Raw genomic sequence first — 72,089 nt, 5'->3', positions numbered from 1 at the left:
CTTAGTGATTTTCCTTTCAGAGACACTTAACCAAACACCACCTCATTTCTTTGGCTGCCCTGCATCCTACCCTTGGGTGAGTATGTATCTAGCATGCCTCCCCTCCGTGTCCACTTACTGAATGTTAAATGAGATCCCAGGATCTCTGATCAATGTTAATCAATCAATAAACACTTTCTTAGCATTCATGGTATGCATGGCTTCTGTTAGATCTTTGGGAAACTGGAGTTAAGAGAGATGTGGTTTGTCACTTCAAGTATCTCACTACACATTTATACTGGGAAATAGTATAAATATAATCTTATAAATAAGAACAGATGCATTAGGTTTCATTCACTCTTTCAACAAACCCGGAGAACCTTTTACTGAGTACTATTTCGCAGGTGGGGAGACCAAGAAAATTAGGGGAGGCTCGCTACACTCAACACATGTGTCATCTAAAAGGGAAGAAGGACAGGTAAACAAGTGTATCAGAATACAATGTAATACGTATCATAATAGCGGATTAGGAGTAAATAGGATGAGGAAGGATTAACTCTGCCTGAGAAAGTCAAGGCTTTGGAGAAGAGGAAGCATTCAGCCGAGGTTAAGGAAACTCACGTGGTGAAGGAGAGAGGAACACACAGGTGAGCTGGGGTTTTGTCGTGTTAGCTTCTCCTGCCCACCCCTCAGATGCCGGTATTCGTCAGAGCTCTCTACGGGTCCTCACCACTTCCTACTCTGAGCACCCTGTTAGAGTGACTTCATCCCGCTCATGACCTCTTTGCAAGGGCTCCCAAACCTGCATCTTTAGCCTTGGAACCCTATGTTGAACTCCCAGCCAGAATTCTACATTTAAAGGGTCCAGAACAGCTTCATATTCATCATTTCAAACTGAGCTTACCTTTCTTGGTGCTTCCCACCTGTAATAATGCATCAGCCCCTTGACTGGTCTACTCTCATCCATTCTCACTACTAAGGACACAGTGATATTTCCAAAACATGAACTTGGTCATGACGTTTTCCCTTTTCAGCTTTTCCAAGTTTCTCCATTAGTCTTGGGGAAAAGTCCAACATCTTTTTTTACTAAGATGCTGGATTATCTGGTTATAATTTATCCCTCCAGCAATCTTTCTTGTTCTCCTGACCTCTCCTTTTACATCCTGGTGATACTGAGCTTCCTCGAATTCCTCAGATCAAACATAATTTTGGGACTTCTCTGTTTATATGTTCTCCACCTTCAATACAATCTGCTCCTGTGTTATGGCCCGGGTAAGGCCTTCTCATTCCCCGGGTGTCAGATTAAAGCGTTCTGCCTCTGGAATGCCATTCTTGGCCCCACAGTGCAGGCTGGCTCCCATCCACTAGGGTACCCTCTAAAGATCTTATTACACAAATTGCCATCGCCCACTTACTCCTTCGGCTATCCCCTCTCCACTGAAAGTCCCCAGAGGGCTAATATGTCAGTCTTGAATAAGGTTCTACCCCTCGGCACGTCAGTTCTCAACACGTCAGAGGAAAGACAGACCAGTACTGGTGAAGATAAGGCCAATGTGAGAGAGCAGAAAAAGGAAGAAGCCAGCAGTTGAAAGAGTGTCAGGTGCAGGTAAACCACAAGAAGGAAAGCTCACCTAGACATAGAGTGCATGGTGTGGAGTCCAGAGAGAAAGCAAACGCATAAAAACTGGTGAGCCGGTTTAGAGATAATGTTTACAAGCTCATGTGAAAGGGGCTGGTTTAGGCACTACCAAATTCATGGCTATTTCCAATTCTCATTTTCATTCAGATGCTCCCTTAAAGAGGAGGATTACAGTCACCTAAGAGATCACCTAAAGATTCTTGAGTGTTCGCCCCTCCTGAGAAGTCTTATATTTGGTTGCTCGGCTTACAATGAACTCGTGGACGGCTTCAACCCGCACCCAGAATCCACACAGTACTGGCTGGCACAGTGCACCCTCTAGTTTAATGAAGACAACATTCCTATCTTAATTGATGAAAACAGATTTACCTACCTGTGCAAATGGAGTAAAACAGGTAAGAGTTGGAAAAGGACTTGGTTATTTCTTGAGGTATCAGCATGTTAGTTAAATAAATATAAAATAAATGATACATTTCTTTGTTCCTGTTCGTGTAAAGCTTAGAGAAGTGACTGGATCTTATTTTCAGTTTTGCTATTATTAGTCATCAGCTGATCTATAAATACAGAGCAGGGCTATAATAGCTATAAAAGGTTTACCTAAAACATAATTACTTCTTCCATAAACAGCATTACTCAAATATGTGTCATTCTGGAGAGCGGTATGGAGCCATCATAGAATTGTCTCCAAAACTAAATTGTCAAATTACTAAAATGCGCCAATGCAAAACAAACTCAGGGTATTTCTTCTGGTTTTGGTTTTTGTTTTTGTTTTTTTTAAGTTTTGCAGTGCTCAAGAGATCAATTTTGTATGTTTCTATGGATGGGCTTTTGGTATGTCGATAATGGAGAAAATGATAAAAGCTGAGTAATCACATGCGAATAGATTTTCAGCGCGTAGCCAGAGAAAGCAAACAGCTTGGGACCCACTTATTAGAAAGGTCCCAACAAGATGAGAGGGCATGGTATTATTCCATCTCAGGGAGAGGACCCTTCTGGAAATGGATGACATGTGAATCAATACAAGACACTCAGGGAAGAATCCAATTCCAGGATCTAGGGAGCAGTGAGGCCTAAGCAGAGCTTCCTTATGGGGATACTAGGCTTCGGGGAAGCCTCAGTCGCTTAAAAAATGTGAACTGGACCCAATTTCTTTCTGTCAATTTCTTTGTTCTGCCTTTGGTTTTTAAAAGATAATCTTAGGGGCGCCTGGGTGGCGCAGTCGGTTAAGCGTCCGACTTCAGCCAGGTCACGATCTCGCGGTCCGTGAGTTCGAGCCCCGCGTCAGGCTCTGGGCTGATGGCTCGGAGCCTGGAGCCTGCTTCCAATTCTGTGTCTCCCTCTCTCTCTGCCCCTCCCCGTTCATGCTCTGTCTCTCTCTGTCCCAAAAATAAATAAACGTTGAAAAAAAAAAAAAATTTAAAAAAAAAAAAAAGATAATCTTATTTATTTATGTATTTATTTGAGAGAGTGAATGAGTGCTGGAGAGGGGCAGAGAGAGACACAGACGTAACGACAGAGAGAGAGAGAGAGAGAGAGAGAGAGAGAGAGAGAGAATACCAAACAGGCTCCACGCTCCGCACAGAGCCCTACATCGGGCTTAGTCACACAACCCTGGGATACCTGAGACAAAATCAAGAGTCAGAGACTCAACTAACCGAGCCACCCAGGCACCCCACTGCCTTCTTTTTTTAATTTTTTGTAATGTTTATTTATTTTTGAGAGAGACAGAGCATGAGTGGGGGAGGAGCAGAGAGACAGGGAGACACAGAATCCGAAGCAGGGTCTAGGCTTTGAGCTGTCAGCACAGAGCCTGATGCGGGGCTCAAACTCATGAACCATGAGATCAAGACCTGAGCCAAAAACAGTCACTTAACCAACTGAGCCACCCAGGCGCCCCTCCACTGCCTTCTTAAGATAGACTCTATTTTGGATAGACTGTGATCTTGAGATCCTAAAGTAGCTTCCACATCTCACTGAGCTACACACACCACGGTTAAATTCCAAGAAAATCTATGGCTTGGAGAGTTCAAATAAAACTCCTGGTTTTGAGTCCCTTTGGACCTTTTTGGCCAGACTTGAGACAAATGTCCTAACCAACCATTGTGACCAAAGGGATGGGATCTGTTGATTGGCTTAAGCCAGTTGGGTTCTAACTTAGGGGTTGACAGTGGGTTTCTTCTCATCTAACTCACATGGCTGGAAAATGCAGGGTATTTTTAGGAAAGGAGCAAAAAGGCTACATTCTAGGAAAGTGTCCAAGAAATATCCTTTTTCATATCACTTCAGTCACACCAAACAGTTATTATGTACATAGAATATGCCAGAGACTGTACTAGGTGCTGGGCTTGGAGAAGATTTGGAATGAGATATAGGGAATGTGCAAGATATAAACATGAATATGACATGGTCAGTCATTTCTAGGACCCTAACCCTCTGTTTGGGGAGACAAATAATTTCCTTGTCAGATCATGCTAGGGTGTTGACAAACATGGGTCCATCATATAGCCACAGTGGAAACACCTGCAGGACAACTTGGCAATGAACTTGGGTCCCCTTCCTGCCTTCATGTTCGTGGTTCCCACATCCTCTGTATTAAGGTCTTCTATGTGGCGTCTTTTGACAAAGCAGGAAATGTCCGGACTATTGTGAGATTGAGAAATCCATAGGGAAGGAAGCAAAGATTTTCATTTTAAATCTTGAAAGATTTTATGAAACCGGTGATTGCCTGAGATAACAGTACTCATTTATTTAAATCACCCTCTATGTTTTCTTTCATGGTTTTCTTTAAATTTAATTTAAACAGTGATTATTCTTTCTCCAGCATGATGTCTTGCCTGTCTCCCCTCCTGCTGATGGTGTTTTTAAACAATGACAAAATGACATTAAAAATTCAATCAAAATGGCTATTTTTCATCACTATTCAACTAGAATTATGTATTAACTGTGAAGAATAGCCTTTTCCTTGGCATGAGGAACATTTTTAGAATCTATCACCAAGATTCACAGGGTTTCTCTTAAAATGCTAGGTCTTGTGTTTTATAAAGTCACATTTTCTGTGACTAGACCATAGTATAACCTAAATATGTAGTTATCCCATGAATTACCAAAACTTTTGCAGTATTCTGTTAATTTTTTTTTTTTGACGTATTATAGAATATCTGCTATAGGGAACCTGGTTGGTAGAGGGTTATCCAACATTAAAAGGGACACAGGCTTCTTTACTGCCCCCTAGTGCCACTGTTCAGGTTTGCATGAGAGACCATGGGAACTGGTAAAGCCATTTTAGACAGGAAAGTAGAAATGAAATAAACCCCTAAGGATAAGTGTAAGCATCCTAAGAAATCCTAAGGAAGAGCAGGAAGGCCAGCAGGGGCGTCCAGACTCAATAAGATAAATGCCAACGAGGTTGTCAGCCTCTGGGTGGAGAACAAGTACAGAATGCGAGAACATAGCTGGGGGCAGGGGCGTGGGGCGTGGAGGTGGGGGCATAGGAGAAACTAGGTGTGCACAGGAAGGGAAGGACTGGAGAGGAGCCCCTGGAAGAGGCCCGTGGAGCCCCAGGGGAGCAGCATCGGAGGAGAGTGAAGTAAGGATTTCACCTTTCTGCTTCCCAATCTGTGGCCTAGCAGGCATCCAGTTTTGAATGACTGATGCCACCTGCTCCCCCTCCCCTCCCCACCCTCTCCCCCCTGCCTCCCCCCCCCCCCCCGAGCTGCCATCCAACCCCACAAGCCAATAAATCCTTACAAGCTTAGTTCTGAAGCTTTGGAATTCATATAAGGTGGTCCTGTCCACGGAAAGATGCTGCTAGCGGAACAAGAACAGTAAAAAGTTGTAAATTAAAACACACAGTCCCCTTTCATCCCCTTAATTAACTCTGAGACATAGATTACAGACGAACTCTGTCTCATTTCCCAGTTGTCTTGTCTGAGCTCAGAGTTAGTAGTAAAGAGGACCTCTACATTTTCCTTCCCATCTACAACAGAAACTACGTGGCCTCTCCTCCTAGACCAGATGCCAAGTTTACATGGCCACTTTCTCATCTGGGTTCCAGGAGATGTCAAAATATCCCTGATGATGTGCAAAAAAAAAAAAAAAAATGCTCTTCTGTGCTTGCGATCTCTTGCCAGGGTTAAAGTCTGTGTATCTCATATGGAATCTTTCTCCTTTATTTTCCCCTGTGAACTTCATCTCTCATCCTCTGTCAGAATCTCTAACTTTGTTAAGTCCCGCCTCCCCCCCCCCACCATATCCAATAACCAGAGAATATAAGGATGCTTCTGTGTTTTGACAGACCAGCCAGGTTGGTTAGATTACTTGAAGTTAAGTATGTTAGTAACCAATAATAGTTTAATAATTTTTTTGGATATAGACATATACATTTTTAATAGAACTCTTCAATATTTGCTCAGAAAGTGTTATCAGGGGATGTCAAAAGAGCAGTCTTTCAATATCTCTCACATAAACCATGGCTGCCTACCCTATTATATACAAGACCCCTTCTCCCTGCCAGGATATCTTTGTATTTTCTCCTACTGCTTGAGTGTCCGCAAGTTAATTTTATATATATGTGCCTATTTGATTTTTGTTTATTGGCCTTTCTGCCCTTTAAATCCATGTGTCTCCTCGATGATGCCTTAAATTCCTTACGTTGTAGATCAGGAGAGGAGAGGGAATCTGCCAAATTCAACCTAATACAGTGTCACATTTAGGTAAATGTATTTAGTAAGTGCCTTTTATTATCAAAAAATTATGTGCAATATTATGTCACAGAATTATTTCTTCATGATGTCCTTTAGGGGGGTCTACTGTTCACCTGCCTTTACATTAAACTTTTTTTAAGTCTCTCTTAATAGTGTCCCCAAGGTAGAGGACAAGAAGTAGCAGTCCTTTAAAAAGTGGGGAAAATAGCAGGCAGGGTCCCCTCACGTCTGTTGTGTCCCTGGTCACAGGACTCTGAGCTGTGTTTCCTCGGTATGCGATGCAGATCACATAGTTTTATAAGACACACGTTTCCCCTGAGAATTGAAGATGACAGCTTTCTACTCAAGCCACCAACTTCGACATCTCTGTATGTCAAAAATGCATCTCTTCTTTTTTTTTAGTCTTTCATTTTACAAACGAGGGAATCAAGATCTTTAGAGGTTAAATGGCTTGTTCATGGGGACACAGCTAATTAGCAGACTTGCAGACATCATTCATCAACCTTAAAATGTCCTTTCAGTACTTTGCCAAGTATAACCTATTACCCTTAAGAAAGCTCCTTTCCTGAGAACCAGGAGTTTGTCAATACTGCCCACCTTCCTTTATAATTAACTTTTGTTTTATCTCTCTGAATAGAGTCCATAAAATAGAGGACAAACACCAGGAGGTATTTTTAACCTGTTATAGTTTCTGTATGTTATCAAGCCAACTTTAAAACAATGTAAAATATTTAAAATAAGAAGCAGCCGTAGTCTCACCAACATAAGAAAACCGCAAGTATTTGATATTAGGTTCCTTCCCAAACTTTTTTTTTAAAATCTGACAATATATACTTTTTAGAAGGCTGCAGAATATTTGTTATATGTGTATTTATGTATATTAATGTTCTATTTTTTCTCTTAATACTATCTTGTTCGTTTTTTCTATCCTTCCATGAAACTCTACAGAAATTTCTGCAAAATGCATAATCACGATAAAGAGCATAAATCACATAAAGAGGATAATTAATTTAACCTCCCCTACTTTTGGATGCTTAGGGTATTTCCAGTTATTCACGATTATGAACAATGCAGAAGAGAACGCGTTTGCACAAGTAGAAGCATGGAAGTCTTTCCGTGGAAGTCTTGCCTGGGACAAATGCCCTCATGCCAAGTGAAAAATCTGGTTCAGACTGACCTGTGAAAAACAACATGCAGATATTGAGCATTGTTTTGACATGGAACACATTTGCTTCGCCGTGAGGATAGAATGAACTTCTCTTCAAAACATTCTAAAGTTTTTCTTGGGTAGTAGACTCCTTAATTGAACTGTAATCTCTGTATGGGTAAATATTTCTGTTTCCTCCATTTAGACAAGGATAGGCACTTATAAGTTATTCTGTTGTGTACGTATTACCGGCCAAGTACTTAATATATGTTATACAGAACCTTCCCAGAAACTCTATAAGGGAAGTGCTATTACTCTGTTTTATAAGTTTACAAATGCGGGACCTGAGGCTCAGAGAACTTCAGGGACAACAGGAGCCAATTGCCAGTTAATTGACATCAAGCCCACATTCTTGACATTGGACTGTCTCACCCCACATCACAACTGAGCAGAGATGAGAGGAAATAATACCCAGTTGTTTTATTTAAACAGCTTCGTTGAGATGTAATCCACATGCTGTACAATTCACGCATGTGAATTACAGTTCAATGGTTTTTGAGTAGATTCACGGATATGGCAACGACACACAGTCTATTTTACAACACTTTCATCACCTCAGAAAGAAACCCAATACCTTTTAGCTATCGTGCCATCCAGTCCCCCCAACCCCAACCCAACCCTAAGAAATAATCTATTTTCTGTCTCTAGGATTTCTGTACCTCAAATGTCCTATCACTGGAATCATATAACATGGGGAATTTTGTGTCTGGCTTCTTTCACTTAGCATAATGTCTTCAAGGTTCATCCAACGCGTAGCATGTGTCAGTAATTCTTTCCTTTTCACGGTCGAGTAATATTCTATTGCGTGGATATACCACATTTTGCTTACATGTTAATCCATTGATGGACATTTGGGTGGTTTCTACCTTTGGCTATTATGTATGAATAATGCTGTGATAAACATTTGTATACAAGTTGTAGTGTGGACATACATTTTTATTTTTCTTGGCTATATATCTGAGAATGGAATCGTGAGGCCATATGATAATTCTGCTTAATTACTTGAAAAGGTACCAGACTTTTCAAAGCAGCTGTGCCATTTTATATTTTTACCAGAAGTGTCTGCGGGTTTCAACATCTCCACATCCTCATCAACACTTCTTATAATCTGACTTTTTGATTCTAGCCATTCTAGTGGGTGTTTTTTAACTTCATTTTCTGTCACCTGGAGATGCCAGAACTATATTCAGAAGGATGCAGAGAATTTACGTCACTGTCTCTCAACTCCCCCTTTGGAGATCAAGCAGATCTGGCCAATCACATAAAAAGTTCAACGCCAAAGAAAAAGCCAAAAGCAAGACAACTCAAAAATGTATTTTGTTTTTGTCAGACAGATGGGATTCATTTTAAAGAATATTTATGTAATCTACCTATCTAATATATCCTAAATATAGGATGTATTTATCCTAGAAGTGGTTATTTATAACTATGAACCTTATGAACTTATTTCAGTTGCAAAGCGGTTATTTCTCGAATATATTCCTTTATCTCCATCACCACCCCCACCTTCATTGCCTCCCCTTTCATCTGAAATCACTTGTGGATGTGAGAGCATTAATTCCCTATAGTATCACGCGCCTTAGGTTTTAGGAACACTAGGCAATGGATTCAATACAAATACACTTACCGAGCATCTCCTGTAGCCAGACCCTGGCTATAGGAAAGAACTTGAATTCTGAATCAAAACCAAATAAAATCCTTGCTACCTTGGGACTTAACCATCTAGCGAGGAAGAAGTTATCCATCAAATAAGCACACAAATCAATATAAAACCACGCCTGTGCTAAGTGCCACAGGGACAGGTACTTAATTTAGGGACCTACCAAATGGCGTGTGCAGGGGGAGTGAGGAATTAGGTTGGCAGAGAAATTTCATTTCAGGGAACATTTGCATTTTTGACACTGACGTGTTCAATTTATGGCAGCGTATTAATAGTTGTCACTTCATTTCAAGTTTTGTTGGATCCCACGAATAAATAGCTTCCGGTGAGGCTGCTGGGAGCTGGGAGGAAAACAGAATGTCTTTTTTCCTTTCGGTAAACAAAAATAATTTTCCTAACATGAAAGCTCACGTCCTGATAGGTGTGTATATTAGCCTCACTACTAAGCTACCCAAGGCGTTCAAATATATTCCCATGGACCTGATCACACAAAATCTATTTTTCTTTGTGTTTATTCATTTTTCTTTATCTCTTTTCCTGTGTTTCCCATTCTACTTGTTTTATCCAGGTGGGTGTCTTGTTTTTTTTTTTTTTTTTGCACTCTTTGTTTCATTGTTTTAGATGTTTATTTCGCATAACCGATGGCCCTTTTTTGAGCATTGGAGGTCTTATCTGTTATTTTAGCTACAAGTAGATGAAAGTTTATTTTCAAAACAAGACGGTTTCTCAGAGATTTCTAATTGGAATAAGGAGAAATGGCTTTGATGTTTTATAAGTTTATATATCAAAGCTTAACTAGACCTCTGATTTATATGCCTATTATTCCCTATTGTGTTAACACTGTTCTTTGGACGACTGGGGTTCCAAACAAGTGTTTACACGGATTTCACCTGACTTAAGTACATCCTAATGTCTGATGCTGTGCAGACTCTGAGGTCAGATCTAGGCTTGAGTCCAGACTCTATTACCTACTCTTGGTGTGATTATTCAACAGGCTGTTTGACGTCTCTGAACCTCAGTTCTTTCATTCAAAAAAATAAAAAATGGAACCTCTGCAGAACTTTTAGCATTCAATAATAGAATTTATATAAAACATTTTTTGTGGGGCACCTGGGTGGCTCAGTCGGTTGAGCGTCCGACTTCGGCTCAGGTCATGATCTCGCGGTCCGTGACTTCGAGCCCCGCGTCAGGCTCTGCGCTGACAGCTCAGAGCCTGGAGCCTGTTTCAGATTCTGTGTCTCCCTCTCTCTCTGACCCTTCCCCATTCATGCTCTGTCTCTCTCTGTCTCAAAAATAAATAAACGTTAAAAAAAAACATTTTTTGTACATTTAGCAAAAAATATTATGGAAGGGTAACCTATTGAATAATTATTTTGCTTCGTATTTTCCCCTGCTTTGGACTAATCTGGAAGGGAGGAAAGTTTACCTTCTTCCTCCCAGAAGAGTTACAGGCACTTTGTTTCTACATACTATCCTTCTTGACCCATGAGAAGGGTAAACAGGCTCCTTTGTGCTCCCAGAACCTGAAACCTAGCTTCTTAAGAAATCAAACACTAGCTGATGGGCCATCGTGTTCTACTGATGAGGGAGAAGTGTGCATGATGAAATGCAGCGTCTTGTTTTATTTCACTGGAGGAAGGGAAGACGAGAAGACAAAGGCGGCCAGTCCTCAGGTGGGCCGGTGGAGTCTGAAGGAGGGTTAGGGGAACCTAGAGCGTGGAGCCCAGGGCCTGCTCTGATGCAGCACTTGGGAGACAGGTGTCAGAATGGCCGTGGGGATGCCACTACGTGCTGGGGGCTGCTTAGGGGGCCTTGTGGCTGCCCCAGCCCTACGCTTCGCTTGGCAGACAGAATCTGCTGAATGTTGGGCGCGGAGCTTGGGGATGGCACCAAGCATCGGTCACAGGGTGATGGGGGGGTGACCAGCTCACTCCCAGCTCACACTAGCACCGAAAGTGACCTCAGCAGCCATGGCAGCCAGAGCCCAAAATGACAAGAGCTCCTCCCTACTAGGGAGTTAAAAAAATAATAATAACAGAGCTCTTTAAATATCTGGGAATGCTCGCAAAATTACAAAGACGAGAAAAGATCCCACCAAAACAACGGATGGACGTCTTGCCAAGCGTGCGTCTGTCTGTCTGTGGTGGCGGAGGGCAGGGAGCCTGTGGGGCTGTTCGCAACTCAAGCAAAGAAGCAAGAAAAATGTGACATTGTTTACACCCTGAGAGATGTGAGGCAGTTCATAGCTACTGCATATTTCCAAGAAAGGAACAAGTATTAATCATTTGATAATCAAAAAAGCCCATACGATATTTTGGCAACAATACTGAAATAATAAATGCCTATATGATACTGTTATCGTTTCGCCTTTGTGAGTCTTTTTCTTAAATAAAACCCCGTGCTTTGGAAAACCATAAGCATAAAACATAAAAACCATAAAACATAAAACCAAAGGAAGCCTGACTTCCCGCCTTTATCACCCTCAGTCCCTAACTTTTCCCTCCTCTGCTTCTTCCTTCTGCCTCTCCTTCACCTTTTCAATTACTCCTTCCCTTTCCTGTCTTTTCCTCCACATTCTAGCTGTTTTTCCATCTTTCCCCTCTTATTTTACCTGCCACTCCTCCCCACTTCCTTTTCCTTTTTCCACGTTTTTTTTTTTAACTTATTTTGGGACAGAGAGAGACAGAGCATGAACGGGGGAGGGGCAGAGAGAGAGGGAGACACAGAATCGGAAGCAGGCTCCAGGCTCCGAGCCATCAGCCCAGAGCCCGACGCGGGGCTCGAACTCACGGACCGCGAGATCGTGACCTGGCTGAAGTCTGTCGCTTAACCGACTGCGCCACCCAGGCGCCCCCCCCACCTCCTTTTCCTGTTGACTCTCCCTTTCTCCTTGCCACTCACCTGTCTCCCCCTGTGCTCTAGTCACCTACTCTGGCCATTAGCCCCACTCCTTTTCCCCCCACCTTTAGACTTTTTCAAAATAGAAGTCCCTTTAAATAGAATCACCACGGTAGATCTATAGTCCCTCCCTTCTCCCACAAGGGAAATTTCACCTCAAAGCAGCCTAAGCGGGAAGTTTCCACTGTAAGCCCTTGAGGGTCTTGCATTCTGGACAACTGATGCTGAAACCTGCATATGTCTGTGAAGAAAACTTTATATTTAAATAAAAAGTGCCCAAAGTATCTAGGAAGCCTTTTTTTAAATAGCCTACCTCTCCGGTAAAACCAAACAGAACAGACATGGCCGCTGGTAATGGAAGGGGTTCTTTGGGGCTGAATTTAAGCTGCAAACAAGGACGCAGTCAGATAAAGTAGCTGGTGAGGTAAAACCCTAACACCTTAGAGTAATAAGATTCTGTATTTAAATAGCTGAAGTAGAAAAAAGTATAAGTAATATTCTGCCTACCTAAGTAATTATGACTTACAATTTCTTTTAGTGACGGTCACTTCAAGGCCTGACCTTGTTTACCCTTGGGGCTTCTGTTCTAGAGGCAGAGAGAGCATTGTGTGAGCTGAGGAGAGACAGCAGGAGTCCGGACCCTGTCCATAGAGTTGATTTGAATAGACGGTCCAGGTGTTTCCTTTTGCTCTTTTAAGAACTGGTATTATTTTTGCAAGAAGCTAATCAACCAAAACAGTAGTCGGTGTCCATGCTGCGTACTTTTTACCTGGAGACCTTTTAAACAAATGCCTAACAGGACCTTAAAAAACATCTTCGAATAATTAAAGTGAGTCCCTGCGACCAGGAAGTTCCCACTGAAGAGGGCTAATGCAAACAGGAGGGAAACATAAAAGAGGAAGGCCTGCACATTCTTCTTAATGATTGCCCATTTGGAAGGCAAGGAATATTATCATGACAGCCTCACGATTAAGTAAGAGGATGCAGTCTCCTAAATTGTAAACCTTTCAGATAAGGGCTTTCTGACATTCAAAATACTGCCTCCCCTTGCCTCCCTGATGTTTCACAATTAGAAAGTAATTCCTTTGGGTAAGTCTCTCTGTCTCCTGTTAACAGAATATAATAACAATAGAATGGGTAAGTCGGTAAAGAAAACCTGAGGACAGTTTTTCTAGAAGAAGACTCTGTATCAGTGCTGTCTAATAAGAACAGGATGTGGGTCATATATATAATTTTAACTTTTCTAGGAGCCACATTAAATACGTAAAACAAACAGGTAAAATTAATTTTAATAATATATGTTATTTAACCCAAGGTAGCCAAAGTATTATCACCAAAGCACATAATAAATATGGAAAAAGAGTGAGGAAATATTTCACGTCTTTTTGTGTCAAACACAAAAAGGCTAACACTGTATGATTCCACATACATGAGGTATGTCGAGCAGTGAAATTCATAGAAAGTAGAATGGTGCTGGCCACGAGCTTAGGAGGGGTTATTTCTTTAAATAGGTACAGCGTTGGGGCGCCTGGGTGGCTCGGTCGGTTAAGCATCCGAATCACAGTTTGTGAATTACAGCCTGTCGTCGGGCTCTAGAGCCTGGAGCCTGCTTCAGACCCTGTGTCTCCCTCTCTGTCTCCCCCTCATCCACTCACACTCTGTCGCTCTCGCGCGCTCTCTCTCTCTCTCAAAAATAAAATAAAATAAAATAGACATCAAAAAAATATTTCAACTAGGTACGGCATTTAGTTTGGGGATATGGAAAACTTCTGGAAATGGATGGTGGTGGTGGTGAATGTGGTTGCGTAAGGTTGTGAATTACCTAATGCTACTGATTACACCCTCAGTGATGATTAAAATGGCTAGTGTTATGTGATGTATATTTGATCACAATACAAATATTCAACCTGTTAGCCCTGCCTTTATTTCCTTTACTTTGGGAAAAACAGCTTCTCCGTGCTGCTTGATGATCATAGTTTAGGAAGCGTTCAATTATATGGTTATTTCTAAAACTACATCTTTGTTCAGTGTGGCGGGCTACTAGGTGGTTCATGCAACAATGAGTGGGTTCAACTCTCACTTGCAATTAGCAACGCTGGGACCAGCTGAGAGTCGTGGAAAAACAAAGCCAGGCAACTGGATTCCTGTTATGGAGGCGGGTGTGCTTGACAGGAGAAAAGCAGTTCAGCTCAGTAGAAGAACGGTTCTTTTAACAACGCAACACAGGAGATTCTGGCTTTGGGGGGAGATGTAGAAAAAATGCTTTATAATTAGTAAACGGACGAAAGGAATTGCCAAGTTTTTTTCCATAACGACTCCCACCAGTGCCGTGCTTAGCTTATCAAGAGGTGTGGGTTTTAAATTTTTTTTTTTAACATTTATTTATTTTTGAGACAGAGAGAGACAGAGCATGAATGGGGGAGGGGCAGAGAGAGAGGGAGACACAGAATTGGAAGCAGGCTCCAGGCTCTGAGCCATCAGCCCAGAGCCCGACGCGGGGCTCGAACTCACAGACCGCGAGATCGTGACCTGGCTGAAGTCGGACGCTTAACCGACTGCGCCACCCAGGCGCCCCGAGGTGTGGGTTTTAAAAGTGAAAAGGAGAGAACATTTTTCTAACTTGAACGTCAGTTAACTAGTACAAACGTATTTGAGCTTCAGGATCACCTAATCTTGAAAATCTAAGCTAAAAGCAATCATATCTTACGGGCAAGAGAACAAGTTCCCAACTTTCCTGTCACTGCATGAGTCCTGCCCCCAGAAGAAACGGGATGCTGGAGAGCCCATGTTCAGCTGCTGGAGAGACGGCGTTCAGATCCCAGCCCTGGCATTATTAGCTGAAAAGCATTAAGAAGTTAGACTCTTTGAACCCCTTTCTCACCTGTAGGATGGGGAGATATTTACTTTTCAGAATTGCCATAAGGATTCAAGATGATTTACATGAAGTGTCTGACATTGATAAATGAACATAATTATTACTCTCCTTGTGGAAGTTAGCTTAGGACTTATTCAACTTCTAGACCTACTTTTACTTTGAGTAGTGCAAAAGCTTTATTTGTCCCTGTGTTTTGTAGAATAATTACAACAGTAATTAAATACTCGTACGTTTAATTACCTGCTAAATGCCTCTTTCCCCTGTAATGCTTTTTCTCTGTATAACACTTTTTGTAAACCCCATAAATTCAGAGAACTTTTTCTCCCCAGATCCTTGGGAAATCATGCAGTAGATAAAGAGCCATGGAGAGTAGAGAATTGCAGGATAGGATGGTACCCAAGGATGGTAACCACAGTCCTGAGAGTAAGAGTTTCATGTTCTACTAGCCCCAGCTAGCACGAATTACTAAACACAGGAATGTGAGTTCTAGTCCCATCTAAGATGTTATCTTTGTCCTGACACTGTCTTCACGTGGTTCATACTGTATATCCATGACTTACCAAGGTGAATACGCATGGGGCCTACCGCAATGCCCAGCACACAATGGATACTCAACAGATATTTTTAATGAGTCAATTATAGGGGCCGCTGGGTGACTCAGTCGGTTGAGTGTCCGACTCTTGACTTTGGCTCGGGTCATGGTCTCACAGTTCATGGGCACAGCATCAAGCTCTGTGCTGACAGTGCAGAGCTTGCTTGGGATTCTCTCTTTCTCTCCCTCTTTCTCTGCCCCTCCCTTGCTCTCTCTCTCTCTCTCTCTCTCTCTCTCTCAAAATAAATAAATTTTTAAATAAATAAAAATGAATCCATTTTAAATCAACCTTCTTCATGTACCAAGTGAATGATGCCGCTGACTTTGTAAAATTGCATGGTGCTGTTCATATAGCCTATTATTTTTTAATCTAAACAGTCATAGAAATACTCACGTGTTGCTCTTGGCATAGGTGCAGTTGTAGAAACAGCACTGGATCTGGTTTTGGGAAAAGTGGGTTTTAAAGCACTTTGACTTTCGTTTGCCCATCTCTAGAATTAGAAAGCTGGAATAAAGGGGCGCCTTGGTGGCGCAGTCGGTTAAGCGTCCGACTTCAGCCAGGTCACGATCTCGCGGTCCGTGAGTTCGAGCCCCACGTCAGGCTCTGGGCTGATGGCTCGGAGCCTGGAGCCTGCTTCCGATTCTGTGTCTCCCTCTCTCTCTGCCCCTCCCCCGTTCATGCTCTGTCTCTCTCTGTCCCAAAAATAAATAAACGTTGAAAAAAAAATTTTTTAAAAAAAAAGAAAGCTGGAATAAACTCTAGTTTCCTTCCAGATATACCATTATTTGATTTTTTTTTATTTTTCATAATTTATTGTCAAATTAGCTAAAATACAGTGTATACAGTGTAGTCTTGGCTTCGGAAGCAGAATCCCGTGATACATCACTTACATACAACACCCAGCGCTCATCCCAACAAGTGCTTTCCTCAATGCCCAGCACCCGTTTTCCCTGCCCCTCCAGCGCCCCCCCCAATCAAGCCTCAATTTGTTCTCTGTATTTAAGAGTCTCTTATGGTTTTCCTCCCTCTCTATTTATAACTTATTTTTCCTTCCCTTCCCCCATGGTCTTCTGTTAAGTTTCTCAACTTCCACGTATGAGTGAAAACACATATCTGTCTTTCTCTGACTAACTTATTTCACTTAGCATAATACATGCTAGTTCCATCCATCTCATTGCAAATGGCAAGATTTCATTATTTTTCATCACCAAGTAGTATTCCATTATATATGTGTGTGTGTGTGTGTGTGTGTGTGTGTGTGTGTGTGTGTATACCACATCTTCCTTATCCATTCATCAGTTGATGGACATTTGGGCTCTTCCCATAATTTGGCTATTGTTGATAGTATTGGTATAAACATTGGGGTGCATGTGCCCCTATGAATCAGCACTCCTGTATCCTTTGGATAGAACGCAATCAGGGGAAAGGGGCAGAGGGAAAGAGAGTGAATTTCAAGCAGGCTCCTTAGCTCAGAGCAGAACACAACACAGGGCTCAACCCCACAACCCTAGGATCATGACCTGAGCCAAAATCAAGAGTTGGCTGCTCAACCAACTGAGGCACCCAAGGGCCCCCATTATTTGATTCTTAAGTATGTATACTTCAGATAAAGAGAAAAGAGTAAATATATATAATTAAAACACTGAGCAAATTTTAGTGATTCAAAGCAATGCAATAGCTTCTGGTCACCACAATAATCTGGACAACTTATTTATATCTCTCAAGTTTTAATTAACTATTTAAATCAATATATGTTTAAGATACTGGTCCTAATCACTCTGATGTCAAGTTAGAACTTTTGGGCAACTTGTCCATAAGAGTTCTTATGGGTGGAGGCTACTTAAACCTGAGCAAGTATTCCTTTGTCTACTGTATTGAAAATTTGGATACTGGAAAATAGAGCCTTAGGAAAGCAAAACCAGAAATCTGTTCACCCCACCACTCAACTCCATGTTGACTCATAAGAGCAAACTGTCCACATAGACATCTGGGTGCCTATGTCTCCATCCAGCATTATCTAATATAAACCAGCATTATCCTTCTTTCCACCCTCTAATTTAAGGAGTAAACAAAAGGTGATCTTTCTTGTGTCAGTCCTCTCTGGAGTGTTGTTTAGTTTTTGTCTTTCTTCTGGCTCCCACTTTCACTGGAACTGATCCACTGAAAACAGATGTAACCGTGACCTAATAGCAGCAGCCTGTATGATAAGGTATTGTCCATCACCAGCAGACCTTGCAAAGAGATGAGGGTCCCTTTCCCCCCAAGTTGTCCTTCTATCTTGCCTTTCTGAATCTCCAAGATTGGACCAATGGTATGTATATGTACAAGATAGTGACATTCAAAATATTTATCAACTGACTCTGCAGAGGCATGAATCTGTAAGAAAGGATCACAGTATTTATTGCTAGAGTAGGGTCCTGGAGGCCTCCTGATGTGCCAGCAGTTAACTGTCTACTTGTTGTGTCCTGAAGACATCAGTGGTCCTAGGGATGAGTCTAGAGTGGTGGGTTGGTAGGCAAAGGAACATTTAAGGGACCTCAAGGAAGCATAATAAGAAATAAGGAAGAACTTAAGTATTTTAACAACTACTATGACCATAACATTGTGTGCTGATGGAACATCAGCCTCAGTATATTTGAGTTGCTCTACTGAAGAGTTCAATTTCAAGAGTGAATTGCAATAGGAAGAAAAAGGTTAAAGCTCTAGCTAAGTCGGACTTCTTGCAGTTCCAAAGTAAAGGCAGGTAAAGTATGAATCCTACTCTTCCAGTTCCAAATGCCCCCCTCCTCCCATCCTCAGGATTGTGTCACCTTAATTATCTCCTTAATCTTTCTGTTTGAATTTCCAATCATTTTCCCGTGGGGAAGCTGTTACCTCCTTCTACAGAAAGAAACCTCTTCTTGTGAATCATTCTTCCCTTTGCCCCATGCCATACCCAAGAGTAAACCAAGCAGGCTTGAAGGCTCCCAAGAAGGCTTTTGCCAAGTGGACAATGACACCCGTTGTATTTAAACAGCTAAGGTGAAAGTGACCTCCAATACTACTGGAAAGAAGGAATGCGACCCTCCAGTCTCAGCTTCTTTTTAATATTCTTGCCAATGTGAGCTATAGGTCTCCCAATTTTCAAATTTTATTATGTCCTCCTTAGAGTAAGCACATGTACTTAAAACTCTCATTAACATTTTCACACTACATAGATGCTGTGAACTGAATCATGTCTCTCAAAGACTCATGTTGAAGCCTGCTCCCCCCCTCCGCCCAGTGTGACTGTATTTAGAGTAAGGAAGTTATTCAGGTTGTGAGGTCATAAGGGTGGCTCCTTAATCCAGTGAGATACCTGGTCTTATAAAAAGAGACACCAGAGAGCTCACTCTCTCATTGCCATGTGGGGACACATCAAGAAGGTGGTCTTCAGCAAACCAGGAAGAGAGCTCTCGCCAGAAGCCAAATTGGCCTGCATATGGATCTTGGACTTCCCAACATCTAGAACTGTGAGAAATTAAATTTCCATGACTTAAGCCTCTTGGTCTATGGCATTTTGTTATGGCAATCTGAGTGGAAGAAGGCAATAGTCCAATCCCATATAGAGGAAGAAAGTATTTTCTCTATCAGCATGGGATTGTCATAGCCTTTGTACTAAATGGTCTCATTTATTCTAGAAAAGCACTGCTTTGTTTTCTTTGGTTGGAGATTTGTTTTTAACTCTGACCTTATAGCCTATTTCAATTATTTTTTTAAAAGAACACAAACATTAGTTTTCATGGTTGTTTTCTAAGCTTCTGAAAAGAACTCTGAAAAGGACCTACTGACAAAGGGGAGGAAGCTTGAGGAGGTATTTCTCCGCCGGTTCAATCTGCTGCATGAATACTGATATCCTACAAATCTGTGTAGTTACTTCCTGCTTACAAAGAGTTCTCTCTTGAGTTGTCAGGCCTCCAAGACATAAATAATTTTGTTTAATTTCAAAGATGTTAAAACTGAGGCTCAGAACAGTTAAGAAATTTGCCCAAAAAATACCCAACAAAATAGAAAATATATGATTCAGATACCAAATTAAGTCCTCTTTCTCTGGATCTAACACTTTTTCCACTATGCTATTTTTTCTTTCATTTTTTGGTTTTGTTGTTGTTGTTGTTGTTGTTGTTGTTGTTGTTTGGTGCTATTCTTGTCCCTGATAGAGGATAAGTTTCAGAAGTTCAGAACTATGTCTGCCTAATCAGTTTTACATAGCATCTTAGACAGATGGCTACTTTAATCAACTTAATTCAAGATATATTTATTGATCATATACTACATGCAAAGCACTAGGTTAGGCATTCTCTCTAGGCCTTCAGGAACTCAGTTACCAATTGATGACAGCCTACAATAGAATTACATTATTTTAAAAAATATGTTTTCCAGGGGCACCTGGGTGGCTTAGTCAGTTAAGCATCCGACTCTTGGTTTTAAGTCCATGATCTCACGGTTTGTGGGTTCAGGCCCCATGATAGGCTCTGTGCTGACAGTATGGAGCCTGCTTAGGATTCTCTCCCTCTCTGCCCCTCCCCTCCTCATGCTCACTCACTCACTCTCTCTCTGTCTCTCAAAATAAAAATAAATAAACTTAAAAAAATATATATGTTTTCCAGAGGGGTGCCTACCTGGCTCAGTCGGTTAAGCATCTGCCTTAGGCTCAGGTCATGATCTCATGGTTCACGAGTTTGAGCCCTGTGTCGGGCTCTGTGCTGACAGCTCAGAACCTGGAGCTTGTTTCAGATTCGGTGCCTCCCTCTCTCTCTGACCCTCTGCTCATTCTCTGTCTCTCTCTCTCTCTCTCAAAAGTAAAGAAAACATTAAAACATTTGGGGGGAGTGCCTGGGTGGCTCAGTTGGTTGGGCATCATCTGACTTCAGCTCAGGTCATGATCTCACGGTCCATGAGTTTGAGCCCCACATTGAGCTCCATGCTGACAGCCCAGAGCCTGGAGCCTGCTTTGGATTCTGTGTCTCCCTCTCTCTGCCCCTCCCCTGCCCATGCTCTGTCTCCCAAAAATAATAAATAAATGTTAAAAAAAATTAAAAATTAATAAATAAATATGTTTTCCAGACTCTATGCTGACAGCACAGAGCCTGCTTGGGACTCACTCTCCCCTTCTCTCTCTACCCCTTCCCCCACCCTCAAAATATATAAATAAAGAAACATTTAAAAATAAAAATAAATAGATGAATAAAAATATGTTTTCACAGACATACCCAAATTGATTCTGGAATAAATAAGGTTTAGATATCTATGTCTTCCTAGCATATTCCCCTTTATTGTTGGCTCATTAACACCACCTCCACTCCAGCTCTTTTGGTAACAAAGAGGCTGACTCTTCTGGTCTTATATGAGCCACCCTGATCACACTCGGGAGGCCTCACCTGGATACCTAACCCAGGCTGGGCCAGTGAGTCCTCTCCCTAAAGTTTTGGAGCTTGGCATCCAGGGAATCAGAGTAAGTCTCCACTTAGAAGCTAAAGACTGAAAGTTAATTGTTGGGAGCTATCAGTAAGGATGTGTCTCCCCACCCCAAGTGGAGAAAGGGAATCTGCGAAGCATGAGCATGAAGCCAACAGGTCGGGCGAAGCAGAGATCATGGAAGAGATTCAATTCACCATAGTCCTATAAGGAAAAATAAAATGTGTGAAAATAAATGTTAACATCTCTTGACAAAACCTATTCATTATTTAGAATGAACATTATTTCAGAGGTGCCTGGGTGGATCAGTCGGGCAGGTGTCTAACTCTTGGTTTCTGCTCGGGTCATGATCTCACGGTTCATGGGATCAAGCCCTGAGGCAGGCTCTGTGCTGACAGGGCATAGCCTGCTTGGAATAATCTCTCTCCCTCTCTCTCTCTCTGCCCATCCCCTGCTCGTGCTCTCTAAGTAAATATATAAATAAGTAAATAAACTTAAAAATATATTATTTCACAAGGAACAACGGAATTCTGTTTCTGGAAGGATACTGGGAAATTTATTCCATGGCAGTATTTGAATGCTGCCCTCACATTTTTTATATCTGAGGACACAAAGGCCCAGAACCTTTAAATGTCGAGCTCACCTGCATCAAGAATGGAATCCTGTCGGGGCACCTGGTTGGCTCAGTCGGTTGAGCGTCCGACTTCAGCTCAGGTCACGATCTCGTGGTCCATGAGTTTGAGCCCCGCCTCAGGCTCTGGGCTGATGGCTCAGAGCCTGGAGCCTGCTTCCGATTCTGTGTCTCCCCTCTCTCTGCCCCTTCCCCATTCATGTTCTGTCTCTCTCTGTCTCAAAAATAAATAAAGGTTAAAAAAAAATTAAAAAAAAAATGGAATCATGTCACCAGACTCCAGGTAATATGTTTCCTTCCATGCACATATGGTAGCCGTGTCCAGAAACATATTAAATGACAACTGAGAGTAACACACAGTGCCAGACACTGGGGAAATTACCGCACACATGATTTATGATGCCACACAAAGCAGGTTGAATGCCACCTTTATCTGCCATTGACAGTGTTTCCATTTTCTCTCCACGTTTCCATCTCTGGCTCCCAATCTTTTATCTGTCTATCTTCAATGTGTACCCTCTCTCTGAGTTTTTCCCCCAGCAAGGTTGTTGTACCTTCCACAAGGTGTATTTATTTACTTGTCTTTCGCATCTCCTGTAGCTCCGAGCACAACGCATCAAAACCAAGATCGCCTATTTGATAGTCATCAGGCTGCCGGAGATAACTGAAGTGCTCCATAGGGATTATTTTTCTGAGGGACCAAGATTTTTGGAAATACCCACCATTAGAAGGCTTAAATAGAATAAGAAAAAATCATTGGAAAAAGAGAGGTGAGTTGAGTCCTTCGAACTTTCCGATCCCTCTGCCAAATTCCCTTTTCGCTTCTGTCTTCGTCCCATACTTCACCTGGCTAACACTTCCTCATTCTTCAAGTCCCAGCTAACATCCCATTCCCTTAGGAAAGCCTTTGCCAGACCCCCAGGGTAGGTTTATGATTTCCTGTAATAAAGTTTCATTGCGTGCCATGTTTCCATATTTGTGGCGTTTATTACACTATTATTTGTTAATATTTGCATTTCCCTCCGAGATAAAGCTCCTTGAGGAGCTCGTCTTTCTTGTTCTCTGGTATATTTGTGATACTCATGAGTACCTGGCACATAGAAGATATCTAATAAATGCTGTGTTATTGATTGAATGGAAATACATCCTCATAGAAGCCACAACACGGAAAGCATTTCAGAAAACAGAAAATTCATTCATTAATATGCCTAGTCGCTAATTAATCAAACATTCAATAAATTTTTATAGCCCGTATGTTCTATTTCTGACACCTTGGTGTATGGATATTGGAAGAAAAAAAGCTACCACCCCATGAGAATGATGTTTTCTCTAATGGAGGGAGCCTCACTTCCACAAATACTTCTAAGCAAATGTGATCATTTCTAGATAAACAGATAGCTATACGAAGTTGTTAACATTACCAAATATTATAGAGAAGTCAAAAAGAATCAAGTATATTTAACATGCTATGTATATGCTTAGCATGGAATTGGGAAGTGTAAGATTTATAATTTTCTTAGTCATTTGGTATGTTTAAGCCTTGCCTTCTTTATAAAGGTACCTACTTAATTCTTGTGCTGTGAAAAGTCTGTGTATAGCCCTTCATATTTTTAAAATATACATATATATTTTAATAAAATATTTTGAAGGATTTATATATATTTATGTTTTTATAAATATTATATATTATATATGTATATATATATATATATATAAATCCTTCAAAATATTTTATTTAAGTTTCAATCTGTCAACAGATACTCATGATATCCTATTTGCTCAGTGTGGAACTAAATACTAAATACAACTCTAATTTGGGGATAAAAAATGTGATGACCGTGTAAAAATATTCTACCAGAAAGAAGATAATAAATATCTCATTATTCCCTGCTATTTGTATGTGTATTCCACCCACTCTAGTGAATAATGAAGCGGCTGTTAAAAGTTCGGTAAAAGATAAAATACTAGTGATCCTGAACCCCAATTTAATTAGGCTTGGCCAGGATTTATTATGAGTGTAGAGAGACCGTCGAGAAGTTTAAAGAAGTGAAGCTCTGTGGAGATTATCTATGCAGTGCGCATATGTATTTATAACTCCACTGGGCTCTTTTAACTCAACAAATAACCTTATTTTTCTCTTGCCCAAATAACTTTCTCTTTTGGAAAAAAATAAATTTCCTTGAACAATAGGAACACTTGTTTTTAAGTGTAGGAACTGGCTTTATCGTTGGTCAAAAGAGGCTATAAATCAAGTGATTCTTACTGTGTATTTGAAATCTGACTACCAGTCTGGTGGGTGAGAAGCCTGCCTGGCAGAAACGGCCATGCTGTTGAAGCCTAGAAGGCCCCTGTTCTGGACTGTCAGGGCTCCACCAACTTGTGAAATTGTGATTATTCCTTTTGGGGACAGTGTTACGGGGCCTTATCTCAGGATAAGACAAAGTGGCTAAATTATATTCTGGGAGGACAGCTGCTTGCTCAGTCAAGAAGGAGGCCTTTCTAGGGTTTGCACAGTCAGGTCCCCGAGCAAAGCGTCACTCGCTGATGGAATAGCCCATCTTACAGTTACAAATCTGTGCGGAATGGTGGGACTGGATTCCCAGCATTATATTATAGATGCCAATTTATTCCATTGAGTGAATGGTTCGACTTAAAGTGCCATCTGTTTTGTTGGGACATATTTTATACCCTTTCTCTGGAGAAAATTTACATGACTCAACATGCCACACGAGTTCGCCGTGAGTAGGGAAGAGCTCCAGGAAGTTTAGAGGTAATTAATTAAATAGATACTCGGAGCATTATAATTTTAATAGAATCCATTGTCACGTCAAAAGTGCCTTTCAATATTATGCTGAAAACCTGGAACGTTATGTCCTTGAACGTTCATTACAGTCGCTGAAAGGGCTAAGGGAATTCATTTCCGTTTTGTTTTCTCACTCTTTGTTTGAACTTTTAACTAACCTATTTTTTTCCACCCTTCTCTTTTGCCATTGCTGGGGTAGTGAGTATTTATACAGCTGTTCTCATCCCTGAGCTGCTGAATAAGGGCATGATTATTTCAAACAACTTTTGTAATTAGCTTTCAAGAAGCAAATTGCTACGTTATGTACAGTATCTGTGATTACGATAAACTGTTCTTTTTTATAACATTTCAATGTGGGCTTTAATTGGCAAGCCCCAGCAGCTTGGTGAGCATTCTGTGAACTCACTCAGTATATTGAAAAAACAGAAGAATATTTGACAATCAATAGAACAAGTACAGTCCTTTTAGCTCAGTTTGGTTTTAAAATGATCTGTTCAATCAAAAAAAAAAAAAATCCTAAAATGCAGTGTTGTACTTCTCCCCGGGGATAATTCTGTGACTCAGAGTGGTAGTGATAACTTAGCAAGCTCAGTGATTCAGGCAGTTATATCTCACAGATTCTGCCATGCTTTGATATTTCTTTATTTAGCACTCGCTCAACAAATACTTAGGCCAACACTTAGGATCCCTTAGAACTATTGTCAGGTACCCCCTGGGGAAACGCTCCCCAAACCTCCTGTCAGATGTAGCCACAGAGGATGATGCTACGGGAGATTCCTGTGGGGCAGGGCTTGGAGAATGAGCTGTCTAACCAGGAGCCCACTGCCCTACCAGGGAGAGAAGCCACAAACACCGGGGGCGGTGACCGCATGTTGTTTTCCCTTCTCTGATTTCCAGAAGGGAAATATTTTCTGCCGCCAGAGATCCTTTTTTCCTTTCTACCCTGTTTCCCAGGAGTGTTTGGGTGGCTAAGTGTCTAGCGTAAGCATAAGGTGCTACGTGAGTAGAACAGAAATCTGCACACAAACCATGAAGAGCGTCTCGCCCAGAATCCAGGAGCTCGAACTGGATGAGACTTTGGTATTTGTCCCTTGGAGGAGACGGTGAGTACATTTCTGAGCAGGCATATGATAGTTGCCTTACTGAAACTGTCCGAAGTTGTGGACGTAAGTGTAGGTATTGCCTCTGTTGGGAATGAAAGGTTTCCACACCCAGTTCCCTGGTACATGGAGGGGGACGAGGGTCTTCCCACACCACTAAGCAATTCTCACCACCAGCGGGGTGTCCTGCGGTTCAACTCAGTTCTCACAGTATGCACCCAGAGGTAGCGTCCGATTGCACAGCTTAAGAGGTCAATCCTGCAAGACTGCCTCTCGCCCCCGCCTGACTTCAGATACCAGTCCGTGAGTCCAGGTCATTGCCTGTGCTTCTGACTGACCGGGTAGGGACTGGATGTTCCAACAACCCGCTTCTTAGGTTTGATTACTTTGCCAGAGTAGCTCACCTGACTCCGGGAAACATTTTACTTACGAGATTACCTGTTTATCATAAAAGGATAGAACTCAGAAACAGCCAGGTGGTGGTTTGGGGAAGGGTGAAGAGCTTCCGTCTCTAGGCAGGACACTCTCCCAAGGCTCCATGCGTCCAGAAGCTCTCCCAACCCTGTCGTTTAGGGTGTGTATGGAGGCGTCATTCCATAGACGTGATTGATTAAATCATTGGCCATTGGTAACTGACCTGACCTCCAACCCGTCTCCCCTGCCCGCCCATCCATCCTTAGGTGTTTTCCAAAGGCCACCTCATTAACCTAAGCCCAATTGTGGTTGGAAGGGCCTGGTTATGAAAAGCCAGGTGCCCATTTCACCTTTATGGTTCAAGAACTGAGGACAAGAGACCAAATAATGGAACAAAAGAAGATCCCATTTCTCTTATTGCTCGGGAAATCACAAGGGTTTGAAGAGCTGTGGCCCAGGAACTGTAAATAAAGACCAAATATACATGAGAAATGTATTTGGGTCATCTGAATGACCGAACATATATTTCTTATAAATCACAATATTGCAGGAACCCAAGAGGTGAAACCTAGCAGACATCCATTGTTTCTCCCTGTTTTTCATTCCTTCATTACTGGTATAAAACCTTCTCTTCCTTTCTCTAACTGCCTGTCCCCAATGTGATGGTACGGACAATTACAAACACCTGTTATGTGCCACAGAAGTAGTGTTGACTGGCCAAAAGGATTCTACAGACACCTGTCCAGAGATGAGGGCTGGACTCAAAGAGGACCAGACCCCTCTGCGAGGAGTGATCTTCATTCTGGGAAGTCATTGATGGGCATTGGGTGCTGAAGCCCCGGGAGCCCATGCCAAGGTCTCCCCCACATGAGTTGCACGTGGAAGAAAGAAGTCTGCCGGTAGAGCCTCTTATGCCTGTGATGAAGTTGTCATACTAACCTAAGCAGGAGGCAGAATAAGAAAAGCTCATTTCAGATGAAACCACGTCCCGTGGAAGACCAACTCCAAACCGTGGCATCTGGAAGATCCAGCAGAGTAGTGAACATGGACGAAGAACCCTGTTTGAGGATATCTAGAAGTTCCTGCGGCTCCCATACAGCTCTGAGAAGAGATGGAGTGTCCCCAAAAACAACTTTGTTGGACCGGAGTCTTTGGGTACACCCCCAAATCAAGGTTCTGATAGAAGTTTGTTTTACAGGTGATTTCAGGAAGTAAAGTGAAGTGGGAAGTTAGACTAGAAAAAGGATGGAAAGTATCAGTAAAGAGCAAGCTACTGCTATGGACAGGGGGCCCGATCTTTTCAGAACCCTCTGAGAGACTGTGTCCAGCACAACAGACAGCAGGGACTCTGGATGCTCATCCACCAACTCTTCTCCCTCTTTAACTGAGGGTCACTCCTCAGCATTAACTTCCACCGTGCATTCAGCTTGCCCACAAGCTTGTTCACGTGGCCAGAACGATGCTCTCATGTAAAGAGACACAGAACGTAGAAATCATCTACAGGAGCCCCCCCAGGGTGGGTCCAGGGGCTATGGGCAGGACACGGAGAAAGTCCGCTGCAATTTGTCACCACTCTTGGGGAAGAGAGCTCTAATTATTTTATCTATCTGATTTAGAAAGATAAAGATTCTAATCAACATGACAAAATAAGCTAATTCACGGAAACCATTTCTTGTCACCCCAGCTCCAAGTCCAAATAAGTGTAAGCACAAATATTCAGTTTAAGAGTAGTTCATTAGAACCAAGCTTTCAAAAAGAAAACAAGAAAAAGAAAAAAAACAGCCCCAGGTGACACATACAGAACACGCGCAGCAGTGATTTGAAGTTACATGGTCCGTGGGAAGAACCAAATATGTGATTTAGGGCTAGGATTGTAAACCTTGAGTGAAGACTACAGTCTTAAAAATGAATCAGACAGATTCTAGATGCAAAACATACAGCCACCGAAAGAAAAAAATGAAGAAATATATCTTTTTTTATTTCCCGTATTGTAAAGCAATGCATACCTGTTACAAACACACAAAAATAACATTAAATACAATGCAGTACTGGAACCACATCTTCAAAATTCGGAGGGAAAAATTGTCAAACAAGAACAGATTGTATATTTGGCTCAATTATTAATCCGTACGGTGGCAGAATAAAGATAAATTTAGATCTACAAGGACCTTAACATTTACTCTCATACATTCATTCCTCAAAAGATGCCTGAAGGCGTACCCCCGGAAAATGAAGGAGAAAACAAAGAAGGGGAGACAGAACTTTCCAGTAACAGCCATTAAAGGAAGCTATGCACAGACCTGGGGAGCAACCAGGTCATATTAAAGCAGGAGATAAGGGGCTCCAATATCAATAGAAAAAGGGCAACAACATTGTATAGATAGAAAGATTGGAAAGAGAGGGCATTCCAGAGAGAATGGGGAAAATCACAGATGTGAAACCATCATGTGTTCAGGGAACTCGCAGTATTTCAGAAGCAGAGGTAACAAGAGATGAGTCTGGAGAGGTGAGCAGAGCCAGATCACACGGGGCATTGTGGCATGCGTAGGAGACTGTTAGCCTACGTGGTCCCCCTGCTGCTCACCCAAGAATGTAACAATCAGACCCCGCCACTACTCCCACCTCTCTTCTCAATCTCTTTGAGGTTTTTTGACAGGATTTGTGTGGGTGTGTGCTTGTGTTTACTTATTCATTTGTTTAATTTTCATTCCATCACAGTTAACATACACCATTAGAGTAGTTTCAGGTGTACAATATGGCGATTCGACCAAACAGTACTCAGTGCTCATCAGAAGTGTCCTCTTAATCCCCTTCACCTATTTCACCCGTCCTCCCACCCACCTCCCATCTGGTAACCATCAGTTTGCTCTCTCCAGTTAGGAGTCTGTTTTTTGGTTTGTCTCTTTCTTCCTTTGTTCATTTGTTTTGTTTCTTAAATTCCACATATGAGCAAGTTCATATGATATTTGCCTTTCTCTGACTAACTTATTTCACTTAGCATTATACCTTCTAGGTCCACCCATGTTGTTGCAAATGGCAAGATTTCGTTCCTTTTTATGAATGAGTAATATTCCAGTGTGTGTGTGTGTGTGTGTGTGTGTGTGTTTGCGTACCACATCTTCTTTATCCACTCATCAGTCAATGGACACTTGGGTTGTTTCCATAATTTGATTTCACACCAACGCATATTGGCCACAGCCAACACAGGCAAATTGGAAATAATCAGGTGTCATCTGTAATGACATTCTTTGTGCCCATTTTTCAGTGGTTGGATCCACCATCTACAGTCTAGGAGTTTTGCTTCAATCTCTCCCCAACCAAAAGCTACTTTAATAAAAATTTCTAAACTTCGTTATCCATTACTTAAGAGTGCTGAAATGAACGTGTTGTTATCATTTTAAGCCTTTTTTTCATTGTGAAATGAAAAGCATTGCTTTTTGTTTAGTAAGCTTTCTGTTGTTAACAATACACCAACAGTAATCCAATCAAGGAAATTTTTCAGAACTTGTACAATATTATCATCATTTAAAAACAGATAAACCAGAAAGGAAACCTCCTAGGGTTGAAAAATAAGTGCCCTGATACAATAAAATCATACTTTCAAATTTGGCAACATTTTAAAAACCGTGTAATCACTTAATTAAGAGGAATAATAATTTTATAGTGAAAACATTCAAATATGTTGAAAATAATAGCAATATGATTATGCTATGCTTAAAGGACAAATTAAAATTAAATACTAATTTTTTTTTAAATCGTAGGCTTCGGTTTATTTTTCCCAGCACTTTTACCCTAAGGTTACACGATGATAAAACATCATAATACCACTACCTTTACATCTTCAATAATTTCAGCATTATTATTATTATTATTTGTGCTTTTCTTCAGCCCAGAAATTCACTACCTTGAGTCCACATAGAACTTTTTTTTCAGTCAATGTAACACACTCTGATAGGAATAGAAGCAAGTGATGTGAACCATAGATGTCCCAGTACTTATTTAATAACAAGAGATACACTTACCTGCTTGGATAGACAAGACAACATAATGTTAGAACAGTTCTAAAACTTTACTCTGCATTTAGCCCATAATAGCTAAAAAGAATCACCAAAGTGGCAGATTTAGCCATGTTAACCTTTTTACTAGGTATAAGCAATGAGGAAACATCCACTTAAGAAGCCAGAGAAACATCAAGGATCTCTGCAAAACAAATACTTCTTGTCCGACACAATAAATACTAAACTCACGGCACTTAAATGGAATGCTTCTATTAATATAAATGTAAAATGTATATAAACATCTTCTGTAAAGTGTAAAGTGCTGTAAAGTGTTGTAAAGTGCTGTAAAGTGCTGTAAAGTGCTATTATACAAAAGTATTATAAATGCCATAAAGTGGGAAAATGAAGATCAGGGTCAAGTCTTAATCCCAAGGAACACAGTAACCTCATCCCTTGGCAGAAGCAATTATAATTCAGTTAAAAGATGATAAATGTCAAGAGATTCCTAGATCCCCTAAACCCGGGCACTTATATTGAATTTATGACCTATCACTTGTGAATTCCTCTTGTGCCAAAATATGTTAAAATAGGTAATATAATAGATATCCGCATGAATTGTTCCAAAGAGTGTGTTGGTTTTACTCTTGTGATTTTTCCAAAGGATTTTTGGTTTCCCCATTAGTCTTAAATCTGTTGTTGTAGACTATATGTAGAGTGACCGCATAATTTATCATACAAACCAGGACACTTTTGAGAAGAAAGGAGGTTCTATCAGCCATAAACATATCCTGAGGAACCTGGGACACAGCTACCCTAACTGTAAGGAAGAATAATATTACTTCCACGTTATGAACTTCTGCAGCTGTCCTTGTATTGAGGTTTGAATTTTTAGGTATGAACTACCTGAAACATGTTAAGCATCTTTAATTTAGCTTTTCCAGATATTTCACAACCTTTTAAAATTATATATTTAAACAATCTGAGATTTATTTGGACCTACGTATACCATATTTTCTCAACTCTCTTTGGGATCAGTCAAGACAAGTAAAATATAAAGGATTATAGGGGCACTTGGATGGATCAGTCGGTTGAGCGTCCAACTTTGACTCAGGTCATGATCTTGCAGTCCGTGAGTTCTAGCCCTGTGTCGGGCTCTGTGCTGATGGCTTGGAGCCTAGAGCCTCTTCAGATTCTGTGTCTCCCTCTCTCTCTGCCCCTCCCTACTCATGCTCATGCTCTGTCTCTCTTTCAAAAATAAATAAACATTACAAAAAATTTTTTTTCAAGGATTATATATGGCACCACAAGTCATTCATTATTACAAATATTTAACTTCATTAATTGTAAAATGTATCAACAAGCATTATGTCTATTATAGTCAGGTCATTACCAAACTGTAGTACATTGTAGGAGACAGAAAATAAAAAACAAATTGATTGTATACAATCAATACACAAGTTGATAACACTATCCTAGAAGTATATACAAGTAATTGGTAAAAGGCATGCCTGAGAAGAAGTCTCAGAGAAGTAAAGTTTAAGCTGAGTCTCAAAAGATAAGTTCATTAATTGGAATATGACATTTCAATTCTTATGTGTACAGGTATGGAAGAATTCAGAAGTGTGCCCTGTTGATGTAAGGAGATCTGAGACCACATCAATGTGACCTAATATAGCTTTCCATGGAACTGAAAAGTAAGTGGAAACTCAACCATGAAAGGCATTGGGCAAAGCTGATGATGAGGACACATAAGGAAGGTTAAGTTCTAAAGACAGTGGAAAGGTGAGAATTACATTTAGTTAACATTGACCTTGACAATCTCTTATATTGTTCATAGAGTATAGTATTCATTTTTTAAAAATGTAATCCTGTGTGGTGTTCTTGTGTACAGTAAGGGTTGAGAACCACTAAATTTCCTACAGGAAGGATCGAGTGAAATTGATATGCAAATTATCTGGTCATTCAAATCTTTCTACTTTTTTTTTAAGTTTACTTATTTATCTTGAGGAGAGAGAGAGAGATAGCATGAATGAGGGAGGGGCAGAGAGAGAGGGAGAGAGAGAATCCCAAGCAGGCTCCACACTGTCAGCAAAGCCCGATGTTGGGCTCAAACTCACCGACCTTAAGATTATGACCGAAGGGAAAGTCAAGAGTCAGATATTTAACTGACAGAGCCACCCAGGTGCCCCCAAATCTTTCTATTTTCTGATAACTATAAAATCTCTAGGATGAATGGAGGGTAGGGAACAATTCTCTGTTTGCTTGCTTACAAGGGTTATCCCATTTTGTTTTAAGATTAAGCCTCTATAACCATAATTCATGCTAATTTGATTAGACGATATGACTTCACTGTGTTGATTAGATTCATTTGATACAGACTATACAGAATACATTCCATATAGACTGTGTTTCAATAAACTAACTATAAACCCAGAATCTGTAATTTACCATGAGTTAAATTAAATTTGTCTTTCAAAGAGAAACAATTTATATAGCAAACTTTAAACAAATTTAAGTTTTCTAAGAATAAACTTAAATTATGAGTAACTTTTTGATTAAATTATTCTCATATAAATGCAAAATTTTAATCAAAAATTGGCATAGAAACCTGTACACTCTGTTAGCAATTAGTCACCAGTTACTTGAAAACATGTATCTCTTTGTTTAAAAATTTTCTGTAATGCATTTTTTCACTGATTCGGCCTGAGTCTTTCTCTCAAACTGCCCCTCCTACCCCTATAATGTTAATTTAAGTAGGTGATATTGTAATGTTGTAGCCTTCTCCATTTCTAATTAAGAATGATTTTAGGCAAAATCAAATTAAAAATAAAGCAGAGGCTGCAAAACTGAGTTAAGATGTGTAAGATTGCTGATAAGGTATGAACACAAATAAATAGATTACCATGCTGTGGCTTTTTAAAAGGACTCTAAATGATAGATCACTCATATCATGGGTATTGCAAAGATGAGCTGAAATCTACCAAAAGTCATTTTTAGTTTTTAAAATTACCTAAAATATATTTAAACTACTAATGCAGAATGAAAAATGAATTAGAGGTAGACACTTTCAAATGAGGAACACAGAGATAAGGTGTTAGAATAAATTATCTATTCTGTCTATATTGTTTAGCTTTATCTTGGTGCTTTTAAATTAATTGTACTGAGCTAATGGAACTATGAAATTAGCCTTATAAAAAAAACTGGAGTCCAGAGTGACTAAATATTTATTGAATGCCTACCATTTAATGATGCAAGACAAGGCATTGTGCAGAGGGAATATCTTTATATATGCATTCAAGATAATAATGTGAGATATTTCTTAAAGAAGCATTCCAGAATATTCCACTGGAGGGCTTCATCTTATAATTTAGTGTTTCTACATATCCCACCTTGCTCTACAAATGGGTTTAAAGTTACCAGTATTTGAGGGTACTTTAAGGCATGGATGAAAACAATACCGTAAGCCAGTATATATCCTATAAACTCCATAAGCATGGTACAAACAAAAATACTATTGGATTCTGAAGAGAATAAACTACTTCTGTCTTTGATGATCAGAGAAATCTTTAAGGATTTAGTGCTTTTTGAGTCTGGCTTCAAAGGACAAATAAGATTTCAAATAAAGGGAGTTGCAAAAGAAAAAAAAAAAACAGCATATTTCAGATTCTAGAAATGGCTTACTTAAAGGAAACAAGGCAGGCAAGCCCATGATGCATTTGAGTGGAGTGAATGCAGCTGCCTTTTGTTGATGGCTGATTAATTTGTCGGTTGGTTGAGAGAGGGGAAAAAGATGTTCCCTCCATTGGTTTTTCAAGCACTGAGTTCATGTAGGGGAAATGATGAGATTAGAAAAGTAGTGTAGAGAAGATAGACGTAAAAACCAGACAGACCCGGGATTGGTATCAGAACAGGTTACTTAACCCTTGAGAGCCTCTTTTTTTCTAATTGTCTTCTAAAAACAGATTAATAATTGGCTACTACAAAAACTTAAATGAAACAGCATATACAGAACATCTAGCCCATAGTTCTGTGATTTTTTTCCTGTTGGAAAGAAACAGGATGATGAAAAGGCTTTGAATGTTAATAAAAATAATAGTGTTGTTGAGCGCTTACAATGTGCCAAACTCAGTTTGAAGCATTTGACAAGAATTAATTTAGGAGAGACTGAGGGAGTAGATTCCCCAAGGTCACAGAGCTACAGCCAGGATTTGGACACCAAAACCAGCACTAGCTCAGTTGTGACTGCAAAGGCCCTGGAGTCCGGTGCCTGCGTGTGAATCCTCCTGACTTCAACGCTTTCTAGCTGTGTGACATTGTCAAGTAATGACCTTTTCGTGGCCTCAATTTCTTCTTCATGTAGGAAATAGAGTAACTCCTCCATAAGGCTAAGTCTGCGTTATGGTAAAACTTTATTTGTCAAAACAAACAGTGGCTGGACTTGCCCTCCTGCCTCCCCTACTCGCCCCTCCCCCCATCATAGTTTACTGACCCCTGGTCTAGCCAACTACAAGCTGGGTGACATTTTGAAAACCACTTAACTAACTTTTCTAACTTCACTTTCCCTTCTGTTATTTCAACGTCAAAGCACTATTGTGAGGATAAAATTAAATGAAGTGTGTAGAAATGCTTTGTAAATTCAAACTGCTGGAGACTTTAGATTTTATAGTGTAAAGTCTACAAAATATAAATTGCCCTAATGGAAGACGTCATCCACTTCTACTGAAGAGCCATAGATCCCGGTGTCCCAGTGTCTTAGAATTTCAGAAATCAATGATGTTTGAAGTGTTTCCTTCCTAAAATTTACAGGATCTATGACTAGTCTCAAAAACCTCCAATGGTTTATTTTTGATCTTTCATATCAACCTGTTCTTCCTACTGTGGATTCTTATGGGCATTGTATTCTGAAACTAATAAAGTAGAGACAGTGTCCATTGACATGGAGTCAGTGATACATGCTGAAAAGAAATCAATTACAAGAAACATTTGCCCATCATATTTAGCAATATACTGATTTGGTTCATTTTTTCAACAAATATTGATTGGGCATCTACTATAAAGCTAAGCACATCAATGTCCTCGAGATACAAAAACGAATAAGATGAAGACCCTAGTTCATATGAATAGACCAGTTACATGAACTCTATTGTTTCCAAGTATGAAAGTCTTCTACTTTGAATGGCTCAGTAAGCAAGCAATCTTTGAGCTGAACATGGAAAGATTTTGTTACATAGAGAATATATGTGTGTAAGTTATGAAAAGACATGTCAGAAGAGGGCCATGTTTCAGAAATAGCATTCATTTGCGCACTATCTTTGTAACTTTCATCATGTCTGCATACCATTTTCCATTATTTGCTTTATAATTTCTCTTTAAATCAACACATAGTTTCAAGTTTAAGTAAATTTATTTACAAAGAAAACCTCAGTTTTGTTGTACCAGTTATAAGTTTCTCAGATACAAAAATTAAGAGAAATAAAAAATAGCAATAAATTTAAAAATGTTAATTCTTGTGCCTTTAACATTATTTTCTTGACCACCAGTGACGTGCATTTCACAATTTGGGTAACAGCATTTGGAGGAGTGGTGAATTCAACCAGGGATTTGAAATTACCTAATAAAATCACAGAATGTTTAGTCTAGAAGGAATCTTAGAAGCCATGTAATCTAATTGCCTACATTTTACTGAGGCCAAGGGAGAAAGTATTTTGCCCAAGATGGCAAAGATAAATCTTGAATTGAGACCTTACAACTTCTAATCTAATGTTCTTTCCAGTGTTCTATGGCATTAGATTTAACTTTCAATACTTAATGACTCTGATAAATAAATTTATAGATCTCCAATTTTAGCATGAGTCATCTAGAAACTTGCTTGAAAAAAATGCATTCAAGAGGACTTGTTCTTTGGTAATGACACGAATAACTTGGAAAAACACTAATGAGATTTCTAATTTCATTCGATACCACCGTTAGCCTAATGCCCAAAGATAAAAGAGTGAATAATGACCCTTCTAAATAAACATGGCACACACAAGATTTGTTCATCTCTGCTCTGAACACTCCAGCAAAATAACAGTGAAAGATTATTTATAAAAATCCAAAAAAAAAGTGTAGCTCTCTCCCCAAAAATAAGAAAAAATGAAGGAAAATAACAGTAGATAGAAGGTAGCAATTAAATTATGTGACAAAGAAAATAAGGGGATAAGGAGATACCGAACTAGCAGAGCAGAGATAGCTAATATTAAAGTGCCGACAAGCCAGGGCATGGGAAAACCGAAAGCAGAGATGGAGGGTTCCTAGCACACCTGAACTGAGGGGTAGGCTTTGAAATGGAAGTGAAAGCAGAAGGATCAGTTGAGGGTCTGCAGGTCTGGATAAAGAGCAATTAGACCCTACTATCTCCTCCCAATCCACATAGCCAAAAAATTGGCCCCATTTGGGAGATTAAATCATCTACAAGTCCCTGGACTTGGGACTCCAGGTATAGCTGACAGCCATGCTTAAATAAGGGGGTTAAATAAAAGTGAGCCTCGTGGGCAGGGGAGCCCCCCTTCTTCCCTACCCTTACTCCCAGGACAGCCTAAGCTAGTGATGAGGGGATTCCTTTCCGATGACAGTAACCAAGACCAAAGAAAGAAACTACAACTACTGACACTTGAATATCCCTTAACCAAATGAACAGTTTCCCCAGGCAATTGTTCTGAAGTGAAGTTGAACAACCCCCCACCCTCAAGCCAAAAATGCCTCCTGCCCTCAGACTGTCTTTGGAAAGACTCTGTTTTAAATATGCATGGACAAAGGACCACCAGACACACTAAGGGCAGCTTTAGTATAAAGAACAGTGACAAAAAATAGAAAAATAATTTGAAGTGTAGAGATAAAGGAACTAGAAAAACTTCAGCAAAATTGTATTTAATGATTTCCAAGAGATAGACGGCAATTGCTTTTATTAAACAAAATCAGGTTACCAGAAACAAAAAATGAATAACATTTAAAAATCAAGAAAACTGGAAATTGTAGAGTAGAGAAAATATTTTTATTAATCAATGAAAGGTTGGGAGTTGAAAAGAGGAAATAACCCCCAAATAGCAGAATCAAATGACATATTAATAGGAAATAGGAATAGGAGAGAAAATATTTTAAAAAGTGGATTTCCCTAGTGAGACTTGTATAGGAATTGATCTATTTTAATTATAACAGGGAAATTTCCCCAAGTAGCTCCTTGAGTAGTTTCCATTCACATCATATATGTTTGCATTAGACTTGCTCCAAATTGGGTTATCAGATCTTTTTGTTGAGAACAGAAGATTTTAAATGTTTAAAATAGTCAATGGCAACTTAATCATAGGAGCACAGTCTCCTTTTGTATATATCACCATTATTATATTCCTGCTTTATCAACTTCAGCCCATTTGGCTCTCTTTGCTTTAAGAAGCCCACTGTGCTGCTCATTTGGAACTCTCATTTCCAGATCTGAGCTTCAGTGAGCTGGCTGTGGGGGGATAGAGGAGAGTACAGAACAGGGTTGACAATAGAGGGGTGCAGGGTGAGGGGTAAGTAAGGGCTATCGGATCAAATGAGCAAAGCCTTCTAAGGTGACATTGTGTAGAAACAATTTCTGCAACAGTCTCCTAATACCATGGCCACCCATAGAAGTCAGGGGTTTGATCACTATCAGAAGAAACTGAGAAGGAAAGTCGGCAAGAGCAGATTGAAAAAAAAAAAGGGCCAGCCAGATGTCCGAGGCCGGATCTACCCTTGCGCGCTTTTGGCTTCTGTAATCTTGCTTGCCTCTTGCATCAGCCAACTGCCCACGTAGCACAACCAACTGTGCCCCACCACCCCGACCGTGTAGCCAATAGAATGTTTCCAAGTACCGGGAAGCTAGCCAGGCATAAAAGAAGGCCCACACCAGGGCTTACAGCTCAGCCTTTGGAAGTGACTCTGCTGGGCTGGGACCAGTGCGAAATAAACAGTCTTTTCTGATTTCCCGAGTGCGTGTCACTTGGGTCTTTCTGGGCACCAAGTATTTGCTGTAACAAAACCAGAGCTGGGCAGTAGTAAAAGCAGTAAAAACAGATTTTATTCAGGAACTGTTGCGATAGGGGAAAAGAGACCTCGGTATAGAGTGGGGCTCAGTTCCAAATATAGCGTTGACAAGTGGGAACCTAGCAAAGGAACAAATTGCGGGGCAGATTCTTGCTAAGACTGAATTCCACAGGATGGAGATGATGGAAGATAGAGACAGAAGGCCTAGGTCAAGCCTACTCAGAGGGACCTGACCAAAGTTTGCTCAAGGACAGATTCTTTGTCATCACCTTAACACAGAATTGGTGTTCACTGCACTTGTAACTTTCCCAGATTTTAGAAACTGATGCACACACATGGCATCCCAGCCAGCTGAAACCACTACCCAGAAGCAAGAAGCTTCCCCAGCCTACCACCCCCACACTCACTATGGTGAGCTTTCCTATGTTTTCCATCTAATCCCCAAACCTGAGATGTATGTGTGTACTCAGAAGTGCTGTAGTGGAGAACCTAAGAGCTCAGACTTGAAGCCAGAGGGTGTGGGTTCCGATTTTGACCCTGCCACTTGCTAGCCAAGTAATCTTGAGAAAATCACCTCCTCTCCCTCTCACTCAGTTTTTCCATTTGTAAAATAGAGATAATCGTTGTACATGACCTCATAGAGTTGTGAGGATTCAAGATTTTGTATGTAAAGAGCTTGGGACAGTGCCTGGCACATAGTAAAGGCTCTATAATTGTTAGCCACGATTATTTCGTGATGTTCGTTGTTCTTCCAGGGAATATAGGATCTAACAGTCCTACATTCACCATTTAAAATTTTTTTTTCAACGTTTATTTATTTTTGGGACAGAGAGAGACAGAGCATGAACGGGGGAGGGGCAGAGAGAGAGGGAGACACAGAATCGGAAACAGGCTCCAGGCTCCGAGCCATCAGCCCAGAGCCTGACGCAGGGCTCGAACTCACGGACCGCGAGATCGTGACCTGGCTGAAGTCGGACGCCTAACCGACTGCGCCACCCAGGCACCCCTTACATTCACCATTTTAGGACAAGAACATGGGGGAGGAGTGGGCTCCCTGCTCTCATCCTAAGATTTCTCCACCCATCTGCTCCTTTGAACCCAAGCTTGCTCTTTCTGAAGCACGTAATTCTTTCCTATTTCTCTAGATTAAACCAATGCTATGTTATAAAATAACAAATAATCCCATACAATCTTACAAAGAAGGTGGGCCAAAATTAAATCTTCCCATCGGTGAAGCAAGCCCGTTGTTCTGAATCCTTGGAAAATCAGAAACACTGTTTTTAATGGGTACTATATTTTGATTACTATTTTTAAAATATAACAGTGTGATTTTGGGAAAAAATACAACTCAAAGGTTTTTAATGAGAAGCAAATCCCTTGCCCCTAGCATGCTAATCCTCTAACTTCTTCCCAAGAGACAAACATTTTGACTCTTAATCTCTTTCTTCTTGTAGTTATCTTCTTACTCTGCATAATATGTTCATATTAGTATCTCTTATTTTTTCCTTTGTATGCACTACCCGTTGCTTTTCTGCTGTGGATGAAGATATAATTCGTGTACATTATGTCCGTCTCCCTCTCCCCATCTGCCTAGCATACCGGCATCATTCTTCAGGTGAAATCAATAAACCATGGTTACATTGCTATAAATATGTACTATTGTTTATTACAAAGCAAAGTAGTGTATTGTGATTATTTTTCCATTCTTGTAAAACCCTTTGTTCCCCTGGAACTTCAAAGTGATTCTTTATCAGTTCTTCCACTATTTGTCTTTTCCATATTTGAAAATATTTCCAAGTACTTGCTCACAGTACATATTCTTCCAAGGACCAGTAACTCTCAGTAGTTTCTATTTTAATTGCAACATTCTCTCACCTTTCCATCTCCTTCGATTTCTGAATTGTTCTGGAGGGCAGAGGTAACTGCGCTAAGTTTCGTGATTCATCCTTTTCAGTTCTATCCGGATGCTATCACTGCTTCCTTAGGGCACTCGGGCCACCGTGCTTTGACCACCTCTGACTTATGATCATTCCTGTCCCGTGGCCGAGGTTCATGACTGAGCAGCAGGAAGAGCGCCAGCTTAAGGTGCTTAAATCTACCACTTACCGAATGTGTGATCTCAGGCTATGCAATCACCCTGGTCCTTCCGTTTGCCACTGCACATTAAGAAATGCATTAGAGAATTCTTCAAGAAATACGCATTTCCTTACGGAGCACATGACACGTCCCGGGCACTATTCTAAGCTCTTTACATGCATTTTTCTCATTTAATCTTCACATCAATTCAGGAAGTAGGTAGTTGCATAATCCTCATTTTACATCTAAGGGATGAGGCATCTGGAGGTTAAGGAATGTGCCTCAGGTCACACAGAGACAAGAAGAGGAGCTAGGATTCACAGTCAAGAGTCTGGCTTCCCAGCCTAGACCCTCATCTCTTACAGCGTGCTTCCCCTTCGTACAAAAATGCATCTTGACAAACTGTTCCCCACGATAATAAACCATACGGCTTCTCATATGCATTCCATGTCCCAGGATTTATCTGTAAAGGATGGTCAGTCTAATGGAACATTCTATTACAAAACTGATCGGCTGTAACTACCTCTCTAGGCAGAGCCCGCAGCCAGCAAAGCAGATCTGTGAATAGAGTAACTGAGTACATTCTGCAAGGCAGATGCGGCCCCACAGGCTGAGAGCCTCAGTGAACCTGCTCGCCTCTGTTACCCGTTAGCCACTCCACCCATGATGCAGAAAGTTCGCAGCTCCAGAAACCCTGACACCACAGCTTTCTACACAGGTGTCTCATTACCAAGAAGCAAAGCTACCCTTCTTAACCTACTTCCTTGGCTTATTGAAAAGATTACCTGAGAGTGTGAATGCTAAAATCACTGGTCGTCTGAATCACTCACAAGCACCTCAAGTGATCAAGAGGACAGATTTATAATATACACACACATCTGAATTCCTGGGCCTCACATCTAGACATTCAGATTAAATAGGTCCAGGTGATGGGGTTTGGGGGTGATGGTGGGGTGGTCCAGAGCCAATCGTCAAGGAAGAATTCTCGAAGACGTCTTTGGTGCAAAAATGTGGTTTTATTAAAACATGGGGACAGGACCCATGGGCAGAAAGAGCTGTACTGGAGTTGTGATGGGTAACTGTATACCTTCAGGTTGGGAGAGGGTTAGGGATAGAGTAAATCTCTAAGGTATTTTGGAAGCAAGGTTTCCAGGACCTCGAGGGGCTCAGGTGTTGTTACGAAATGTCGTTTATTACCGTTTAGTAAAACCTCAGTCAAAGACCCTTCAGATGTCTATCAGGGGGCCATAAGCTTGGAGTATGATTGCCAGCATATATCTTGGGGGAGTTGAGACGAAGGAAATTTCCAAAGGAATTTTTATATGTTAAAGTAGGCTTATAAGACCCTTGCACGGGGCGGGTCGGGATAATGCTAAGCCAAGATATCCTTTTGCCCCTAGCCAAGTGTCATCATTGAGGCAGCTGAGCTCCCAGAAGGAGGCGACTCTGCCTGTTTCAAGGACTTGTCAATGGGCTGTAGACAATAAGGGAGTTTGATTTGTCTTCTGCCTTAGTTTCCCACATCACCATGGCAAGCGCTTAAACCCCTTTCCTTTCTTCTTGGATAGCCAGGAGTGTCCAAGGAATATCACACATATTCCATCTGGGTGGGGTGCAGTCAGCATGTACTCTGCCCTCAACTTCCCCCACGCTCCCTCGTCGCAGGGAAAGGACACCTTGCACAGTTCCTAAAAGCCCCTGCAATGATTCTGATAGTCACTCAGCTGTGGGAAGCACTGCTCAAGGCGCCGAGCCCTGCCGTCACGCCACGCGGGAAAGGGCCGCCCTCTGCCCTGCTTGGTTTCTTCTTGCTTGGAACGCTGCCATCGGCTGGACTTAGTCTTGCTTCTTTCTTTGCATCTTAGGATTCCCGTCCAACTGTTAACCTATATATTTTCTACTGAGATCATCGCTGAGCTAAAACCACAAGTTTATTTCTCTGCAGATATTTCATTGGCCTCTGGTATTTGCCTTTTAAATTGATTTTTCCCCCTTAGATCTTTCTCCTTCTGTCAGTTTTCCATATTAGTTCCCATGGAAATATCCCCAATTCTCATTTTCCACTGTTCCCTTTGCCCAGACCTTTGCCTCGGCCTCTCAGCTCCCCCTGCTTTCCAATTCACCATCATATTTAAGTTGCCTTGTCCCCTTGTATGTCCTGGACCCTTGCAGAGGGGCCCGGACAGCAAATGGCCATAGAGATGTGTTTATTGGGGGGGGGGGGGGGTCAAGGAAAATTCCAGAAAAAGAGTTAAAGTCACCTAGTTACCTGATCCCCTGCTGCTTGCTTCCGGGCACCAGCAGGCTCTGCTTTCTCAGCAGGAGGCTGGCAAATTGCAGACAATGGCAGGAAGGTTGTATGAGAGCAGGAGAGGGGAGAGGACCAGGGCGCAGGTAGAAAAGATGTCATTATCAAAAGATTGATACCTTGTACTTGAAGACTAGAGAAAGGACTGGCGAAAATAGATGGGGAGAGAGAGAGATCTATTGACTCAGGTTGAGAGTGGTTAAGGGGCTTGTGCCAGCCTGTCAGGAAGTAGGAAATCCATGACCTCGAAAGGAGGATTCTTTGCTGTGCTAGAAGTGATGCAGGATTAGGTGTTTGAAATAAAATTCTTCATTTGTGAAAGAAGCTGGATCCTGATAAAGCTCAAACTGGTGGGATGTGAGTAGGGAGTGACCTAGAGAGAGGCCTTTCATGCTGGGTGGGCAGATATTTTGTTTGCCCCAGGGGTGGTTGTGGCAGGAGGCATCCTGATTTGACTTCAAATCGCATTGTTGATCCAATAATACAATTATAATACTTTAATTTCGGATGTCTATCAGTTTGTATATGTTGTAAGTCAAGTAAAAGTACCCGGTGGGTTGTTATCACCGCATACCCAATTTATGTAATCCTGAGTTGGCCAGGACCGCTCATTTTATTTATCAAATACCTAACACCTTATTTTCACCTGGAGGACATCTTTGCAGGACAGGAAACACCAGTACTGGCTGGGGGTTGGGAGGAACGGGCGCCTGGGCAGTGAGGACACAGAAGGACTGGGGCTGAGATGCATTATTTCTTTTTTTGAACATTACAGAACAAAAACCACAGTTAAACACAAATACCACAACATAAAAGCATGCTGTGCCCCAACCTGGAACACCGTCTGCCTTGCCTGGCAAACTTTTACTTACTTTCCATTTATGCCTCAAAGCCACTCCTTAATAAACTATTTCATGGCCTCTCTGGGCATTTCTATTTTTTCTATGCTACCACAATAGGTTGAACTGACTATAGGAAGTACCCTGTTCATCATGGTGCATTTGAAATAATTGGATCCAACTACCTCTCAATTACATTTTGAGTTTCTCCCAGGAATTGTGTTTTATTCACCTTCCTAGTCCTTCAGGGGCGACGTGGTGACAGACAGGGAGGGGAAAGCTTACAAATGAACAGTGGGAAGCATACTAGAAGTAAATATTTCCATAAAATACTTTAATGATGTATAAGCATGAGACCCTACCCAGTGCTCTATCCACTCTGGGGTAGTCTGAAATTCTAGCTCTGAGATTAAATAGACTGAAAATCCAGTGGCAAGATAAGGTAGAGGAGATTGGTCACGACTCTCAGAATCTTGTCAGTGTGTTAAATTTCCACTGTGTAGAGGTTAAGAGCTCTGGATTTTGAGTCAGACACCGTGGAATTTACTAGCTCTGGGGCCCTAGGCAAGTCACTGTCTCTCAAAGCTCCTCTCCTCCTCCGAATGATGGGGAGGTTAAGGAAGTGAAATAAACACAGTCCTTGGTACTCAATAAACATTATTGTCGTTATTGTTATTATAATCCAACCAGATTTGTACAAGAAAGAAAACCATTGTCCTGGAAAAATAAACTATCACTCACTAGCCATGCATTATGAATGTCAGAAAATCTTGTATAAAATTGAGAAGTAGGGAGGAGGTACTAAGCCAAGGCTGTCTGTGTGTCTGATATGCAGGGTTGCCTATGTGTCTCTGTGTGCACACACATACACATACATAGGCATGAGTGAAATTGGTGGGGAAACACTATGGATAAACAATAATTGCCAAGTCACAGTTCATCATGTACCTTATAGAATAGAATAAACGGCTTTTTCGAATTTTATAGGCTGCAGTGTGTTCTCACAACATTCACATATTGAAGCCCTAACCCCCATTGTGACTTACATTTCAGGATGGAGTCTTGAAGGAGCTAATTAAGGTTCAGTGAGGTCCTATGGGTTGGGCTCTGGTCCAATAGGACTGGTATCCTTATAGGAAGGAAAAGAGATAACCAGGGAGGCAAGCACACAGAATAAAAGGCATGTGAGGTCACAGCAAGAAGACAGCTGTCTGCAGACCGAAAAGGGAGACCTCACCAGAAACTGCCCCAGCTGGAGCCTTGATCTTGGACTTCGTGGTCTCCAGGACTGTGAGAAAATAAATTTCTGTTGCGTAAGCCACCTGGTCTGCAGTACATTTTTACAGCAGCCAGAGAAAATTAATACACTGAATAAGAGTACTTTTCACAAAAATGTCTCTCTCTGGAAGCAGGGATTTGGAGACCATATAGTCTGATCCTTCATTCCCGGTGGATTCCACCACTCGTGTTGCATATCCAAGTTTTCCTTCTACTCAGGCAGAGAGGAAGCTCCCATATCAAAGGTCTTTTCAGTGCTTATCTGGGAGCAAATATTTATGGCGGTTTCTTTTTATTGTTTAAAAAAAACCTTTCTTTCTAAGGACACAAGAAAGTAGATGTGAAGCCATGGTTCCAATCCAAAGATGCCAACTCTGATGTCTGAACTTTTTCTAGAACAGCCTCCTCCCAGAATTTCCCCCAACATGGCACATAGTTTGGCTGAATGCTTCACTGAAAATTGAATAGTATGTCAACTTGTGTTATTCACACCAATTGATTAGTTTATGGTACTTATTGGACAGGAGGAACGATAAAGCTAAAAAGAACGATAAAGCTAAAAAAAAAAAAAACCCAAAAAACAAACAAACAGAAAGACACCTAGAGGAACAATTTGCATAAAGTCACTGGAAAAGAAAAATAAAGTGATCAGGGGCCTGCACTGAAGTCTTTAAATTTGCCAATGAAATTTTCAGCATTACCTTCCTAATGCTGGATTCAAATACACAGACGTACTTTTTATTTTTATCTCTTTTTTAGCAGGTTCAGTTTCTACTTTCTCCCTTACCTTTAGAAAAAGCATCTGTTTGGGATTTCTCCCGTTCCCAAGGCTGTAGCTGGAGCGTGGAATTGGCTGATGCAGGGGTTGCCATGTGCTTGCACCTCCCCCCCCCCACAACCCCCACACCCCCTCCCCCCACCCCCACCCCCACCCCCACCCCCAAGCTATTAAGTCTGCTGCTGACTGAGCTGACAAAGCAGCCAGGAAGAGCAAGCCGGCTCCAATTCTGTTTCAGTCAAGGAGCAGGGGAAAAAAAAGAAATAGGATGAGACCCACCTGCCTGTTTCCTTTTCTAAAAGACACAGAAAACTCACTTTTTTTTCCCAAAGCTTTGAGTCGGAACACTGAGGGAATACAAGTCATTAACGGCTTCATATTTTTGTAATACTTTACCTTTCCGGAGACTTGCAGTGATTAATTCGTTGTTTTCTTTATCTGTTTAGGTAGCAAGAAACCTAAATAACATTTCACTCACTGCATTGTCATACATTGCGTAAACCTTGAGATGAGCCTCCCCTCCCGCATAAGAGTTCAATAGCTAAACAAACAAAAACACCTCAATGGCAGGCATCCATCGCTCCTTAAGTTTCCTTTCCCGAGAAATTTTAGGAGAGAGGAGGGGAGACATGATGGCACCTGCCATTACTCTGTATTGGGCTTTTCATTGGTTAATTCTGTCCATTTTTTTAAAGACAGGGTTTTGTTTTTTCAGAATTTCTGTTCCAAACATTTGCTTTCTACAGTTTCTGATGGCTTGGCCCACACTCAGACCTTCTCCCATTAAAAAAAATTAAAAATGAGAATAGGGGCGCCTGGGTGGTTCAGTTGGTTAAGCTACCGACTCTTGATTTTAGCTCAGGTCATAATCTCACGGTTTGTGAGTTTGAGTCCCGCGTCAGGCTCTGTGCTGACAGCACAGAGCCTGCTTGGGATTCTCTCTCTCTCTCTCTCTCTCTCTGCCCCTCCCATGCTCTTTGTCTCAAGTAAAATAAACTTAAAGAAATAAAAAATAAAAAATAAGTGAGAATACAGGTGGAAGTTTGGGATAATGTTCAGTAACTTAATTCCTTTGAATATTACCAATTTAGCTTTTAAGAATACAGAAGAAAAATGATCTTTTCACAGTCAGACCTGTCTATCCAGAAAAAAAAAAAAAATGATTCTAACTACTACAAGTGGAATCATAGATCTGCTTGTAAATTTGATAAAGAATATTTTTAAAGGGTCAGGGTTGATTTCTAAGCCTTAAGTAGGAAAGAAGGGAGGACAGATAAATACTTTTGCCAAGAAATTACAACCAAATACAAAAATAAGACATTGAAGCACAGATCATTTTTGGCAAGCCACAATATCGCAATATGAAAAAAAAGTGTTTCAAGAGAATCAAATGGAAAAAAAAAGAACAGAATTTAAAACTGAAAGTAGGGGTACCTGGGTGGCTCAGTCAGTTAAGCATCTAACTCTTGACTTTGGCTCAGGCAAGCCACGTTCTCTTAGTTTGTGGGTTCGAACCCCTCATCAGGCTCTGTGCTGATACCACAGAGCCTGCTTGGGATTCTCTGCCTCCCTCTCTCTCTGCCCCTCCCTGCTCATGCTCTCTCTGTCTCTCAAAAATAAATAAACATTTAAAAAAAGAAGATGTAAATTAAAAAAAATCAATACTCCCTAAACTCATCTACAGATTCAAGCAATCCCTGACAGAATTCCAGCTGACTTTTTCACAGAAATTGACAAACTGATTCTATAATACACGTGAAATTAGAAGGGACATAGAACAGCCCAAACAATCTTCAAAAAGGAGAATAAAGTAGGAGAACTCAGACTTCCTAATTCCAAAACTTACAACAAAGCAAATTTACACCCACAATACACCATATTACACCCACAAATATGGTTAGAATCAAAAAGAGAGATAAAAACAAGTGCTGACAAACATGTAGAGAAATCAGAAACCTTGTACACTGCTGGTGGGAAGAGAAAATTGTACAGGTGCTTTAGAAAACCATGTGGCAATTCCTCAAACGATTTAACATTGAATTACCGTATGACCCGGCATTTCCACTCCTAGGTACATATCCAAGAGAAATTCAAATATATCTGCATAAAAACATGTGCATGAATTATTGCAGCAGCATTATTCATAATGGCCAAAACGTGGGACTAAACACAAGTATCCATCAACTGACAAATAAAATGAAATATAATATATCCATACAACAGAATATTGTTTGGCCATAAAAGGCATACAGCTACTGATACTTGCTACAACACCAATGAACCTTGGAAACATTACTATAAGTGAAGTAAGCCAGTTGTAGAAGTCCACATATGACATGATTCCATTCATATGAAGTTCCAGAAGAGGGCAGTCTTCAGAAAGACAGAAAGTAGTTGAGTCGGGCTCAGGGGTTGCTTGGGGTTAGGGGTCATGGGGGGAAACAAAGGCGGGAGTTAAAGAGTATGGGATTTCTTTTTGAGATAATGCAATACTTTGTGTTGTCTTTTAAAGATTTTTTTTTTTTAAGTAATCTCAAGCCCCAGTGTAGGGTCCAAACACACAACCCTGAGATCGAGAGTCGCGTGCTCTACCAACTAAGCCAGCCAGGCGCCTTATGGTGACACAATGGTCTAACATTGACTCTAGTGATTGTGTACTGTAGTGCTAGCATACCTGTGACTCTATGAAAAACCACTGGAATTGTACACCGTGAATGGGTAAATTGTATGGTGTGTGAATTATAGCTCAATAAAGCTGTTTTTAAAACATTTTGAAGTGCACCATATCGGTAATCTGAAAAGTAAAGAAAATCATGCTATAAAATGCCTGATACATTATGCAGTTTCATTAAGGTTTCATTGCACCAGTATTTCCAGAATTGCAGCACAATTATTTTTTCTAATATTAAACACGTCACCATCATCTTCGTGTCCCCAGGGCTTGCAGAGAAAAATTGTAACTCCTTAGTTTGGAGTCCAGCTTTCTTCACAATCCAGCTTTATACTAACCATCAGAAAAATTCTGTTTAAAAAGTTATATGAGCACAAGTAAGTAATTAAAACCATGCAAAGGGTATACAGTGAAGAGTGTAAATCTCCTTTCTATTTCAAATTCCTAGTTTCCTTCCCTACTGGCAACCGCTTGCCCATTTCCTGTGTATCTTCTCCGAGATGTTTACTACGACTCTGTACCCAACCTATTGTGATCTGCCCATGCATATTCCACTATTCAGGACCTAAAATTGACTGTCTTTATTATTAACGATGAGTTCATATGCATAAAAGTTAAATTTCCCACTGAAAGTACAATTATATGCTATATTTTTAAAACTTTCACCCATAGCACCAAAACTCCAGGAACTTCTACATTGTGGATAGCCCAGTAAATATTTGTGTATTGGGAAGATTAAAGGAAACTTTGACTCCCCGCCCCTCCCCTGCCCCCACCAAAAAATCTTGGCTCTGTGGTGACAGTAGAGACCTTAACAAAGCAAAAGAGATGAACAGGAATAGAGGTGTATGGAGGATATGTTCTGGAATGTTTTCACAAATGCACAGCGGCAAACACAACACAATGAACTTCCACTGAGAATAACCCAACTTGATATAGCTCTTCTGATAATTTTACATACCGGCTGCTGGTAAATCATACTCCCCAAGTGGAAATTCATAGCCAAATAATTGTGCTCATGAAATGTTACAATTATACCCACTAAAGCAATACTTTTTTGTCCTGAGGTCAATGGGATATTCTATTAGATTACAAGTTCATTTCGAACACGGAAAAGATTTTCTTCTTGTAGCTCAAAAGCTAACAATGAAGATAACAATGAAACAATTGCTCTATTCATATCTCTGTATTTGATTCTTGGTATTGAGAAAAATAATTTTCTCTTTAAGTAGCTTTTGTAACAGTTTGTCTTCTTTTCACATCTTTTCACACTTTTTTCTAGGTATGTTTTTTGACTTTTCTGAGTTAGTCCCCATTATATTTACTTCCTTTCTTATTTCTACACGCTTCATGATATTGAATGACAATTTAGTTTTTGTACTCTTTCTGTTTTCATTTTGCTTCTCAAATTAGGAACTAAGCTGATATTCCCTTGAAGATCATGAAAGTGTGATGGATTCATCTTGCATTATTAAGTAGTAATACTGTTTTGAGATTCTGGTTCTCCAAGATCCACCACCAGTCTTTGGCTTTGCAGGGTGTTATTAATGACAGCACATTACCAACTTACCTGGACTGAATGGTTGCAGTGAAACTAATAAACTTCACTCATTAGTGAGTTCCATGAATGTGCAGTCTGAGTTTATTAGCATTTGAAAATGAACAACAAACCCCTTTACAATGTGGAAGTAACAGTTGAAATGCCTAAGTGATTTAGTTAAAATTTTCAGCTGCAGAACTTCAACTTGGTCCTTGATATGTTTAGTTATTTGTACTGTTATTAAAATAACGATATGGTTAAATATTTCAGGTCTTCTTTCTGGAGGGCAGTGATTAATTCCACATCTTATTTCAAGATTTCTTTTCAGCCATGCACCTTAACTTGACTTCATCTAATATGCAAATAGACCAAAATATTTGCATTTCAAAAGATCAGAAACATCCCAAATTAATTCCAAATTTTTGTATACTTTTTAAATAAGTTTGGTGATCAACATCTGAGCTTAAACATTTAACTTCCATAACCTCATCCATCCATGTAACGTGTTTAATAAAGCATATTTAATAATATGTTTACTTAAGAGACCTTCAAAATGCTAGTTAACAAATGATAGAAGGATGTATACATTTGAATACCTTAATATTTGTTAAATGGTGCTCATTACAGACAATGAAATGATCCATTGGTAGAGCTTCAACTGCAGACCCAGACATGACAAGCTATTTAGTGAACAATTTACTGAGTGTCTCATTACCTTCTCCCCAACCACAGACATGTAAGTTCATTCTATTAACCTTAATAAGGTTGCTTTTGAAGCTCTTTACTTCTAAGATTTAAATGGGAACTCTCATATGTCAGCCTCCAGCGGAACTGAAATAACCAGACCAGTAAGGCAGATGCACTGTGTTAAAGATTTCATCTGCTACAGATGAGTTAGGATGCTCCCTTTTGCTTAAGTAAAGCTATTTATAGTGTGTTGGAAAATGAAAACTTAAGCAAGGAATAGGCTTTCTGTATCCTCAGAGCACGGATGTTCCTTCATCTTTTCAGGTTAGTGAAGCACATCTCTCTCTAGGGCTGACCTATATAATCCTCAGCCCAGAAAGTTATTCTAAACAGAATAATTTGAAAATCCATGAAGTGTATACATTAAAATTTAAGTTACAAAGAGCTTTCATGTTTCTAATGGAACCAAGACAATATTCAACAGCTGATTTTGTATGTCCAACACACCCGAAGATTTGGTTCTTTACAAATGGAATAATTGCATATTTTAAATGTGTTTTACTACTGAATGAAATAAAATAGTGTTCAGATGATCCATCATTTTTTGTTTGTTTTATAAAATAATGGGAAATACTGAGTCTTACAAGTTAAGTCATCCTAACATCTTTTTTTTTTAATGTTTATTTAGTTTTAAGAGAGAGAGAGAAGAAGAAGAAGCAGCGAGAGGGAGACACAGAATCCAAAGCAGGCTGCAGGCTCTGAGCTGTCAGCACAGAGCCAGACTCAGGGCTCGAACCCACAAACCGTGAGATCATGACCTGAGCCGAAGTCGGATGCTTAACTGACTGAGCCACCCAGGTGCCCCAAGCCATCCTAACATCTAAGCTTTCTGTCCCATCTCTGACAAGTAGCTGCTCAGCCTCTGCTGGAAAATGGGGAGTCACAGAGAACCAAATGCTTCATTGTTGAAGAGTCCAGGATTGATAAATTCTTCCTTATGTTTAATCAGAAGCAGTACTCAGTAATTTCTGTTCATTCTACCTCTTAGAGAAATCTAAATCAGTCTAAATTCAAGGGGTAAATAAAACTGTAGATGATCTAGGGGCGCCTGGGTGGCACAGTTGGTTAAGCGTCCGACTTCAGCCAGGTCACGATCTCGCGCTCCGGGAGTTCGACCCCCGCGTCGGGCTCTGGGCTGATGGCTCAGAGCCTGGAGCCTGTTTCCGATTCTGTGTCTCCCTCTCTCTGTGCCCCTCCCCCGTTCATGCTCTGTCTCTCTCTGTCCCAAAAATAAATAAACATTGAAAAAAAATAAAAAAAAAAAACTGTAGATGATCTAAAAAAATGCATTTCAAGCTTGGTTTTTTTTATTCCTTGATTAAATAGCCCAACTGGTGGACAAGAATTTCCCAAGTAATTCTATTTACTAGAATTTCAGTGAGCAAGGGAAGCCCTAATATGAAGGAAAAGGTATTGTTGGCATCTGAGAGATCAAAGGTATATTTGTGAATACTTTTCCTCTCACTTTTGTGGCCTTTCCTCTACTTTCTTCATTCTTCCCTTTAAATTAAAACTCCTTTCCACTGGGGATGATTTCAGCTGGGTTCCTCTCTGATGAAAGCAAATGACATTGTTATTCCAGAGATATTTGTTAGAACGAGTGAATCCAATTGGTGAAATATAGAGAGTAGAATATTTTTGCACTTTTTACCACTCAGAGAAACCATTTTCCTCTCCATTTATCCCAAGTAAGCCACTGGGGTGGGGGGTGGGGGGTCGAATACATAGAGTTATTTGCATTGCTTATTAATGCACACCCACATATTATTTGTGAAACACTTTGCACCTTGTGGGGAAATAATGCCTTTAACACTAAACCCTACAGTGGGATAGCTTCTACCTCTCTGGCAGGAATTTATCCTCAAGGTCCCATAGCAAAATGTCTTTCTCTTTCAAATGCCAGTATTAAAATTGAATTCCATCTTTGTTTGCACTGTGTGGACTCAAACAAAATCTCAGTTTACATAATGATGCATACCCACAGCACCTGAAAACTCCTCCTTTTTGAAGATGTGATAAATGAGGATTGCAGCCAAAACTTGGTTGCCAGAGGTAAAAGCTAAGTGTGAATTTGAACTGGAGCCAAAGCCTGATGCTTAGTTGGACATTAAAACTGTCGGGTGGTCTTATAAAATATGCCTGGTGTTTGTTTCACTGGGCCAATTGGCCTTCTAAGTGTACTGACTTCCAAGTTTCATCCCACACTCTGAGACACTACCTGAGAGCCAAGAGACATGAAGTTGTTGACACAAGAGGATATAATGTTTGTAATATAATATTCTATCTTTCTCTTTTATATCTGTGCATTTTTTTTGAATTATAGGGCACTTAAGATGTTCAGGCAATCAAGTTTTGGACAGGCTTAACGTTTTAACTTTGCTATGAGTTTCAAGCCACTCACTCTGTGAACTTCCTAGATCCATGTAGATTTGTTTTAACAAATGTGTTCATTTAAGGTTTAATGGAATTAACCTTTTTAATTCTTAGCTTTTTAAGAATTTACTTCCAGTGACATGACATTACTAGTTGCTTCTTGTGTTCTAAATAGGCATTCTGGGTTCTTTTTTAGGAAGGCTTAAGTTTCTTTTTGTACTGAAAGTTACAAATGAAGTTTTCACCGGCAAAGAAGGTAAGAATAAAGAAGGGAAGTGGTTGGTTTTAGCCTATTTAGAATATGTGGTGACTTATGATAGATGGGGAACTATATTCCATTGTGTACCGTAGGAAAATTTTCTTAGACTTTCTTGGCCTCGGATTCCCCACTCATAAAATGCATATTAAAATGTCACATTTTATAAAATCTAAGCCACCGCTGATTGTGACATACACCATGATTTTATGTAACTAAGGAAAACAAAATACTCCATAACCTATAGCATAACACTTTCTTACCCTTGAAATTGTCATTTGATACTCATTGAAAGGGCTTTGGTTTTTAGCTTTATTTAGATATATTTAATCATATGTCAGATTTGTTTCTATGACTTTCTGTGTTCACAATAATTCTCAATGTAGTAAAAGAAAGAAAGAAGAAAGAAAGAATAGTATTATCAACAATCTGATACACAATTATCTTGTTGTATATTTTGCCTTTGTACTCAGAGCCATCAAAGTCTTCCGGGTATTACGGACAGCTCCAGTCTCAAATACACTTCCCTCTAATTCAGTACATGAGGCATGAGTAGCTTTTAACAATAACTCCCTGTGAGACTGACCCATCAGGCACCCAAGTGTGCAAGCTGGGTTATCCTACTTGCTCTCTTTCAATTTCTACCTCCTCCCGAGACAGGGAACCTTTAAAAAAAACGATAGCTCCATTCTGTCAAGCTTTACAGACTTTAGGGCTTTATATAAATTCCATTGAACCTACATATTCTAACTTGATGGCCTTATCCTAGCTGAACACTTGTACTGAACTACCTCACAGTCAGTAGAAGTATCTTTGGAATCGCTTGGCACATGCCTCTACGATTCACTTTCCCCTGACTCATCATGCAAGGATACAGTACCGCAGAATTTATCTCTCTACATTCAGTAACCTTCCTGGTTCACTCAACCAAATGAGAAAAGCATTAGACCATCTAATGTAAAAATAAATCCCTCACTGTGATATTTGGAAAGATTAGAAGTGTTTCTGGTTCATATGTAAATTCCCTTCCTCTCTGTAATGAACACAAAACCCAGTCGGTTAAAATTCCTCACTCTTGTGTTTTCGATAAAAGCAAAGAGTGAATTAGTAAGGGGAAAATAGGAAAAGCTAGTCTGCTCTCACCAGTAATAGCATGTGTGTTCCTGTTCATGAGAATAAGATGGAAAGCTTATCCTGTTAAAAGCAACACATTTAAAGTTCTGTAGGTTTTCCAAATTTTGAGACGTTTAGTGACTTTATGCTTACTATATCCTCTCAACTTGTATCTTCTCAAATTGATTAAGTCTTCCGTTAAGTGACCCAGCCACATATCATTCCAAGGGGAGTCCTAACAAAGGGACTTGGGAAGCCTCTGGTTTCATCCGGAGATGATGTGCTCCTCTACTGCCCTCTCCTGTAAGTATCAATAATATCCACAAGGCTGACGGAATGGATGCTATTGTTATTAACTGAAAGCAGAATATCTAGTAGAAGCTCTACTATGGAAAGAAAGAAAGCACAAAGATAACCTTTAAAAAAGTGGTAAATTTTCATTATAAATCACCACAAACGGTGCTATTTTAAGTCACCATTACTAAAAAAAAAAAAAAATGTTCCAACAATACAAAGACCGCTAAGCAGAGTTGGCTATATTCGTAACAGCAAGAGGTAAGTATCGCCAGATCGCATGTTAGAACTTTTTTGTTCACTCCATGGTAAGTAAATGAGTTAAAACATGAAGTGTAGTGAAGAACATACACTAACTTCTGCTCCCAATTTCCTCTTTTTAAATATCTCCTCTCTTTACTGAGAAGAGAAAAGATACTCATTTTTCCTCTCTTATCAGAACTGGAGTGTAATATAGGGTCACTAATTTTCTCTTGTTTATAGCTGGGTCAATTTCACTTTAACAGAAGCTTATTCAGATTAAGCCTCCTGATATTTCTTTAAGAAGAATTTTTTAATGTTTATTAATTTTTGAGAGAGAGAGAGAGAGAGTGAGCAAGGAGGGGCAGAGAGAGAGAGGGAGGTGGGGCGCCTGGGTGGCGCAGTCGGTTGAGCGTCCGACTTCAGCCAGGTCACGATCTCGCGGTCCAGGAGTTCGAGCCCCGCGTCAGGCTCTGGGCTGATGGCTCGGAGCCTGGAGCCTGTTTCCGATTCTGTGTCTCCCTCTCTCTCTGCCCCTCCCCCGTTCATGCTCTGTCTCTCTCTGTCTCAAAAATAAATAAACGTTGAAAAAAAAAAAAAAAAAGAGAGAGAGGGAGGCACAGAATCCAAAGCAGGCTCCAGACTCCATGTACTCAGCACAGAGCCCGACGTGGGGCTCGAACCCACAAACCGCAAGATCATGACCTGAGCCAAAGTCAGACACTTAACCGACTGAGCCACACCCAGGTGCCCCAAGCCTCTTGATATTTCAGTGTCTTCTTTCTGTTTTGCCTTCCTTTCTTCCTTCAACAAATATTTATTGAGCATATTCTGTACCTCCGGTATCTTATTGAGAGCTGGAACAAGACTGGTTCCTGTCCTCATGGAACTTACAGTCTATGATTAATAAACAATTGCAAGAATAAGTATTTTTAATTATAATTTTCCAGAACATTACAGATTGAGCAAGTAGTAGTTGTAAAGGACCCTAATTGGGCTACGGAAAAGTAACTGAGACGTCAGCATGCTAAAGAAATGTGGTATGTGAATCTGGAGAATAAGGCATGGGTAGAATATGCTGGATCTTTTAGGACATGTTAATGATCTGGGCCTTTATCTCCAGAGTAGTTGGAAACCATTGGTCATTTTAGGCAGAGGAGTGACATAATCAGACTATGTTTAAGAGAGATAACTATGCCATCTGTGCGGGTCAAGTGGGGAGAAGACTGGATGCAGATTTTTTTAGGAGATATTGCCTGAGTCCTGTGAAATATGATGGAGGCCTGAAATAAGGAGAGAGTGGATGAGTTGGAGAAATTTTTAGAAGGCACATAGGAATAAACTCATCATGTAAGCAGAGGAGGCATGTAAGTTTCTTTGTTAATCAAAACAAAACTTGCCCGACTATACCTTCTCCCTTACTCATACAGCTGCACCAAGCACATAGAAATCCCAACATTTAAAGGAATTTTAGGCATGTTTTAGTTATATGTCATCTAAACCGATATAGAAGGCATATCCTTCCATGATAAATATATTGAAATTTTAAATACATTTAATTATACAAGTGTGTGAATATGTATGCATGTATTTGTTTTGTGTATGTTTGTGTATATGTATATCATGTAAATATGCATATGGATGTACATATATGTATATATACACATACACATACATGTGCAAGATGATTCAGCTGCTGCTAATGAGGATTCAGACCCTGCTCTAGACCTTACGGTGGGGGACCTTTAATGTACACGGAAGAACATTTGGGACTCAGGTGGTGGGCTTGCCAGAAGCAAACCTTTGTATGATGCCACTTCTATTCATGAACTCAGCCAGGAAAACCATAAAGAAGCTTCCTTGCACCTTAGTCAGTGTGTTAAAGGGAAAGTAACTTTAATTTAAAAACCAGCCAGGAATAAACTAGCCTGAAATTTCTGCTACACGTTGGTGCAAAAACTGTAAACTGAAAATCTACAGTAAAGTCTAATTCAGAAATGTTGAAATCCAAAGGCTGTTTTCATAAGCAAACACAAAAATGCTGCTAATATGTAATCAAAAATTTTAAACCACATGAGAAACAAATAACAATGTGAAAGAGTCAGTAGATAGAATCAATAGGAAAATTAAGACAAAAACTACAGGTGACTTCACAATCTGAAAAGGACTATAAAATAAGCTTAAAATAACTGAAAAAGTAGAAGAAAGAATAGATGTCCTAATAATACAAAATGGTATGAATAAAACATCAGTTGTATCCAAAAATGAATGAAAAAAGCAATTCAGAAAACATCAAAAAATTAAGAGAAAATAGCTTCAGAATATGGTTAAATAGCAGAAAAAAATAAAATTGAAGAGAGAAGTATTAGAGGACCCTAATCGAAAATAAAAGATTTATTTTCTAGAGACATCTTACCAAAAGAGATCTGAACTCAGGAATAATTGAATTTCAGAGTGAGATGCCCAAAAGAATGGTTCTATGTGTAATGACTTTTATGGGGAAGGATAATGAAATCAATCACCCATTCTATCATGTGGATCAACAGTCAAAAGCACTTCATCATAAGCACAGAACTTCTAAAGAACTTTGTGGGATTTAAGTTTTAATCTTCAACTTAATGAAAAGAACTTCCTTCCATATAGACATATGTGGCACAAGATCTGCTTTTCTGCATAAACAACTAGAAAACTGCATAAAATATATGAAATAGAGCAGAAATGTGATGCCTGAGAAAAGAGAAACAAACAAGATGAGCTCTATGATCATTTCAGTTTTCTCTCTGGAAGCAATTTCTACATTACAGCATAGACAGAAAAAAAAAAGTAAAACCCAACTTCCTCACTGAGATGAAAAGACAGACATAAAAATTTGGGGAGGCTAAGGTGGGTGAGATTTTCAGGGCAAAGAACCAGGGAACCATGCAGAAAAGGAGCTCCAGAGAGCTGCATAGGCATTGTTTCAAGTCTTTGACTGAATCCAATTCTAGTCATGCGTTAAGAACTCTACAAGGCCAGCCAAAACAACATCTGGAAAACTATAAACTAAAAAATTCCCAGACTTCAAACAGGGTTGGGAGATATTGGAATTCCTATCATCCAGAGAGGAATGCACTTGTTAAATACACAAGACATTCACTAGAGAACTCAGAGGAGTCATGCCTTAGTTCTAGGACCAAATAGTCCTAGACGAAAGGCTACAGTACTGTGGACCCATTCTAGCAAAGCCTGAAGACAAACCTCAAAAAGGATAAAACAGATCCTCAAGTAATTTAACTGTCTGCCAAAACAAAGTTCAAGATCTTTAAAGGAAGAAAACAAAATTCACTCAACTACACAAAAATTATAATGTCTAGCACCTAACCAAATATTGCTAGACATGCAAAGAAGCAGAATTACTTGACCCATACTGGAAGGGAGTGAGGGAGGGGAGGCTATAAAGAGATCCCCAAATGGCAGGGATGATGGAATTAGCAGATAAAGACTCTTAAAAAAAGCTATTACAATTATGCTCAAGCGTTTATAGGAAAAGGGAAGATATTTTTAAAATAATAAAACAAAACTTCTAGCATTGAAAAATACAATACCTGAAATGAAAAATTCACAGTAACGTCAGCATCATGGCGACAAACAATGTCCCTCATACTTTTCCCCCTCCCTGGACAACAAAAATTCACCATCCATCCACAGACAAAAGTGCCATCGAGGGAGCTATGGGATCCAGCACCATATACCAAGGGATCTGGGAGGAATCTTGCCAACCCATGCATGGGGTAATTGGCAGACAGACCCCATTAGCAGGTGTGGACCCTGCATCCATTCATGAGCCAGCTCCAGCCCCACTCAACCATGATCTGGAAGCCCCTGGAAAACACTGTCTTAGTTAATCATTCACATCTGAGAAAGCATTTGTGGAAGTACAGGTTTCCAAAGGAAAAGATCCAGCACACCATTAGAGCCAAAAAAATATGAACTTGGACACATGAATTTGGATGGTTGAGAGGCAACTTGACTTTTCCCATATCATCTCTCTCCCAAGGCAGCACAGCTGAGGGCCCTTGCCAAGCCAAACATATTACAGGAAAGGGATGACATTAACTAATATCTCCTCATGGTCATAGATGCAAAATCTTTAACAAAATATGAGCAAATCAAATCTAGTAATATATAAAAAGGATAATATATTATGACCAAGTAACGGAGTTAATATTGGTTTAACATTTTAATATTAAGCAATATGATTATAATATTAACCGAGGTAAATAGGAAAACCATATAATCTATAATCGTAATCTTAAATCATGTAATCATATAATCTTAAGTCATATAATCTTAACCAGTGGGGGAAGAAAGACATTTCACAAAATTAGCTCAATTACAGTGAAAATCTCAGCCAGCTAAGGAATAGAAGGAAAATTCCTCAACCTGATAAAGCACATTCATGAAAAACCTATATGTAGCCTCATAATTAATGGTAAAAGACTAAATGCTCTATGCCTAAGATTTGGAAGAAGGCAGGGAAGTCTCTTCTCAGTGTTTCCTTTTAAAATTATACTGGAGGTACTATCCAGTGCAATAAGGCCAAAAATGAAAATAAGTTAATAAAAGACATACAGATTAGAAAGGAAGACATAAAACCACATTACACACAAAAATGATCAGATTTGCACACAACATGATCTGGAGATTCTAAGAAATTCACAAACACAGTTAAATGACTAAAGGGTAAATTTAACAAGATCACAGGATACAAGTCCAGGGTAACAGATAAATTATATTCTATATACTAACAAGAAACAATTGATGTATAACAGTTGATGTATAAGTGTCTCATAAGTGGCACAACCCCAAAGTATGTGTTTCCCAGTACTTCCCATAGGACGTAGCTCCAGTCTCCCATAGAGATACCTGGTGTATGCACCCTTCTGTAGCCCCTTCTTTAATCATTCCACCCTTGACAAGTGCTTCTGTACCTCCAAATATACCGCAATTGACCCCTAAACAATGTGGAGGTTGGAGGTGCCAACCTCCTGTGTAGTTGAAAATCCAGATACAACGTTTGACTCCCTAAAGTCTCAACTACTAATAACCTAGTGTCGACTGGAAGCCTTACCAATAACATAAACAGTTAACACGTATTTTGTATGTTATATATATTAAATACTGTACCCTTACAATCAAGTAAGCTCAAAAAAGGCAAATGTTATTAAGAAAATCGTAAGAAAGAGAAAATGTATTTACAGTTCTGTACTGTATTTATAAAAACAAAATCTACACGTAAGTGACCCATGCAGTTCAAATTCATGTTGTCAAAGGGTCAGCTGTATGTCTACCCCAAATCCCTGTTTTAGGTTCTGTTCCTGAGAAACCCAAACCAAATCATGTGGCCACACCATTGGCCTGGAGTTGAGGTCACCATGACCCTACCTGTTGATGCCTCCATACTGAGGAGTATAGAAAATGGATCCTCTGCCTACAGACAAGCCTAGACTGTAAGTAGGTAAAGTTAGGAACTACAGACTTTGGGAGTCTCTACAGTGGGCGGTACCAGGGGCAATGCCTATAGGAGCTGTTTTGAATTGCTTCCTTTACCAGCGTGTGATACATCATGATTCCTTCATCGATGTCTTGTGATGATGTCACTTTCAGCTCCCATTAATGTCTGCAAGCAGTCAAAAGTCCATAACCAATGACAAAGAGGCAGCGATATCATCTTCACAGTCTGTCTACTTTTCCCACTTCACACTCTAAAGTTGAACATTAATTCCAAAGAAAGGCAGGAAAGGAAAAGACGTGAGAGAGGAGGATGTTTTTCTCCTGCACTCAAAGTTGCTACCCCTGCAAGGGTCATTTGGAAGATGAAGAAAGTTTTTAATCAAATATGAGATCTAAGTTTTACAGTGAGTAGCCCAGAGTTTTAATAACTGAGCCTATTTTAATATTTAGATTTTTAGTTTAATATTGAATTTTTGTATTAAAATAAACATATTTGGGGGTACCGGGGTGGCTCAGTCTGTTGAGCATCCAACTTTGGCTCAGGTCATGATCTCACAGTTCGTGAGTTCAAGCCACACGTCAGGCTCTGTGTTGACAGCTCAGAGCTTGGAGCCTGCTTCAGATTCTGTGTCTCTCTCCCCTGCTCATGCTCTGTCTCTCTCTCTCTCTCAAAAATAAACAAACATTAAAAATGTTTTTAATTAAATAAAAACATATTTTAATACTAAAAGTGACCAAAAAGTATAAATTGGAATAATGTCCTAAATGAGTCTGGTAGTCACCAGGAGATAGAGGTGGGTAGGGGGTGGGATCTGGGGTTTCAAACGGAGCACAGCTCCCAGTAGTCATTGAAAAATAAACATGGGGACATGTAAGTACATATGAATATATAATAAATATATATACATAAATACCGTCTAAGTGAGCTGTCTCTATTCCCTGGAGCATGCACATATATCTAACAACTGAAAAAACAAAGCATGGTTTTCGGACGATGCTTCTGAAGGATGTTGGTTGTAAATACATCCAAATCACCTGGATTGTCAGGATTTCTGAGAACATGGCCTCAAAAATCTTCATTTTTTTAATTAAAAAAATTGTTTAAGTTTATTTAGTTTTGAGAGAGACAGAGACAGCATGAGTGGGGGAGAGGCAGAGAGAGAGAGGGAGAGAGAGAGACACCCAAACAGACTCTGCATTGTCAGTGCAAAACCCAACATGTGGCTCTAACTCACCAAACAGCCAGATCATGACCTAAGCCTAAACCAAGAGTCGGACACTTAACTGATAGAGCCACCCAGCTGCGCACAAAATCTTCATTTTTAAACAAGTTCCTCTTGGGGCACCTTGGTGGTTCAGTCAGTTAAATGTCTGACTCTTAGTTTCAGCTCAGGTCATGATCTCAAGGTTTCATGAGTTTGAGCCCCACATTGGGCTCTGGGCTGATGTGCGGAGCCTGCTTGGGATTCTCTCTCTCTCCCCCTCTGTCTCTACCTCTCCCCTGCTCATGCTGTCTCTCTCTCTCTCTCAAAACAAATACATAAATTAAAAAAAAATTTTAAACAAGTTCCTCAGGTTAATCTTAAGAACGTTACAGTTTAAAATTATTGTTCTACATATTATCCTGTACCTTGCCTTTTTTGGAGATATTTCCTCCTACTTTATTGTTCTTTTTAAAGATTGTGTTGGCTATCCTGTGTCCTTTGTAATTCCACATGTAATGTAGAATCACTTTGTCAATTTCTATAGTATAGAAAGGTCTGCTTCATTTCATTTAATCACTGCATCAGATTGTCTTGTATTATTTAATTTATACAGTCATTCCTCTATTTTGGATATTTTTAACTTTTTTGCCATTTCAAACCATGCAACAATAATATCTATGTGCATATGTTATTAAAAAGTATGCAAGTACTATTTATTCTCAGGCAGGTTCTTAGAAGACTGGACAAGGTATGTGCATTTCAAATAATGATAGACATGATCAAATTCACTACCAGGAAAGGAATTAACTCCTTATAATATGTAAATGTGTATGAAACTGCCCATTTCCTCAAGTCCTTTTAAACACTAGATAGTATTTATCTTTTCTGGTTTTTAAAAAATTTTTTTAGTATTTATTTTTAAGAGAGAGAGAGAGACAGAGTGCGAGTAGGGGAGGGCCAAAGAGAGAGGGAGACACAGAATCTGAAGCAGGTTCCAGGCTCTGATCTGTCAGCACAGAGCCTGATGTGGGACTTGAACTCATGAACCATGAGATCATGACTTGAGCCGAAGTCGGAGGCTTAACCAACCTAGCCACCCAGGCCCCTCCATTCATGAATTTTGCAAGTTTTATTGATTTTGTTTGTATTTCCATAATTATTAGAGAGTTGGGCATCTCTGATGTATTTATTGACTTTTTTTTTTCCTTCTTCCATGAACTGCTTTCTTTTTTTCTTATTGATTTGCAGAAGCTCTTTTTATGTTCTGGATAGTAGGTTTTTGCCTATTATTTATGCCGTATATATTTCTTCCCTATGTGCTGCTTGTCTGTTTAGGTTGTTTTTCTCTTTATAAAAGTTTGAAATTTCTCAGTCAAATCTGAGTTGACATCTGAATTTTGTTTATTACTGAGAAAGACTTTCCTCATCCAAATATTATTTTTTAAAATTCTTACTCAAAAAGGATTTGACTTTTATATTTAGCTTTTACTACATTAAAAATCATATGGTGTGAAGTAGAGATTTATTTTTATTCATTTGCATGTATAGATAATTGCATCAAAGATATTTATTTGTCTAATCACTATATTTTTTGTCTAATGTAAAATGTCACCTTTATCATAACCAAATTCCCACATATATGACTGTGTTTCTGAACTCTATTTTGTTCTTTAAAAAAATATTAAAAAAAATTTTTTTTAATGTTTATTTATTTTTGAGAGAGGGACAGACAGACAGAGGGTGAGCAGGGAAGGGGCAGAGAAAGAAAAAGACACAAATCCGAAGCAGGCTCCAGGCCCTGAGCTGTCATCACAGAGCCCGACACAGGGCTGGAACTCACGAGCCGCGAGATCATGATCTGAGCTAAAGTCAGACGCTTAACTGACTGAGCCACCCAGGCGCCCCTAAAAAAACATTTTTTTAATGTTTATTTATTTTAAGAGGGAGACACACACACACACACACACACACACACACACACACACAGAGTGCTCGCGGGGGAGGGGCAAAGAGAGAGGAAGACAGAATCCGAAGCAGGCTCCAGGCTCTGAGCTGTCAGCACAGAGCTCCATGTGGGGCTCAAACTCATAACTGTGAGATCATGACCTGAGCCGAAGTCGGATGCCCAACCGACTGAGCCACCCAGGTGCCCCTGAACTCTATTTTGTTCTATCAAAGTATCTGTTTCTATGCTTACGCTACCTTTTAAAAATTAGTGTGTTGTCACATTTTGCTTTACCTACTGGGAAAAGTCTCTTCTTACTGACCTTCTTTAAAAAAAAAGTCATTATTGGGGCCCCTGGGTGGCTCAGTTGGTTAACCGTCTAACTTCAGCTTAGGTCATGATCTCATGGTTCATGGGTTCAAGCCCCACGTCTGGCTCTGCACTGGCAATGTGGAGCCTGGAGCCTGCTTCAGATTCTGTGTCTCCCTCTCTCTCTCTCTCTCTCTCTCTCTGCCCCTCCCCTCCTTGTGCTTTCTCTCTCTCTCAAAATAAATAAATAGGGGCACCTGGGTGGCTCAGTTGGTTAAGTGGCTGACTTCGGCCCAGGTCATGATCTCAGAGTTCCCGAGTTCGAGCCTGACATCAGGCTCTGTGCTGACACCTCAGAGCGTGGAGCCTGCTTAGGATTCTGTGTCTCCCACTCTCTGCCCCTCCCCCACTCATGCTCTGTCTCTCTCTCTCTCTCTCAAAAATAAATAAACATTAAAATTTTTTTTGAAATAAACATTTTTAAAAAAATGATTATTGCATTAAATTTATTAGATTTGCTTTTTAGGGATGAGTCTTCTCAATTAAGACCATGTATGTCTTGCTATTTAAAAAAATCTTTTACAGAAAACAGGACCAGTTTTTAACATTTCTTAAGCCCCCCCCCCCAATTCTGTAATTTATTGATTGAAAAACACATAATCATCAAGACTACAGTGTATAAGGTAAGGCTTATAAGTACTGAAGAGTGGCAGGCTATGCAACCAAAATATGCCACTGTGGCTTAAGGAACATTTTGAACTAAAGGCACTTGAAAAAACAGCAGGCTCAAGACGAGCAGGCTGACCTCCCCTTGTCTTCCTGGAAGCAAGAAACAAATGTGGCACGTGACAGCTGCCCTCTCTGTATCAAGAGGAAAGAAACATTCTTACTCCCAGAGACCCAGAGTGGAGGCGGAGAGAATTCTGCACAAATAGACCTTGTTAAGATAGCTCATCCTCTGTTGGCCTCCCCGTACGTTTTCGTTACTTTTCCACAATTGCCTTTCTTCAACCTAGTTTGAAGGCATTTGGGTTTTGCCACTTCTTTGGGTTTTCATTTCTTTGGGAGGGCTACCATGTCCCATAAAACTTACATTCAATGAATCTGCTTTTCTCCTGTTAATCTGTGTTAAGTTAATTTAATTCTCAGGCCCAGCTGGAGACCCTAAGAAGATACAGGTGAAATTTTGTCCCCTGCCCATATTTATACATATATATCCTACATGTATATTATTCCTTTTAATTGTATCGTAGCGTATTGTATTGTATTTTTATTTGGCAGAGAGAGAGAGAACAAGCAGGGGAGGGGCAGAGAGAGAGGGGGACAGAGGATCCGAAGCAGGCTCCAGGCTCTGTGCTGACCGCAGAGAGCCTGATGCAGGGATCAAACTCACCAACCAGAGATCATGACCTGAGCCCATGTGGGATGCTTAACCGACTGAATCACCCAGGTGCCCCTCCTTTTATGTTTTTAATCTTTAAAAAAAAATGTTTTTTGTTTATTTGTTTGTTTGTTTAGAGAGAGAACACAAGCAGGGGAAGGGGCAGAGAGAAAGAAGAATTCCAAGCAGACTTCCATGCTCAGGATGGAGCCCTACGCAGGGCTTGGTCTCAGGAACCTTGAGACTGTGGCCTGAGCCGAAATCAACAGTTGGACACTTAACCAACTGAGCCACCCAGGCGCCCCTCTATTATCCCTTTTAAATTCTTTTCTCTCCCCCTTCACTAGTCCTCCTCCCTCTCAGTAGATAAAATTACTATATAACTCGCTACAAAAGCCAAAACTTTAGGAGCCAAATCTGTGATGCCCCATATTTGATGCTTGGCCAAGAAGAGCTGATTGTGATCCCCAAATATATCCCAAATCCTTTCACTTTTGTGCTTCTCTACTGCAATCACTCAAGGGCGGTCATCATTTCTTAGGTGATGTGTCAATTCAGACTAAGGTTGGATAGTGTATAACCAAAGGTTGTGTGTCTGGGGGCGGATGGTTACTAGATAAGATTGGCTTAACCAAGATAGAAGCTTTATTGCTCTTTCACAAATACGAATACGATAGTGTTCGAAACAAGATAAGAGTGTGTTCCCTCTCAGTACTAAAAGGCAGTTGACTTCTATTGACTTCTGAAACAAGATTGTTTTCTAGTATGCCGGTGGCTTCCAGCCTGTGGGATGTCAATGCCTGGGAGTTCATGGAGTGGCCAGGTGTTCCCCAAGCCTTTATGCATTGAGTATTATCCATAGGTTAAATAAATAATATGTATTCTATGGTATAACAGATATTTTTTAGCGATATGTCAATCCTTTTGTGGTTAATAAATCCTGCACATAGGGGCGCCTGGGTGGCTCAGTTGATTGAGTGTCTGACTCTTGGTTTCCACTCAGGTCATGATCTCACAGGTTCACGAGTTCGAGCCCCACATCGGGCTCTGTGTGTTGACAGTGCAGAACCTGCTTGGGATTCTCTCTCTCTCTCCCCCTCTCTCAGCCCTCCCCCTCTCGTTTTCTCTCTCTTTCTCTCTCTCGCTTAAAATAAATAAATAATCTTTAAAAAATCCTGCACATTCATATATATAATATATAAAATATATAGACTGTATATATGTTATATATATAAAGTGTGTATATATACATAATAATGTATATATAGAGAGAGAGAGAGACAGACAGACAGAGACAGAGACAGAGAGAGGAAAAGAGAAAGAGCTCACTATGCACCATATACTATGTCTGGCCTGAGAATGTGAACAGATTAGGACAAGTCCCTGCCTTGTCATGGAAAAGAAGGTCAATAAATAAATGAACAAGTGTTCTAAAGAAGAGAAACAGGGTGCTAAGACAGAGATTAGCTGCAGGGAGGTAATTTTAGATAAGAAAATCAAAGGCTTCTTTGAAGAGGTGACATTGGAGCTTGGAATGAGCCAATTATATGAAGAAGGGGGATGAACATTCTAGAAGGAAAATGAGATAGAAGGGACTCGTTCTGTTTAAAAAGCATGACAGGGGCAAGTTTGGCTGGATCTTCACATGTAAGGAGAAGACGCTTATATATATAAGATAAGGCAGATAGGCAAAGGGCATATTATTCAGCACCTTTCAGTTTGAATTTTATCTTTAAATCAGCTGGTGAGTCTTAAGCAAGCAGGGACATGATCTGTTTCCGGTTTAGAAGAACTTTGGCTACTCTGGGGGCACTAGAGGAGAGAGGCAGGCAGGTGGACAGGACAACAGACAGCAGGTATTATGAAGTCTGGATATGGCACACAGGAGGTCGGCTGGCTTGCTCTCAACATTGAATCGTTTTCTGTTCAGCAATAGCACCCACTTTTGTGGGCTCTACTGCATCCCATCTAAAAAACTACATTTTCCATCCTCCCTTCAAACTAGGCGGGGTCACATGATGAGGTACTGGCCAATTAGGTTTGACCTAAGTATTGAGTGAGACTTTCAGGAAGCCGTTAATGACGTCAGACTCACCTGAGTCTGTCCTCCAGGAAGACAGTGATAGCTTAGAAATTCCCCCACCCTCTTGTTTGCTGAACACCACCCCCCAACCTTTGTGTGTTCCGGGAAGAGGACTACTTCAATGAAATGCCCTTCCCCCTGTGGCTTGGGTAAGACTCCTTCCACAATCTCTCCTGAGTCTCATAAGACTCTCAGATGATTACCTGTGTTTACCAGAACCCCTGAAGAGGCCAGAGTCCCTCCGACTCCCCATTTTTTTAAAATTGAGATAGAATTGACATATAACATATTAGCTTCAGGTGTATCCAATGCCCCAGTCTTTGTCTCATGAATGATTAGCTGAGATTAGAAATATTTGCCTGAAAAGAGCTAAATATAGACAAATGTTTCTTGTTCAGCTGACTGAAATTTCCTCTGATTACAAAAAGGTTCCAGCTCTAAATCATCCCACCTGAGACTTGTCTATGCCTCCTGTGAAAATCTAAGGCAAAATTACACTGTGATGATACTGGGACCTTAGGATCTAGGGTGTTTTATTGCAGTAGCCTGAACCAAATGATATCCTTCTTTGTCTTATGCATTTTGTCTTTCACACCCTTTTATGAGGCAGATAGTGCATCTTCCTTGTCCTTCTTCCTTCCTAATGCTTGAAATGTATAAGCTGAAGGCTGGAGCTCAGGCAGCCTTCTTGGGCCACAAGGTGGCATACATTTAAAATCAACCATACTGGGGCTCCTGGGTGGCTCAGTTGGTTAAGTGTCAGACTTCAGCTCAGGTCATGATTTTGTGGTTTGTGGGTTCTATCCCCACACCCAGCTCTCTGCTGTCAGCATGGAGCCTGCTTTGGATTCTCTGTCCCTCTCTCTCTGCCTCTCTCCTGCATGTTCTGTCTCTCACAAAATAAATAAGTAAATTTAAAAAAAAAAATAAGAAAGTAAATGAACCATACTATATCAGCCTGTGGAAAGGGCTACAAAAGAACCATAAAAGAATGTAAAGCAATTACAGAGAGAAAAGAGATTAACTGTGAGGGGTCTGAGTGAATCTCACGGAAGACTTCTCAGAGATGACACTTTATATAAGTCTTAACAAGCATGTTTGATCGATGGATGAGCAAAAATGACGAGCATGATAGAATCTGATCCAAATTGACCTCGACAGGTGGGAATAAGTGATCAGTACAACAAAAGTTGGCAATTGGCTGGATTTATGGAATGAAATAAAAGGCAAATTAAAGTTATTTACCAAGGAGGCCAGAATAATGATGCTGGGGAAAGAAATGGAGACTCTGGGAGGAGCAATAAATGAATCACTTGATCAGAGGTAAGTAAATGGCCAAATCTTTAAGTGGAAATTCCCTAGAGGCAGCTAGAAACACTGCCTGAGCTGTTAAAGTGAGATTGGAAAAGGTATGCATTTTGAAGTTGAGAGTAGATGTAGATGAGCTTATGGAAGCTGCCTGCAGACTGGAAACTCCACCACCACCCCGTGGGGCTGTAGCAAGATCAGCTGTTGCAGCCTGTGGAGCTGGCGTCTGGGCTCACCGTCTCTTGTAGCTTCTCTCCAGCCGCTGTGTGGAGCAACACTGTTCTGAAAAGATTTTTAAAAAGATACGCGAAGAAAACAGTGTTACTGGCTCCAGCGTTTTTGAGACATTCTGGGTATGGAGATAAACAGCTTCTTCTGGTCTTTAAGATATGTTTAAAGATGGATAATGTGTTATAAGTCCCAAAGGAGGTTGGTGATTGTGTGTCATGTTTTCAAAAGTTATTTCACTGCAGAAAATTTTTACTGTAGAGTCTTTTGGAACAATACACCATGTATTTTGAACTTCATCCTTTCAAGAAAACGAGAGCGGAGTGGAAGATAATTGGTAAGGAAGATAAAGAGCCGTCTTTGTACCCTGGAGAAAACCATATAGCTTGCTATTAGGAGTTCTTTCTATTGGAATCCATTGGAAATTTGTTTGAAGCTATGGACTCACTGCTCTGAAAATTGTACCACGTTTGTATGTGGGTTGCCCTCTTCGGAAGCCCAAAGTATGCGCTGTTAAGAATAATGACTCACTGAGTCACCTGGGTATCTCTGTCAGTTAAGTGTCTGGCTCTTGATTTTGGCTCAGGTCATGATCTGACAGTTTGTGAGTTTGAGCCGCAGGTAGGGCTCGACGCTGACCGTGCGGAGCCTGCTCAGGATTCTCTGTCTCCCTCTCTGTCTGTCCTTTCCCTGCTGGCTTGCTTTCTTTCTCTCTCTCAAAGTAAATACACTTTAAAAAAAAAAAAAAGAATAATGAATCATTAATTTTCCTTGAATATGCGTTTTTACAAACTTAAAATTTTAAATAAGCTGCAAGAGTATTTATGCATAAAATACAAAATATGAAATAAAAAATACTATTTCCCTCAGCCTATGGCCTCCTACGTTCTCCATCTCTTTTTCTCAGGGGTCACTTTTAACCCTTCTTTCTATGGATATCCAAATGCATTTAAAAATGTAAGTGGGATTATTCTGCCATTTGCATTCATTTAATTTATTTATTTTTAAATGTTTACTTAATTAGAGAGAGCACATGAGTGCACACAAGAGGGAGAGGGGTGGAGGGGAGAGAGAATCTAAAGCAGGCTCCCTGCTCAGCATGGAGCCCAACATAGGGTGATGAGGGGCTTGATCTCAACACCAGATCATGACCCAAGGCAAAATCAAGAGTCTGGTGCTTAACCAACTGAGCCACCCGGGTGCCCTACCGCCATTCATTTGCATTTATAAAATTGATTCTGTCATGAACATTTCCCACAGGAGGGCATATTGATTTCATTTATTGTATTGATTTCGCTTATATCCTCGTATGATACACTATAATTTCCTATTCCCCTACCATTACCGTTTATTAATCCATTTAATAAATGTTTATTGAGTCTGTGTTATGGGTGAAGTATCCTGTTTCCTGGAGAATAGCAATGAACAAAACAGATAGGGTTGCAACTCTTAGGGAGCTAGTGAGAGAAGGCAAGTCATAAACAAAGAAACAAGGGAGTTAAAGAAGTTCAGATTTTGAGTATAGCTACGCCGGTAAACAAACAATCCCAGATGAGATAAATAGTAACTAGGGGAAGATTTATGCCCAGTCTTAATGAGTGAGCCAGCTGTGAAAAGAACAGGAGAAGTAGCATTCCGGGATTTTGCCAACAATTTCATTATGAACGTTCAGTAAGTTGTCATTGCTTGTTCTTTGCCAGCAACGGAGCTAGAGTATGAGGATTCCAAGGTGAACTATTAAAAGTTGTTGCTCGTTGTGTTGGAGCCTACATTTAAGGTAATGAAATAAAATATAAATGACCTTAACAGTGACTGCAACAAAATAATTGCTCAATAAATGTAAATTTGTATTATGATTTAAAAGGGTTTTTTTTGTTTTGTTTTGTTTTGTTTTTTTTTTTTTTTTTTGCAGTCTGGCAAGTCAGTTGATCTCATTGTTCACATTGGCTTTTTTCCAAATTCTATTAATGCTGTCATAAAGGAAATTTTCAACTTTTAGTGTTGTGGGCCCTGCTCCTGGGCTCCCAGGGAAGCTGTATTTTAACATTTACCAAGGTCAAAATGGCTCCACGAAACCTCAAAGCATGGGGTTGTGCCCCAGGCATACATTGTACATCTGCTTTGTTAAAGCCGAAAAGCAGCATTCTGAACACAAAAGATAAGAAAAAAAAAAGGAAGAAACTTCCCTGGCTCCCATACATTAAAGTCAAACAGCCCTGCATATACTAGAAACTGAAGATCTACAACTTTCTGAAATGTCCTTTGTCTAATGATTTGTAACTTTTTATGTTAAAAAGCGTACATAGCCCTACAGCAAATGTTCCTTTGCCAGAGCAGTCTCTTGTGAAGATTGTGTATCTGGGGCAGCTCTCCTGACTGGGGCTCGACTAAAACTCCTTTCTAAAGGAAAGGAAATTCTGAAAGGTCTGTTCATTTTGTGTCAACAGTTGTGTTTTCCACGTGTTTATTTGCCATTTGAGTATTTTCTGTGATTTGCCTGTATGTATCCTTGGTCAACATTTTACTGTTTTGTTTGCCTTTTGCTGATGGATTTGTAGTTCTTCATATGATCTGGATACAGGAGCACTTGTCTGTTACGATGAGGGAGCATAAGGCCCCCTGACAGGCTGCAAACACTGCCCCTCCCCCTCGGCCCCTCCCAGGTGGGATATGTGTGCTATTCCTCGGACATTCCTGGCTGCCCAAGAGAAAAGCAAAGAGGAAAAACAAATGGTTAGCTGATAGAGATCACAGTCCTGCAGGACCTGAGTCTCCATCCATTTACAAATATCTTAGTAAATCACAAGAAAATTGCAATCTTAACCAATAGCCTGATCTCCGGAAACCTATAGACTCCGTTTCCTGGAGCCCCGCATCATCCCTCCATAGTGATGTGGGAAACAAAGGCAGAAGGAAATGGTAAATAGAACTCAATTTCCTTACAACCTGCAGCCCATTGACAACTACTTGAGGCAGGCAGAGTAAAACATTCCTCCAGGAACTCCCTATTGTCTTACTGTTAATACTTCACTAGAGGGGAAAACAACCCTACTTTGACAATAGCTAGGCCTCCAGGACCCTGTGAGTCTTCAGCAGGTGAAAATCTCACTGGAAACTTCCCCTGGACTTTACCTCCCCCAGCTCCCTAGTATTTCACCAGTGTCTCTTCGTGGTCCCTGGGCAGCTCTTCCTGCCCACGGGTCCTGTCCCCGTGTTTTAATAAAATCACCTTTTTGCACCAAAGATGTCCCAAGCATTCTTTCTTGGCCATCAGCTCTGGACCCCATGAGCAACCCCCCATCACCCCCAAAACCTCACCATGTTATATGTGCACATACTCTCTCTCTAATGTCCCCCAGATAGTAGGTGACATAGTTGATATGGCCTGTGTGCTGCAACTGTGACTGCAAACGCATAATATTTAATTAGCACTTGGGTTTAAATTGTGTATGAGATAGGTGTACACTTGGCTTAAGAGAGGTTAGTGGGAAAGATACCTGGAGGTTCTGTTTGATCTGGTAGCTAAGAAAGTGAACAACGTCTATGACGGGATCACCCCTGGAACATCGTGACCGGTGTCAAAGGTAAACATTCAAGGCAGTTAAATTTTTTTTTTTCAACGTTTATTTATTTTTGGGACAG

The sequence above is a fragment of the Felis catus genome, chromosome A2, assembly GCF_018350175.1.
Source record: "Felis catus isolate Fca126 chromosome A2, F.catus_Fca126_mat1.0, whole genome shotgun sequence".
NCBI lineage: Eukaryota > Metazoa > Chordata > Mammalia > Carnivora > Felidae > Felis > Felis catus.
The sequence above is the reverse complement of the archived record's forward strand: the minus strand, read 5'-3'. Positions refer to the sequence as shown.